At 48.8% G+C, this 72,089-nt stretch overlaps 1 pseudogene; it reads left to right on the plus strand.

Annotated features, from left to right (window-relative positions):
- The first annotated feature begins 24,316 nt into the window (after window positions 1–24,316).
- Window positions 24,317–56,928, plus strand: LOC149327519 (uncharacterized; annotated as a pseudogene).
- The last annotated feature ends 15,161 nt before the right edge of the window (window positions 56,929–72,089 follow it).

The raw sequence follows: 72,089 nt of genomic DNA on the forward strand, positions 1-72,089 counted from the left end.
TGTGAAGATCGACGCTGTTGAGACGTTGCAAGCGATACGTTGTAAAGACGGTCAGCTCGCAGAAGCGCGACAGACGAAGAAACATAAATAAGGTGACGAAGTATTTTGTGAACGAGAAGGAACTGTAACATGGCAAAATGTTAGTCAGGAAGGCGCCGACATGCCTCCAAGAGAGTTTTGCAGAAGAGTTGAAATCTGGGTTAGTTGGTACATTATACTTAAGAAAAACCAGCCAAAAAGACGGGGACAAAGGAGAGACGAGGCACACACAACGACTGGGTGTGCCTCGTCTCTCCTTTGTCCCCGTCTTTTTGGCTGGTTTTTCTTAAGTATAACTCCAAGAGAGGCGTGTTGCAGACTGACTTCTGCCCACAAAAGGATTTAATAATTTTGTCATTGCTATACCAGTAAATGCACAGGGTGTCGTCTGTACTGCAAACCGCAGAAGGCTCGGTAAGAGATTAAGCTCCCCGGCTTTTAGTTCTCTTGTGGGAAAACCAGATCACTCAGGCAGTTATGCTGCATAGCTCCGCTCCGCCCCTAAGTTCTCGTTCTCATTGGTCCACGTGGGTCCATCTCGAAAACGTTACCGCATGTTTTCAACCAAGATGCGGTTTTTTAAGCGATGTTGATTGCCTCCGTGCATAAAACGGTATGTAATGATAGATGACGATGCCTAAATAAATGAGAAAAGGCTCGCTGATGTAGTGAAATTGAGCAGCGAACAATAATGAGGTCCTTGTGTCCAAGCGGTGCATAAAGCACTATTGTTGGGCGAAAGACCAGCTGCCTCCAGGCGCCGAATTCTCATCGACTTCAGCGCCGGGCAAACCCACGGCAGGTGCTGAATGTCGTCCTCAAGATACCGGTACTTGAAGACTAGAGACCCAGGGAGGTCATAAAAACAAGCGATATGCGACAGCTGACGTGGAAGAAATCAACCGTTGCGCTACGTAATAGCCACTTGAGAAAACAATAGTGCCTATAGGGGTGCGATAGGCGTCACGACAGACAAGGGCAAAATGTTACGGCCTCCGCGAAAGAGAGGTGAAAGTGATCCCTCATATCGCTTGCCTGCCACCACCAAGGTTTCAGCGCTGAAGCGAATATCCGGCGGCTGCGGTAAAAAGAGGTTCACAACAGCGCCGCACTCGGATCACCTACAGCAGCGGTAAAAACATGCACAGGGGAAGCAAGACGAACCACAAGCGCTAACTTCATCTAAGTTTATTTGCTGATAAGGTAGGAAATGCAAGGAAAAACAAGAAATGCACAGAAGCGAGACAACACGCAGTCAGCAAAAGCACTCAAGATACGAAAAATCTCGCGCTTAAAAAGGGTTTCAGATGTATCACAAACACAATATCTTCCTCTACTTCATAAGTGGAAAGCTTGCAAAACCTCCTGCGCCTTGGTATCTTTCCTCCCGGCCAGAATGCTTACCTCATGAAACCGTGGCTCACACTTTCTGCACAGCGATCATTTTTCCCCTGGAGAATGTTCTGCCGCTCGGTGACACAACTTGCATTTCTTACAATGTTGCGAAATATGCATGCCTCCTGCCTTTCTTGAGCGCCCGAACGTGTACAGATGCACTCTCATTGACGCATCGCCCTGTTTGGCCTTTTATTGGTCCTCTCAAAAAAGAGGTAAAAAACACATAAAAGAAAGAGAGAGGATGCCTGGACCAGCAATGCTTTGCCACTCTTAACGCCAATTCAAAATAAATGAAAAATAACTAAATGTTTCAAAGAAGAAAAAAAATTAAGCGAAAAACAGAGCATTAAAACAAAAAACTCATAAGAAAAGAAAACAAAAGTCTCGTCATAATAAGTTAGACGCAGGCAGATAGCCAAAGCACAGCGTGCAGTCCGCGAAATAAATAATAATAATAATAAAAAAAGAAAACCCAAGTCACTGCAAAGTCATTGTCACCGTAACAGTCAAAGAAAGCACTGAGCGCCGGTCACAAAATAAAGATCACAAAAATAAAAACATAATCAAGACAAAAGAAAAAAAACCGAAGTCACAGTCACTCAGACAAGGACACAGTCACAGTCAAGCAGTCAAAACAGAGTCGCAGTCACACAGTCAAGGACGTAGTCACAGTCACAGTCACGCCACGACAAAGCCACCTATGCTCAATAAAGGAGCACGGGGCGCTCCGCTGTGCAAAGCTTGGTACGCCTTCCCGCAGCTCGCTGGCATCTCGCACCTTACAGCACAAACGGCTTGCCATGTTTTTTGTTGCAACGGTTCTTATCGCCATCATTCGCAATGCGCGCGCAGAGCTGTGCAAGGTTTCACCACAGGCTCGCGATGTCTATTCGCCACCTTCTTCTCATTCTGCGGCATCCTGTGGAAACCATTTCTGGTTTCACAGCTTGCTTTCCGGCTCACGTGGCTTTTTACAAAAGGCTCCTTTATTTTTTCGTAGGAGGGCCTTAGCAACAGTTGTGCCGGGAGTGCATGGGAGCCGCGCCGACATCAGCCGTTCTCTTGCTTTTCAAAACTCCGCTGCACAGCGTGGTGACTCGATTTCACGAGAGCAGACTCGAGGCAAAGGCTAGCAATGGCACGTATTACTGTTTGCGGACGAACCGATTCGAATGAAGCGGATTTACTGTCGTGAGCCGACAGCTCTTTCCGTGTTCGAGGTGCATACTACTGTCAATATACGTGATATCTGCCCGCAGTAACACTGAAATAAAAAAAACTGAAAACTACCCCCCCTTTCCCCCAAAAGGGACTTCATGCGTGAAAACCATCTCTCACCGTACTCTTTAAATCTGTGCAACACAGTGCTGACAGCATCTCTGTAACTTAAGTCGTTCCACCCGTTTCCGATCTCTTAACGTTACACCTAGAATTTTTCTTTCTATAGCTCGCTGCGTTGTCCTTAAGTTAAGCTGAACCCTCTTTGTTAGCCTCCACGTTTCTGCCCCATAGGTGAGTACCGGTGAGATACAGCTGTTGTATACTTTTCTCTTCAGGGATATTGGCATACTGCCATTCATGATCTGAGAGAACCTGCCATATGCGCTCCACCCGACCCCATTCTTATTCTTCTAGTTATTTCCCGCTCGTGATGCAGATCAGCGGTCACTACCTGTCCTAAGTAAACATATTCCTTTACTATATCCAGTCACTCGCTACAAATTGTGAACTGCTGTTTTCTTCCCAGACTGTTACACATTCGTTTGGTTTTCTATGTGTTTATTTTTAGACTCACCGTTCTGCTCTGCCTGTCTAACTCATTGATGAAACTTTGCAGTCAAAGTCCGGAGGGACTGAGCAAGGCAATGTCATCAACGAGTCGCAGATTACTTAGGTATCCTCCATTATATCTTGTCCCCAAATGTTCCCAATCCAGGCCTCTGAATACCTCCTGTAAACAGGCGGTTTATAGCATTGGGGAGAACGTGTCTTCCTGCCTCACACCCTTCTTTATTGGAATTTTATTGCTGACTTTATGAAGGACTATGGTAGCTGGGCAGTTGTTATAGATGTCTTCCATTGTTCGATATCAACACCTCGCGCACTTCAGTGTGCGTTCCCAGACACCCTTAGAGCTGCGGGGGTAGTTGTCTCGAACTTAAAGGAGATGCCCTCGACTCAGCGTGTCAAGCTCAGCGGAGACTTGCTATCAAATGACAAGAGGTTTTTGGTCGTTTGGTGTCCAGCTGTCGCCGGTCGCAAGCCTGAGAATGGGTCGGAGCCAAAGGTTCACAAACAAAACAAACTATACAGCAATGAGACGATACAGAGGGTTTCACAATCACTCGTAGATCACTCGTACATACACTGAGAGAGATTACAATACAAATGAATCATTGCACCTAAAGTGCACTAACACAAAAAAGAGGAAACAAACAAAACAGTTTGTTCACCGGGCACTACGACAGTCTGACGACCAGAGGTGCACGACGCTGCCGTCCTCCGACTGGCACGCGCTGCCTCGTCGGTGTATGGCTGGGCGAGTGGTATTGTCACAGAATCGAGCGGGCGCGCTTCTCGGAAGCTTAAACGGCGGCTCGGGCTGGCCGACAGCGGTCAACGCCCTTCTTATGCAGGCTTGCTCCACGTCTGTCTGTTCTTCACGCCAAGGCAGGCGCGCACATACACACAGTATCGGCTGTGCAGTCTCGTTCTCGCGCCGGGCGTGCGTTCCCATTGGTCAAGCGCTGTGACGAGCTTCGAGGAGTTTCCAGATTTTTCTGGTCTGGCGTCGCCGCCGACGCGCGAGTGAAGAGGAGGAGGGCATCTCTTAGCGCACGCAAGGCTACACCCTCTCTGTCAACATCAAATAGACATGACTCCGACATTCCTGAAGGTTCCACATCATAGGCTGACGTAATCCCTCTTGGCGTCGTGCCAGCGAGCGGTGATGGAGAGGGAAGCCACACACAAAAGGCTAGTCGTTCTCTGGGGTTTCTTTCTCCCCTGCTTTACGACGCGCGCTGGGGAGATGCGTCCGCGCGGCGCTGTTTTTGTTTCTTTTTTTCAAGATTGCGCCGAATTTTGTGATACTACACCTTTCTTTAAAAATATTGTTCAACAATATTCACAAATCACAAAATTCGCGCTCACACGCATGAGCTCAGACACTCAATGGCGACTGCCAAAATAAATACATCAATACGTTGATGTTTTCAAATACCTCACTCTTGAAAATGATCACAATACACTTCAAAACGCGCCGGAATTCGGCAGTACATTAGCACTGCACTCCACATGAGGAGCATACAAATTGCAGACTTGCGCGTATATTTTCACATTCGGCCGACTAAGTTCACGTTGAACAGACTGGAGCAGTTTGAGAATTCGGGAGCACTCATGGTTCTGTTTCTTACGCGACTCTCTTGCTCTGTCAATGTTGGTTTCTGCCCACTCCTCTTTGTCAAATTCCACCATAACCCATGCACACAAGGTTTCGCGGCGGCATGCACATACGAAAAACACAATGGACAGGTTTCAAGGCACTTACATCAGAACGCAGAGGCTCGCAGTTATGACCGGTGCGAACACGCTCTTGGTCACATGAAGGAGTTCGGCAGTGCAGCCGAAAACGAGCCGAAGCAATGTGCCGATCAGCACCAGGATCATGTCTACAGTCTGCCTTACGCTGAGTTTAGCATGCAGAAATTCTTGAAACCTTCTTTTCGCGTGTCCTTCTTTGGCTTTTCCCTCCTTCTCTCGGCATTCCTGCTTCGCTGTAGCCACTTACTGGCTTTTCCTTCAGCTTCTCACAGCTGTCTACTTTATTTCCGCACGTTTCTTGCGAAGTGGGACTGTCTTGTGCGGAGCGTTCCTGCGCTCGATTTTTCCGTTCTTCTTTCTTAGGTGTTTCATACCTTTATTTCTGAGCTAACACGCTCGCCCTTTCCCCGCCACTTCTTTTTCTCCTGACGATCACTGCGATGTTCCGACGTGCAGGGTACGGATTTCTTCCCCTCTTGTCTACTTTCTGGGTCCTTAGCAAATTTTTCCCCCTGTATGTTGTCCAATATGAGGTCGTATATGGGGCATTCCGTGCAGAGTGCAGTCAGTTTCCTGCTGTTGCAGGGAGTCCGCACAAGTAGTCTAGCTTCTGGTAAGCGTTAAAATGAACAGTCCATTAGCCGCACAAAACTCTTCGTTCCAGTGAAATCCGTATCCCTCACCAAGCTTCGTTTTATGATTACAGCGCTCCTTCCTGTGTCCCGCAACACTGAAATTCTTTGTTGTCCTACCTTCCCTTTCAACACAGGCATCCTGTTCATTACGGCTTCTGGCCGCGCGTTCACTACCCCGTTGACGACGGCAACCTTTTTGCCGTTCTTCAGTTCCATAAAGCGTTTTCCATCTTCTTTCTCCAGGTGCCCAGCTGAGGAGGCCCGTACGCATGATACCCGGGGGAACGGAGTTGCCCGGGTTCGAACAAGCCACGGCTTTGTGCCCCTTATGGCCGCACTTAGAACACGTTTTCGGGCTATTGCTCGTAGCGCTGTTGCGGCAGTCAGACGCGTAGTGGCCTGGCTTGTTGCACAGGTAGCATTTCGGCAGATATTTTGGGCTGGATCGGGTGTCGCTGCTTTCGAATTTCCCTGCGCTCTTCGAATTTGTATTCCTAATTTTGCTCATATTCGTTCCTCCGTGAGCTTGAAAGAATTCGTCTGCAAGTTCTAGAATTTCGGAGAGTCTTGGCTCTTCTCTCCTTGAGGTACAGCGACCAGTTCGGGTGACAGCTGCTCAGGAATTGTTCCTTGATGAGCAGCTCGCGGAGTGCACTCTACTCCTGTGCCATTTCCGAAAGTTCCATCCACCTATCAAAACAGTGGCTTAACCGCGCCACATATTGGGTTGCCGTTTCGCCATCTGTAGGATTTCCTGTCCAGAATTTTCCCCGGAATCCCTCGGTGGTTAGTCGCAATCGTTTGCGCCAAGCGGCTTTTACCTTGCTGTAACTTGCTGCATCTTCAGGGGACAGTCGGGGACATAATCATCTTCTTTTTAAGCTGTCATCTCTCGGCATTCCACAAACTCTGCTTTCCTGGCTAGAACACTTCCTTAAAGGACGTATGCAGTTCACCTGTGTTAATAACGGTCGCTCAGCTTTTACCGACGTAACATCCGGCGTACCTCAAGGTGCAGGCTTATCACCTCTTTAATTCCTCATCTACATCAATGACCTGCCGATCAATATAAAATCAACGCTACGTTTATTCGCAGATGACTGCGTCATTTACAGCCCCATCCACGGCGATAGCGCCATTGCCGCTCTTCAACAGAATCTAACCTCTATCTCAAAGTGGTGTGACAAATGGTACATGCCTCTTAAACTAAATAAATGCCAGTCCGTATCATTCTCCCGGACAGTCCGAATCATTCTCTCAAAAAACAGTTATTGATAGAACTTACAACACAAAATCGGCCGCCGTTACAAGAACATCATCTTATAAATATCTAGGAGTACAGATCACATCATCAGTTTCATGGCCAACACACATTCAGACCACCTGTTCCAAAGCATCGCGAACACTTGGTTTTCTCCGGCGCAATCTAAAATCTGCATCACCCGAAGTAAAAAAGTTTGCATACATAACATTCGTACGTCCTAAAATGGAGTACGCGTCATCTATCTGGCATCCATCACAATCGAATCTGATCTCAGACCTTGAAGCCATTAAAAATCGCGCCGCCCATTTCATTACATCGCAGTACTCAAGAAATGCCAGCGTAACATTACTAAAACGATCCCTCGGCCTTCAAACGCTAGCAACTCGCCGCGTAATTTCCCGTCTATGCCTCTTTCACTCTTTCTTTTATCGCTCACCAAGACATTTGTTGCTGCAGCCACCCTCACGTACGTCATCCCGCCTAAACCACAGTAGCACAATCGCACGTATTAAAACCCGCACCTCCACAATGAGCAGTTCATTTTTTCCCGACGCCATAGTGCTCTGGAAAGGCCTTCCCGACAACATAATAACATGCTCCGATCGCCACCTTTTCCGTGAGAAACTAGATAATCACTACTCATAAACATCATTCATACTGCGACACTGAAGTGCCAACTGTTCCCTGTTTTCTTTTTCTTTGTTTATTTCCTGCTTTTAGTTTGTATATTACTGTACTCTTTTTGTACTCGGTGTATTTCCCCCCCCTCTCTTTTTTTTGTTCTCTGCTACTTCCCTCCAACCTATATGTACTCCGCCCCTTATGGAATGCGTCCGGGCCTTTAAGGTACAAATAAGGCTGTGGCTAGAGTTCCGTCAAGACGGAACTACAATTTGCGCTAGAGTTCCGTCCAGACGGAAGTGCATGTAGCGATGGGGTTCCGTGCAGACGGAACTGTATCTGACACCATACAGTTCCGTCCAGCATTATCTGCCACAAGAGTTATGTCCAAACGGAATTAAAGTTGGTGTTATGGATTGGGAACCCAGTTTGCTTGCAGACTTTTGAATATCCGTTTAAAAAAGTGGCAATCCTGTTCCGCCTGGTGTGTGACAGCGCTTCTAGCGTCGACTGAACCAAAATAAAAGCAATAAAAGCGTGCAGCAACAAATGTTTGTACACTTTATGACGGTATGCACTAGGAGTATAGTCTGGACAGTACGGACATTAGACAGTTTTAGTTTTACGTACGTAGAACCTTCACGTACGTAAACGTGAGCAGTCTACGTAGCGTACGCTCGTGTCGCTTCGTACTGTTTTAGCTACACGTACGGGACGCAAACTGTGTAGATCTGCCATAGAACCTAAAAAATGCACTAGCATGTTGCGCCATCTAGTACAGATAAATAAAACTAATTTTGTTTCACACTCGTTGCTATGATGACCACAAACGCTTCTCAGTCAGGCTTAGGAGCTGCTGAAATGGATTTCTAACTGGAAAACAAAAGCCACTTCTCACCTAAAACTTCATGCGAGAGCAAGAATGGACCAAGTGAAGGCAAATACAGCAGTTTACAACACGATACCACGTCGAGAGATTACCGACAAAGCTGTTATCGCTGAGAAGCGGGCGGGCAGGGCGCCGCCATCTTGCCAACGCCACGTACGCAAGCAACGTGAAGAACGCAACGCAAAGATCCGAATCTCACGTACGTCCGTGCGACTCACGCAGACACTTAGCGCTCTGCGCATGCGCACCGGTGACCCGTAAGCGCTCTACGTACTATCAGCGTCAATTGAAACGCGAACAAGCCAATTGAAACGCGAACAGCACAACTCGCAGATATTATACTAGGGAGGCAAAATACATGAGCAGTTGATATTCCCATCGAAGCCGAAAAGACCGCTCATCTGAAATGTTAACAGCCCACGCCTGCACTTCATCTCCAGCCTCTAATATGCTTGATTTTTTGTGCTCGCGTTTCAGGTGTTTTGTTCACATTTCATTTGACGCTGATAGTACATATAGCTTCTACTTATGTGAAACTAAAACTGTCTATTGTATGGACGGAACTCTAGGTGCATTAAATATTCCGTCTGGACGGAACTGCAGCGGCAGCAAATGTTCCGTCTGGACGGAACGCTAGACACTCCGTACAAATAAATGAAATGAAATACACCTCGTGCCTCGCAACTCAGACACGTCCTAAGAACGGTAGTGCATTCACTGTCTCACCTAGTCTGGCTTCCCGCGATCACATCGAATCACTTAAGAAATGCGTCGAGATTGCCTTTTTTTTATCAAAACTAGGAAGCAACCTGCTGGCATCTATCCGCTACCTGCTACTTCCTTCCCTAGTGCTATGAACTACAGGTGAGTGGTTCGCATACCGTTGCAGTTCCAGCTTCGCGGGAAGCAGCTTCATTTCGCATTCAAATTCTTTCTCTTTTTCTTTCTCGGCTTCTTGTCGAGCCTTCTGCCTTTCTTTTTCGGCCCTCTCTATTTCCTGGTTTGCCCATTTACGCAGATCGGCTCTGGGCATCCCTATCTGGATGCCAATCTCTACTAGCGCCTTTAAAGGTGCAGTGAAGAGCAATCTGAACTCGTCTTTTTGCAGGAGGAACTCGATCTACATGTTCCAAGCGTCCTTAGAAACTTCGACTTATTGCCCTGTGTGGCCGATTTCCCTAATTAAATCGAATTAACGTCCGGCTCCCGCGTTTTTTATTTGAATTCTCCCCGTACGGTGGGCGGAGTCGACCAACGCGTGGAGTGCCTTTCAGCCAGTCCCGTGGCGGCTTGCCGCTCTGCCATCGGCGGAGTAATACGTAGTAATCCGTAGATGCAAGTAGCCCGCGCGTATTTTTATTTCTGCGGGCTTATTTTGCGGCCATAGTATCTGCAAATGAAGCTATATATGCACAGAAACCCAAAAAACAAATTAAAGAGAAAGAAAAGCCTCCACGGAGCTGGCTGAAAGGAACTCCACGCGTTGGTCGACTCCGCCCACCGTACGGGGAGAATTAAAAAAAAAAGAGGGAGCCGGACGTTAATTCGATTTAATTAGGCAAATGGGCCACATAGGGCAATAAGTCGCAGTTTCTAAGAATGCTGGGAACGTGTAGATCGAGTTCCCGCGGCAAAAAGACACGTTCAGAATCCTCTTCAGTGCACCTTTATGCTCATATTTAGGGACCGAAATCTTCAAGGCAAAGTATACCTCTACACGGTGTACCTCACTAACCACTCGATCTCTGCACCTCACAATCGTTCTGCTGCTAACACTCGTTTAAGACCTCTGCGCAAACTCCTTCCGACTCTTTCTCCGTTCTCTGCGCTGTCAGCGGACGCCAGAATAAATGTCACCAGTTCGCGCACTTTAATTCGCGTTCCCAGACACCCTTAGAGCCTGGAGGGCTAGCGGCTTTGAACTAAAAGGAAGTGCCCTCGACTCAGCGTGGCAAGCTCAAAGGAGACGAGCTACCAAGTGATAAAAGTCTTGGTCGTTCGGTCTCCAGCTTTCGGCACTCGCAAGCCGAAGAATGGGTCGGAGCCAAAGGTTCAGAAACAAAACAAACTTTAGACAACAATGAGACTGAATAGTTGTCGTTGAGAGATGAGCAGCTCAGTGGCTTCGGAGAAGACGCAGTCTGTAGGGATAGAAAGCTGGTTAGTAGTGGTAATACCACAATACAGCTTGTTTTAAAGCGGCTATAAAAAACCTGATGTTTATATTGTAGAAGAAGGACGTCGGGGACGGCGTCGAGGTCGGCGATGGAGCGGGGCGACCAAGACCGACACGATCTGCGCGATGGCAATCCCACAACCGCTTCTTCTTCATCGGCGTCCAGCGAAGGTGTCCATCTTCTTCTTCACAATGCCCCCCAGAGAAAAAGGAGCCATCCTGGCGACTTAAGGGGACGAAGATACGATGGGGTCGTAGAACAGCTTAAGGCCTGCACATGTACAGTTTCACGGCCACGGCACCGAATATCAGAAGGTGGTGTAAGAGGCTCAACAATGTAATTGACTGGCGAAGTGCGCTCGACGACCGGTAGGGCCCATGGTACTTAGAGAGCAGTTTTGTTCAGAGGCCGGGACTGCTGGATGGAACCCACAGCCACACGAGCGAGCCGGGCTCGAAGTGTAGGGCATTCCTCTGAGTGGTGTCATGGTGATGTTTTTGGCGCCATTGAGAGTCGGTCGTGAACGATCGGGCAATCTGGCGGCATTCTTCGGCGTGCCGTGCAGCTTCGGTAACGGTGGGACATTCAGAGGCATCAGGCTTGTAGGGGAGCACTGTATCAAGGGGAGCAGATGGATGCCGACCGTAAAGCAAAAAGAACGGAGAGAAACCCGTGCTGGATTGCGTAGCAGTGTTGTATGCATAGGTGATATAAGGCAGCACAATCCCAGTCGGTGTGATCGGATCCAACGTACTTCGCGAACATGACACCGAGGGTGCGATTAAGTCGTTCAGCAAGACCATTTGTTTGCGGATGGTAAGCGGTGCAAGTGCGATGAATGATTTTGCACCGAGCCAGCAGGGCTTGAACGACGTCAGATAAGAAAGCACGGCCTCTGTCGCTGAGCAATTTGCGAGGAGCACCGTGACGGAGAATGAAGTGCGTCAGTAAGAAACCGGCCACATCACGGGCTGTTGCAGCTGGGAGCGCGGCGGTTTTGGCATATCTCGTCAGATGGTCGACCGCGACAACGACCCAGCGATTGCCGGCAGCTGTGTACGGAAGAGGGCCGTAGAATTCAATGCCAATGCGGTCGAAGGGTCTAAGCGGACATACGAGAGGCTGTAACTCACCAGCCGAACGGTGAGAGGCAGGTTTGCGGCGTTAGCAAGCCAGGCACGATCGGACGTGCCGAAGAACCGAGTTGTACATACCGCGCCAATAGTAGCGAAGACGGATTCGAGTGTACGTCTTAAAAACTCCGGCGTGACCGCACTGCGGATCGTCGTGAAAGCTGTACATACTTCGGTCCGTAGATGGCGCGGGATCACGAGGAGCCATTTCCGTCCAGTTGAATTGTAGTTGCGCCGGTAAAGGAGGTGACCCCGAATCTCGTAGTGGGAAGCTTGGCGGCGAACGGCGCGTGAAGGGGTAACTTGCGAATGGTTGGAGTGGTAGTCAATAAGAGAGGCGATCCATGGGTCCTTTCGTTGTTCGGCGGGCATGTCACTGACGTCGAGCGTAAACACCACGGGGTCCAAGGCAGAGAGGCTGGCAAGGTCGGCTGGAAGCGGCGAGCGAGACAAAGCGTCGGCGTCTGTATGCTTGCGACCAGATCGGTAAAAGACACGGATATCATATTCTTGGAGACGAAGAGCCCATCGTGCCAACCGGCCGGAGGGATCTTTGAGCGATGAAAGCCAGCAGAGGGCATGATGGTCAGTGACTACATCAAAAGGACGGCCGTAAAGGTAAGGTCGAAACTTTGTGAGTGCCCAGACAACGGCCAAGCACTCCTTTTCCGTTATTGAGTAGTTAGTTTCAGCTTTCGTGATAGTACGGCTGGCATAAGCGACCACGTATTCGCCGAAGCCAGAGGGGCGCTGAGCAAGCACAGCGCCGAGGCCGACACCACTGGCGTCTGCGTGCACTTCGGTGGGCGCCTGGGCATCAAAATGGCGCAGGATGGGCGGAGCTGTGAGGAGGCGGCGCAAGGTATTGTAGGCGGTGTCGCATGCTGGTGACCACAGCGAAAAGTCTGAGTTATGGCCAAGGAGCTGAGTCAGCGGGGCGACAATGGAAGCAAAGTTCCGTATAAAACGCCGGAAGTATGAGCACAAGCCCAAGAAGCTCCTGAGTTGCTTAATGGTAGTAGGTTTCGGGAAGGCAGTCACAGCTCGAAGTTTGGCGGGATCAGGGCGGATACCCTCCTTGGACACAACGTGGCCTAAAATAGTCAGCTCACGAGCAGCGAAACGACACTTCTTCAAGTTGAGCTGCAGACCGGCATTCGCAAGACATGTCAAGACCTGCTTCAGGCGAGAGAGGTGGGTCGCAAAGTCCGGCGGGAACACCACGATGTCGTCAAGGTAACACAGACACGTCTTCCACTTCAGGCCACGCAGAATAGTGTCCACGATACGCTCGAATGTAGCAGGAGCATTACACAGACCGAAATGCATGACGGTAAATTCAAAGAGGCGATCGGGGGTGACAAATGCGGTTTTAGGGCGATCTTCCGCAGCCATGGGTACCTGCCAGTAACCGGAGCGTAAATGCAGCGAAGAAAAGAGTTCAGCGCCTTGTGAACAGTCCAATGCATCATCTATACGTGGTAGAGGGTACACATCTTTCCGCGTGATTTTATTTAGGCGACGGTAGTCAACGCAGAAGCGAATAGAACCGTCTTTCTTCCTCACCAGGGCTACGGGAGAGTCCTGGAGAGTTCGCACCTCCACCAAATGTAGAAGGACGTCGGGGACGGCGTCGAGGTCGGCGATGGAGCGGGGCGACCAAGACCGACACGATCTGCGCGATGGCAATCCCACAACCGCTTCTTCTTCATTGGCGTCCAGCGAAGGTGTCCATCTTCTTCTTCAAAATATAAACATTCAAGGAATAGTTTAGCTTATCAAGATTTTCAGGGAACACATGCTATGAAAGAGAAGGATGGTAAGGTGAAAGCAGTAGGAAATGCTGAAACGACCTGAGACCAAGCTCTTGCATGTGGCAGAAAAAGTGCATCAGGATGTCTGTCTTATCATATTCTCTCCAGAAATGCTACAGAAATACACAGACAGCTTATGTTAAACACTACTCTCACGAGGGTTTCCCACAAGCAGATAAACTCGAGAAACTTGCCTTTCGCAGTTCTGCAGTAAAATTGCCTACATGAACAGCGCACCCTGCTTTTGCGTGCTCTTCTTCGTGCTTTGGTCTTTTACCTGGCTTTGCTTGTGGTGCCTGTACCGAAGCTGAGCAGCAAGCTTCGGCTCCACCTGTATCATTTAACAGGCTTAGCATTAAGACCATAATGCCAAGTGCAGTGCTTTCGCCTAGGCACAAGCGATGCAAATGCTGCATATTTCTGAATATTGTACATTTATGCATTTTTACTTTTTTCAGCCGAGGCACCAACCACTGGCATTGGTCATCCGTAGGTGCACGGATGCGCTGCTTGTTTTCTTTTGACCACGCCTCCAACACAAAGCCTACAGCGGCACAGTGGCTGCAGGCCCGCCCCTATCTTGAGTGGAAGCGAGATTCGCACCACACATTCTAGTTTAATTTAGAGTTTAACATTCCAAAGAGACTGAGAGTGTGAGGGACGTCGTAGCAGACATCTCCTGAAATTTCGGCCAGCTGGGATACTTTTACGTGCACCAACATCGACCGTACACGCACACCTTGCGTTTTGCCTCCATCAAAAAGCAGCTGGGATTGAACCCGCATCCTTGGGTTCAGTATTCGAGCGCCGTAACCATTGAGCCACCATGGCAAGGCGCACCACACACTCTAAATGAATAGCTACGAGCACCATGAAGTACCATTGTTGCAGATGGTGAACCTGAAATAAACATGCACTGTTCAGAAATCAAGTATGGCAATTAGCCTTCACATCTGTGGCAGTTGCACACCAGAGGCATGTTACGACACAGACCTGTGCCGACTCTGATGCATGTTTCAGTGCATGATTATCCTTGGTAAGTTTCATGCATGTAGCAGTAACTGCCACAGGTAGTGCTAGCAAGTTGTTTACTTGCACTTCTATCCTGTGACTCGCATACCTAATGTTCACTCCTCAACATCCTATCCCAATATGCTACAGTTCAGAAAGCAGGTTTATCTGGAATCCATCCGAGGACATGACCTTTACTGAGAAGGCACTAAAAGAGTTGCACGTGGTTCTGTAATGTCTCTGCTGCTTCCTGTTTGTACTCTGTGCCTGAGGTGAGTGGCGTTGAAGAAGGTAATGAATTTCTTTAACCCATGAAGTTGCTTGCCGCTGAAGGTGACATGCTGTACAAGAAGAGTTTCGCCTGAGATTGATGGCACCATCTCCTCTTTATTCAGTGAATGCCGACTGGATGACATTGGCCTTTGGCGACGGCCTTACAAGTGGCATCTCCAGAGTTCCATTTTGAAATCACATGACTATGCAGCTGTCACAATGTGTGCACCACAGCTGCTCGCACATTTTTGTCGACCAAGTTTCAATATTTGCCGCATGGTGCGCAGTTCCTTCTCCATACAACAGTTTGTGTACAGTTCAGAAAACCTGGTCGCCAACCAAAACTCTTAGGGGTAGATTGCAAATCACGACTGTTCTTTTGAAGCTTGCATTTAGATATAATTGTTCATTTTTGTATTAAGCAGTGTGTGAATATGACACTTGTGTTACTTATGGATAGTCTAAGCTTTTGTCTTGTGTAAAGCTGAAGACACAAGCGTTAGGAAAGTGCTGCTTGTTATGACCTGCATGTTAAGTTCAGATCAAGTATCAAGTATTTGTGGCTTGGCTGGATTTCATTGTAGAATTTTTCCATGAAGAACATTAGGGACTCTGAGTGTGGTGTTTGCATGTAAAATAGTGCCTGTTTAGTGTATTGGTAGCATAAAAAAATTCAGCACAAGAAAGATCCAAGCAAGGGCTATAAAATGCAGTTGATATGGTGTTGTAGTCGGTGGCACAGGGCTGCCAGTGGTCTTCACTGTTCCCATTCAAGGCCAAAATGACGCACGGGCACCACCAGCTACTGCTCTTGCCCAGTTCTTCATGGCACACCCGCCGTCAGTGCGTCCGGGATGAAGTGTGTTGCTCCGACTTCGGTCCCCACAATAAGGGCTGCGAGCCACCAGCACATAGTTACGAGTCATGGAGTTGTCATCGTCCATACATGTGGGTTGTTTATGGCATTAGGGGCAACTTGCTATTGAGAGGAGTGTTTGTGTTTGTGCCTTTTCAATTCAATTCGTTTATTTTCCAGAGCGGTTCAAATACAAACTCTGAATGGTCCCCTGGACTAAAAGTTGCACGCAGCAACTTGACGAAGGTCCAGGGGCCACCTCACAAGACGGCAGTCCACATAGATTAACAAAAGAAACTTGCTATTGAGAGGAGTGTGTGTATGTGTTGTGGCTTTCATAGAGTGCCCATAACGAGCCACCTAGCTCATCTCTACTGCTCCCATGTAGAGCACTACAGACTGTTTGCAGAAAAGCAATTTGAATTGCTTGAGGTGCTGATATTTCTGCCTGCATTGCTTATTCTTTGTGAATGCCAAGCCACCAAAAATAGCTTCTAGTGAACATTTTCAAGATTCATAGTCTTGACGCAAAGACTATTCTGATTACTTCTGGAGCTAAAAATTCAGGGGGCACTTTGACTGTCTAAAGTGGGTAGAGGCGGAAGCGTTTTCCGCACCACCTTCGCTGTTTCTGTGGCACTGGTGGCGTCACATATATTTGAGTACTAACTACTAAGTGATGGCAAATCACTAATTAATTGTTAATTACTGATTAATGCCTGAATACTAATTAACTGCTAATTAATGACGCTTAAGCTTCGCCTTTAGGAGTGGAACGCGACAGCGCGTTGTAGCGCTGTGCCAGGGAGTCCACGGAACGCCACCACCCGTTCGGCGCGATGCCTTGCCCTTTGAACGCAACGCTTTTTGAGGAAAGGAAATGGCGCAGTAATTCTGTGACATCTCGGTGGACACCTGAACCGCACCGTAGAGGAAGGGAGGTGGGAGTGAAAGAAGATAGATAAAGAGGAGCCGTAATGAAGAAAATGAAAATTGTATTTGAGGAAAGGAAATTACGCAGTAACTGTCTCACATATCTCGGTGGACACCCGTCAAAATTCAGGGGGGCACTTTTTCACCTAAAGTGTGGTCACTGATGTGTGGTTAAGATTATAAGCTTCGCCCCTAAGAGTGTAACGCGACAGCGTCTTGCAACGCTGCCAAGGAGTCCATAGCTGCCAAGGAGTCCATAGAACGCCATCGCCCATTCGGTTCTATGCCTCGCTCGTCGGTAAATTGGTTTTTGAGGAAAGGAAATGTATCTGTCTCTCATTTGTCGGTGGACACCTAAACCTCGCCGGAAGGGAATGGAGGAGGATGAGAGTGAGTGAAGACACCGTATTCACTAGACGCGCCTTTGTTCATTCCAAACCATCGAGCTGGCATGGCGGAGTGGATAGCGTGCTCGTCTCTCACGCCGAAGACCTGGGTTCGATTCCTAAGCTCGACCAATTTCTTAATCGCTTTTATTTATTTATATTGCCTGAATAGTGAAGCTAATTAGGCTAATTGGGTAATTAAGCAATTAACTAAGCACAGTCCCTTACTTGAGCATCACTATACGATCCCTTCAATTGGTTGTATGGTTACTAACCAAAGTGCAATTGGCCCCGTTTGAAATTCGCGCACTGTGACGTCACGACCGTTTCCACCAATTGAAAAGCGTGACATTTTCTGTCGACAACTGCTGCTTACAACGATGAGACATTAAAGGCTTCCGCCTTAAAATTTGTTTTCCAAGTTGTAGGGTCGATCACACACCTGCATAGAGTGCTCGAACAGCACACTAAGGAGAACACTTAGGGTAATTTTCAAGAGATCTGGGTCTTGAAACCTGGCCTTACTACGCAGCGCATCTCCATAGGTGTTAACTTGCGTCTTAAAAAGCTGCATCGAGAGCGCCAGGCAGCTAGCAGCTGCCATAAATACACAACAGTGTTCCCTTCAAGCACTCTTGGCAAGTTTCTGGTCGACTCTACAACCCTGTTTACAGAAAACCGTTTGTATGCAAGGTATTTTGATTTTCTGTGTCCCTGTAAGTATAATGCCACCAACAGCATCTGAATTGAAGTTCCTTCTAGTAGCTTGAGCAATGTGTTTGAAGCTAAAGGGGGATTCGGAGATCTATAAAATCTCATGCTGCTCATCTCAGGCAGTCTAGGAACTCTCCAGCTACCTGTGAATTGTTCCTTATTTGGGCCAGAGGAACTCTCCTTTGCATGTCTGAAGAACAATCAGCAAAATTTCTTAATAGTGGCTTCCCTGACAAACACTGAAATATCAGCAAATGTGTTTGTGCCTTTTCAATTCAATTCGTTTATTTTCCAGAGCGGTTCAAATACAAACTCTGAATGGTCCCCTGGACTAAAAGTTGCACGCAGCAACTTGACGAAGGTCCAGGGGCCACCTCACAAGACGGCAGTCCACATAGATTAACAAAAGAAACTGCGCTCATCAAAAATCACTTTGAAAATATATGGGTAACGAAGAAGGTTTCAAAAGCATACATACACATGAAAAAAACAGTGAGACAATAAAAAGAAAAAGAAAAATTATTTGCTGACATGGAAGCACACGGCCAAAGGAGAATTAGTTTAAAACTAAGGCAAGGGACAACAAACCAGGGTTAAGCGTAGGAGTTCAGTTGAGGTTACAGAAATAATTTTTAAATTCTTTCTTAGATGGAAAAAGCCCTTTTGGATATTTGTTCAGAAGTGATGGACTGAACCTTCTGAAAAATGACTGAAAATTCTTTTGGGTGCGTAAATAGGGAACTAGCAGGTGGGGGGGATTTCTAGTCGAAACATCTGTTGTTCGCTCTTGTAATGTTGCAACAATTTTAAGAAAATTTGCAGACTCAGGGGATGATTGATAAAAAAAGATTTTTGAGTTGAAATTCATAACTGTGCTGGAAACGAATGATCCCATACTTCAGAAATAGCTTATTTGTAGATGCGTGTATTCCAGCATTAGCTACATAGAGCAAAACTTTCTTCTGGAGCGCATTCATTTTATCTGTATTTCTTTTTGTTGTTGAGCTCCAGACAAGATTGCAATAATTTATGTGGGGTGCAAATAACGCTTGGTGGAACAAGAGTTTAGCTCTTTCGGGAATCAGGTTCCTGCAGCAGGACAGAGTGCCTGCAACAGCAGACAGCTTCTTGCAGACAGGATTAATGTGGTAATCCCAGTTTAGGTGAGAATTAAAAGTAACGCCAAGAACCTTATGCTCATCTGCTATTGTTATATCTTTATTCTTATAACTGATCTTATTCTGAAGTGTGGAAACTTTATTTCTTGGTCTAAATAGTAAAACTTTAGTCTTAGTGGGATTGATTAATATGCAATTAGACTGGGACCACCCTGATAGGGATTCGAGCGTTCGGTTGCACTGCAGAACTAAATCACTTGGATCTGCACCTTTATAAAGAATGCAACTGTCATGAGCATATATAAACCATTTAGCTGATTCATTAATAACAACTATATCATTAATATATAGATTAAATAACAGCGGGCCTATGCGATACTCCGGTTTGCAGGGGCAGCAGACATGATTCAACATTGTGTGTACGGACACAATGGGCTCTGTCTTTCAAGTATGATATAATTAAATTGAGGGGCCCGCCCCATCTTTCATACTGTGATAACTTGATGGCGAAGACTCCTCCTCTCGTACAGTGATATAGGGCTTCAGGGGAGCCATATAACTGCCCCAGTTTGTAGCTGAAAAGCAACCCATATGACATGAAAAGATTGGAACAAGGCTGTGCTTTTTGTGCCTTCTATACATATGAACTGCACGTGCCGATCAGTCTCGGCAGTATAAAGCTGAAAAAAGATCACAGGGGAAAATAATTGACAACAATTATGTTACTTTCTAATGCGAAATTTGAGCGCAGCTCATCAGCAGTTTCAGCTTTTCGATAGATTGAGGCAGATCATTCAAGCAAGACATGTAAGTATGAATACAGACAACTTGTTATTTTTCACACATACTTCTGCTTCAAGAAACACTCCACTAACAGTTCTTGACTGCCTTTAAGGAAGCTTTGTGGTCGGACAAACAGGTGGATATATGCTCGACTTATTGCACCAATGCCTGGTTTTCAAAGATGAGGTCTGTGCAAGTATTTCGCAAGGTTGTCACAGCTGTGGGAGCCGTTACGAGAGAGAAACGGGGTGTTCTTCCGCATAAGTGGTAAGATATTCGTGTTTGTCTTTACATCTACATTAAATTACCCACCTACCCTGCTCCCCTGGCAGGTGGCAGTTTCAGGTGGCGGGGTTGATCGGGAGAGTTCGCTCACTGTTGTCAGCGCTAACGCATGCAGCCCACATCTCTCTCTCTCTCTTTCTCAGAAGTGTGATTCAGGCGTCCACTGACCCAGGGAGCCAGTTGTATGCACTTCCTTCGCTTAAAATGATCGGACTGTAAAACATTGTCACCGCCAACACCAATGAACACAACGAACGCCGACGGCCTATGTCTTGAGCGCAGCGTTTCTGGCACAACATTGTGAATGCCTGCAGCTCAAATCTCTCTCTCTCATCATGTCTATAAGCGCGACCCAGACGTCCACTGAGGGGGTTCGGCTGCGGCAGTGTATCTGTTTTCTCAGCCAGCGTCTGTTCCAGCGGACGCGGTTGTTGCGACGCGCGTCTTTACTCTCTCTTTTACTCTGTCCTCTTATCTCTCAACTTTCTTCTATCTGCACGTTTCAGCGGTGGTGGCTCGGCTTGAGCCAGTTGGCAGGTCCGTGCACTTTTTCTTTTCATCCTTTTCTCAGTCGGAACCAACCAACCAACGTCCACTGACCCAGGGAGCCAGTTATGTGCACTTCCTTTCCTCAAAATGATCGCAGTGTAAAAGGTCAACGCCAAAAAACGCCGATGGCTTATGGTTGCAGCGCCGCTTTTGTGGCACAACGTTGTCAGTTGTCAATGCCAACGCATGCAGAAGATTGTAAAGAGAGGGATTGTGATGAACTGTTTCCGCAATGCACTGGAAAAAAGCTGTCACCACGCTATCAAAAGCAGCCTTGACAATCAATGCAAAGGTTTGGTAGCCGCGGGGTTCCCTAAACCCCTTTTGAAGGCAGTGGCTGAACCGCTGCTTCAGAACCTCAAGAAAGGACGCACGAAGCGGGCTGACGTTGGGACAACTGAACACAAGAAACTCGAGGTCATGCCGTACGTGCATAAATTGAGTTATAACATCAAAAAAAGTTGGGGCCAAGCAGGGAGTTAGTGTGGTGTTTTCTGCTCCTTGCAAGCTTTCGGGACTGTGCTCGCGCATTTCTCGAGGCAAAGAAAGAAATCACGTTTGCACAACGCAGCACGAGAACCGTTTCACGGTGTGTGTCGCACAGGTCGTGTACAAGTTCCCCATCACATGCGAGAGAGTATACATCGGCCAAACTGGTCGGTGTATTAATGACCGGCTGCGTACAACCACTCTCCCCTGGGGTCCGATGGCGGGGCAAACTTGCTTCGCCATTGCAATGAATGTGGCTGCTATCCTTTGTTCAGCAATGTCACGATTCTTGGTAGAGGCAAGGCAAAACAGGAGCAGGAAATCTTGGAAGCATACCATGAAGGTTTGTCAGGCCATGATTGTATCAGCACAACCTCGGTGCGCTTACTCGAAAAAGAATTTACTTTTTTAGGTCGATCACGATAGATGAGATTTCTTGTCTCTGGTTTCTTATGCTGTGTGATTTGTGATGCTGCTGTTGCGCATGCTCTGCTGGCCTTGCTGGGACTATGTGTTTTCTAATAAACCTTAGTTGATACTCCAGTCGTTGTGGCATGTACATTCTTCTTGCCCCTCGTCTTGTGAGACTGGTTTTTTCTCCGTTTACGATGTACCAACTGGCGCGCATTTCAACCCTTATGGAGCGCACGTCTGTCACTTAGCTTAAAATTCAGGTATCCGCTGTTCCAAGAGGGCAGTTGTTCACCTGTAAAACGTCAACGACAATGAACACAATACCCGCCCACGGCTTATGGCTTCAGCGCCGCGTTTCAGACACAACGCTGTCAATGCCAAAGCATGCAGCGCACATCTGCCACTACCGTTCCATAGCTTAAAGCACTATTGAGGTATCCGCTGTTTCAAGAGGGCAGTTATGCGCATTCCCTCTGGTTCAGGTGTCGACCGAGCTGTGTGAGAATGATACTGCGCCACTTCCTTTCCCCGAAAACCAATTTACTAATTTTGCACTCTGCTTTCTAAGCTCCCGCTCCATTGGTTTCGCAGCTTAAAGCGAGACTAAGGTGTCCACTGCTGGTTACAACGGACAACGGCGACGCCGCGAAACGCAGAGACGGGCGCCAGAGAGCTGCGCTTTAAAACGGAAAAGAAATAAGCGCCTAAAATCAAGCCCTAGTTTACAGAGCAGCGATGGAATTTCGTGCAAAAAAACAATGCCACGCATGCCATATATATAGGGGAATTAAAATTGTTATGGCTGCGGCTAGGAACACAAACTATTTCTTCTCTGGAAAGAAGACAAACTGTTCTGGTTGCTTTTCCCACATTCTCTCACCCTTCAGAAATTCCTCGCGCGTTTCCATGCTTCTGTCCAGTGATGTTCATGCATCTCCTTTCGTTTGATTGGCGATCCTTTTTGTGGTTCATCTTTATATGCTTTTAGTTATTCGCATACAAGTGTTACCCTGCGTCCTACAAGATTAAAAAATTTGGCAGTGGCTTATCTCGGCTATGCCAGTATATACGTAGTGAAAGTGGGCGCAACGTGGCAAACGGTCTGACGTCATACCAAACGGCGGCGGCGGCCATGGAGGTAAAAAAAACTAGGAGAGAGTGCGCTCAGCCTCTGCAAGCCATCCTCCTCTGACGCCGCTGCCGAGGGCCCTTTTGCGCACTGACCCTTGGGAAATAGGCCCTCCACAGTTACTAGACTGCCAACCAGCGGTGCTTTTTAGTGAACGTCCGTGCTCCGATGTAGCGCAGAAGCGCAGCGCCTGTGTTGCAGCTTTGGCGGAATGCGTACCGAGCTCGAGGTTGTCTGAAGGCTCCGCGTCTCAAAACTTCTGTTGATACACTCTTGAGTTTTTGGGTGCACTGTAGAAAACTGCAGGTAAACTTTTCATCAAACGGTGCGGCCGCGATCTCGTCACTGTTCAACTGTGGTTCCTAAAGAGAGTGGAGAGGAGTTTCGTCGTTACACACACATACGGAGCGTTTATTTCAGCGCATGCTATAAGCGGAGAACTCGAGAGTAGGCGAATAAACGAGCCTCTAAAAAAGGGCGCAGCGGCTTGCAGAGCGCTCACGGCGGACGGACATGTTTAACGAGCGCTCCGGCGCGCTGCGCAAGATTCTATTTCTCGGGCAGGCGGACTTCGGCCCGCCCATGGGCCCGCCGTTCTCCGCTATTCTCGAGGCACAAGTTGTGCCGAATATACTCGCGCACATACGCGGTTCCGACGTGAAATGCAGCAGTGAAGTATTTCTCTCTCTCTCGCTGTCGAGAGAGTGCCGGCGGCTTTACGTCTGCCCCTGCGCGGGGTCTTCCGGTCACTGCGCACAATCACTTACAAAAAGAAGTAAACTGTATGTATACATAGCCGCGCGCTCGTAGCCTCCTGTCTCGAACTAATCGCACGCGCTGCACACTGCACTAGCGGCCGGGGTGGGGCGCCCGGCCGCGTATACCGTCCGAGGTAGCACCCACGGAGCGTTCGTGTCACGCGTGCACTACCTGGCGAAGAGCGAGCGGGAAGTCAAGCCCGCCTGCTCGATGAACGCACAGAGGCTCACCATTGTTCTGTCACGGGTGCGCGCACTGCCGCGCGGCCACAGGAGCGCTTCGAGACTGTCCGGGATGATTCCCAGGGCCCTGCAGGTCGCGAGAATCACGCGACGCGGCACTGCAGAAGCGGCACAGCGAAGGAGCATGTGCTCCAATACCTCCACTGCGCCGCAGTCAGCGCACGCGTCGCTCGGGGATGGTGACCGCTGCGGCGAGCGAGTAGATTGCGCTCACCACGGAGCCGCCAGTGAACGCAAGCAGATGGTCACGCAGTTGCTCGTACAGATTCGGCTAAGAGCTACCACTGCCTTGTCACGTTAGGGCCTATTTCCCATCATTCTTTCCATTATATTTTTTATGACTAGGCTTCAAGATTGTGACGTCATGGTCCCTCCTAGTGCTCCTAGTTTTTCTTCCTCCATGGCGGCGGCTCCGCGGCGCGGCGCGCGGTGAGATATCATGCCAGATGGCGCGGCCAGCGCGCGGCTTCTGCCAGCTGCGGCGGTTGTTAGACAACGCTCACGGCCGGTATCTGTGTCTCCCCGGAGCACTGCCACAGCGAAATCGCAAGTTTGTGGCCAATGTAGCTATCACTACAAAATTTATTGCGACTTTTGTGCTTCTGGTGACGCTTTTCTGCAACTTGCCGCTATTTTTGGCCACTTCTGACACTTCGCCGGCACGTTGGCTACTTTTTGGCTGCTTTTGTGACTTTTGTGGCTCTTTATCTACTTTAGGACCTGGAAACCCTGTAAGCTTGGCACTCTTTGGCGGCGTAAGTGGTCCGCACGTGGTTGTTGTGGTCGTGAACACCATTTTACCTGCGTGTGTGACTTGCAAGCAAGGGCTTCTTGCAGGCACCCGAAGCCGCCCCGATAAAAAATGTTGGTCACATGCTTTTTAACACAGGGAAGTAATGGAGCGCGCAGGAAACTGAAGCTCGATGAACCAGACCTGCGTGGACTGAAAGACGCGGCTGCCTCTTGCAGTCTTTTGGATGCTGAAATAGACTTTTAAGCAGATCGATTCCAGGTATCGTAATCGTTCTTTCTGTTTTTTTTTTGTTTCTTTGGCAGCTACCTTCTCAAGCTTGTAAAGTCAAGGTTCGCTCTGTAAGTGATCCGAAGAGCTTAGTTTCAGTGCATATGTGCCACTTGCCATTTCAGAGCAACCACGAGATGCCTGTGTTGGTTAGTGTAGGAAATTGTAGATATTTCACGCTGTCAATTTACCAATATTGCTATCAGTTGTGCGCACGTGTTGCAAAAGCGTCACGTATACGAGCGTCCGTACCATGATAAGCGTTATAAATGGTTCTGCAACAAGGGGGACGCTACATGGCGGTTCAAGCAAGCGGACGCGCGTCGCATCGGTTCCGCACATTTTGACCGAATTCGACCGGACCGAATCATTCTCGCCACCGGATTTTCTTCGGAACGGAAAGATATCAAGTGCTGGATCCCCAGGATAGAAATTTCAAGCGGTAGGACCAGTTTTCGGCTTTCTACCTGACTTGAAAGTTATACAGCGGGCGCCGGCCCGCTAACCCTATAACGGGCCACCCAGCTCGACATCGTGAGAGCATGGGCCGCTAACCTTGTCGACGACGCGGACGCCTAACATCGACGACGTTTCAACGACAGACCAAATGGCGGGGCCCAGCCAAGACAACGATGTGCCACTACAATCACCAAACGTCCTTCTTAACGAATTCCAAGAGATGGATGAAGACGACTTCGGAGACGCCGACTTCGGAAGTGAGGACGAGATCCCGTCCGACTCCTCGTCGAAGCCAGCCGGGTACAACAACGATGCCAGCTGGGAGCTTGCACAATCCAAGCGCCAGAGAAAACTTCAAAGGCGAAAAGAACGCAAAGGCACGGGAACGGGCCCGGACGCCAAACCTCACGATGAAAAATTACCGGGTGATGCGACCGGCTGCAACAACAATGGATCAAGGGAGCAGAGCAGGCCTAGGCGAAGAATGCCGCCACTCCCCAGAAGCGACTACAAGATCATTATTCGACCTAAGAAAGGACTCATGGTGAAGTCCCTCACCACCCACCAAGTAGCGCGCTCCATTGTCATGGCGTGCGGCCAGCAATGCAAGGACGATGACCTACTTGTAAGGCTTCGCACCGGATCCAATATCATCATCGTTAGCACCCCGCACGAGCAAACGGCCCAGCTAGTGCGGCACATTACCCGTCTCAAATTCGACGGAAAGACTTATGATGTAAACGCTTAAGTGGCAGCACCGGAAGACGTCCTGCGCGGCGTGATCCACGGTGTAGACCCAGGTACCCCTCCTGAAGAACTCAAAGCACACTTACGAGTCAGAACTCAAGGAGTGACCATACTTCAGGCAAGGATGCTAGGAAAATCCAAGACGGCAGTGCTCACGTTCGACGGCCCGGTCTTGCGGAAATTCGTCATACATTACGGAGGAGAAGTACCATGCTATCAGTACCGCCCCACTAGGCAAGTGTGTTACGTCTGCTTCCAGCAAGAACACCGCTCCGACGTCTGTCCCACACCGAACATTATTGTGTGTGGACTGTGCGGAGTTTGGGGGGGAAATCCGACTGTGCAGCCTGCCCGTGGCCCCCCCTGCCACCGGATACGGGCCGGTGTAGTTTCGGCTACTAGGCTTTGTTCCGGTGCAACGCACAGCGGTGGGTGGATCCGCCGGAATCCACTCTTGGGGTTGCGAATCCCCAGAAAAGGTGCAGCAGACTTTCCGCGACATTGTGAGCGTGTCGCGCCCACGATGCCCTATGCCTGAGTGGGAGGGCAGGTCCGAGAAGGGAGACGGACTGGGCACGTGGAATCCGGCTTAAAACCAGAACTGGTGACTAGAACGGCTGTTTGCTTTTGGCGTGGTCGACGCGGTAGACGCGGTCAGGACTTTGTTGTTTTGCCGTTGGTGCTGGCGCCTCGGTAGACGCGGTCCCGACTTAGCTGTTTTGCCGATCGACGAGATCGCCCGGGCAGACGAGGTCGTTCCAAAATTCGCAAAATTGAAAGTCACGGTTCCCTCTCGGTACGAGGGCGTACCACCCAGCCGCGGACGCGTTGGTTTCCGATCACGAAGAGCTCGGTGCCTCGCGGGGGCATGCGGCTGGGCGATCCAAGCTTGGGTTTTGGGGAAGCCGCCCTTGGCCTTAAAGCACGAAAAGAGATGGAGTAAGTAGCAGCAAACTCCGAGGCCAGTAAGCTCCGAAACGCGGGAAAGCCCGGCGGCTGTCTGAGTAACGGTTAGTAGACTGGTGAAATCGCAGGCGGGCATCAAGCCTGGCCCGGGCTCGTGCAGATATACCTTGTGGTAGCACGTGATGTCGCTGCGGACTTCAACTGAGACTTCAACCATGACAGAGTGGGAGTATGGATTGAAGTTTCACAAATTCTGCCAGGGTGATCGGTCTCGATCGCCGCGAAAACCGTGAAAGGATGGCTGCAGCGTGTGCGAGTACTGCGGAGTAAGAGCCGAAGCACCGAACGAGTGCTGCGAAATATCTGTCTCTTAGTACTGTGAGTGGGTCGGGGTGGCGGAACCTGGCTTGGGGGAGGGGATCCTAGTCGAGCCCCTGTTAGGATTTCTCTGTCTCGGACGGTCGGAGATCGCCGGCAAAACGTTCTCTGTGGTGTGGGAGTACGTTCGACGCCGAGGGCCCACTATTGGTGTACTGAGTGCTCGCCCTTCAAGGAGGCCTGAAAAGGAACTCAGGATCAAATCAAGCCAAATCTGGTCAAAGTCCTGCTGTCCCCAATCCCAGCTAATTCCCACAACCCAATCCAACGTCCAATTTCCCATCCATTTATCCCATCCTTTCCGCTACCTCCCAGGGGAGATCAGGGGAGTCTCCCCGGGCCCGCTTCCTCGGTTGTGGGTCGCTGGTGTAGCATTTCCCCTATTATTTTATTTTTCCACCCAAGGGTGGCGAAAACATGTCTTGCCTACGGGCCTCCTCTTTTATTTTCCAATTGGGTTGAGCCTGTTGTGCGTAAGCGGTGCAGGCGGGGGCATATTATTTTTATTTCCTTTTGGTTGCCCCAACCTAACAAATGTGCGGAGTTTCAAACCCGCCCGACGACCACGACTGCGCGCCCAAGTGCATAATCTGTGGCGAGGCACACCGGACCGGATCCAAGGAGTGCCGAGAGAGATTGAAAAAAGCAAGGCCAAAACCCGCAGGAGGAAGAGGACGGAGCGACCAACGCGGGCGACCACCCAAGCGATGGCTCAGCTCATAGGGAGAGACATCGAGGAGCCGATCGAGGTCCAACTCCTTCCCGCCTCTACCACCAGCCGGCCCACAGGAGGGGGAGAAGCAAGAGAAAAAGAAAAAGAAGAAGCCTTCGCAGACAAGCGGCGGCAAGGTAAGCTGGGCTTCTACCACTGCTTCGCACTCGGTAGGAAAGGGTAGTGACATAAACAACACAAACAACAAAGACAGTCGTGTCACAGAACCGAAGGACGCGAACAGCGATGCGCTCAGACGCGAGCTAGAACTGGCTCGAATCAAACAAAACGAGCTCGAACGCAAAGTTGAGGAACTCACAAAAACACTAAAGGAACAACAGCGGGAACTCGACACGACTAGAGCCCTTCCAAAACGACAACCACAGGCATCGAACGAAGGAGACCTTGAAACACGAATGCAACAGATGATGCAGCAGATGATGCAGGATATGATGCAGCAAATCCAATCGCAAATGCAACAGATGCAAGTACAATTCCAAGGGCAAATCTCAGAGATCAGAAGCGCTTTTCGAAAACAAAAACATACCGAAAACATTAGGGAAAGGGCGTACAACCGTCCAGCGCTAACAGCTTTCGCAAGCGAACAAGGCAACAGCAGTAACGCGTAAACATGATCAATACGTATCGGCAAGAACAAGAACACTTAGATATTTGGCAATGGAACTGCAGAGGCTACCGCAAAAAGCAGGCCCTCTTAAAACAATATATAAACACACAAATCACACCTCCTGATGTAATTGCGCTCCAAGAGACCGGAATCAAGCCGACCTTACAAGGGTACGAGGTTTACGAGAGTCAAAACGAAGGTAAAGCGGCCGTCCTAATCAGCAAAACCATTACCGCCATCAGGCACGATACCATCGCCGACACCGACGTTGAACACGCGCTTGTTGAAGGGACGCAGCACGTTCTTACTGAACGTGTACAGCCCGCCGAGACAAAGAAAAGCCAAACTCTTCGAACTGTTTTATGGAGCGCACAAGCTGGCAAAAGAAAATGCACTCATCATCGTTGGAGATTTCAACGCCATGGACAGGAGTTGGGGATACCAGAAACAAGACATCAAGGGAAGAACATTAATGGAAGTAGCGGAATACTTTGGCTGCAGTCTAATCACAGATCCTGCGACCCCTACGAGAATCGGGAATAGCGTGAGCACGGACACATGCCCGGACCTCACCTTCGTAATGAACAGCAGGGAGTCACAGTGGGAAAACATGATGGAAAATCTAGGCAGCGATCACTTTATCCTCCGGACACGAATAGCATCCGACACCATAAGACGCCAGATTGGACAGGCGAAAATCACTGACTGGAACGCGTTTCGCGTGGCTTGCAACAAATCTGAAGGCGGTATCCAATCACTGGAGGAATGGAGCGGCATGCTGAGAGAAACGCGACAACGATGCACAAAAAGTCTAAGGAGAACGACAGCAACGCCTGAAGTAGACGCCCACCTCCTCAGACTATGGGAAGCGAGACGCAGTCTCACCAAAAGATGGCGGAAGCAAAAACACAACAGGAAACTAAAACTAAAGATAGCAGAAATTACGGCAAAGGCGGAAGAATACGCGATGCAACTCGCGAAACAAAATTGGGAACAACTCAGCGACTCACTTAGGGGAACTCTAGGCACGGCCAGAACCTGGAATCTCTTAAGAGCACTAATCGATCCGACCAAAATAAAATCAGAAAACAATAAAGCCATCCACCGGTTCATCCACTCCTTCGAGGGATCAGACATCGCCCTACTGGAGAAGGCACGAGAAAAATGCTTCGGCGATCACAACCCCCCGCGATACCAAGGAACGTATCGAGGAGCCGAAAACGAGAAACTCGACCGCCCCATAACTGTGGAAGAGGTTTACGCGGCCATAAGAAACACCACCAGAAACACGGCAGCCGGAGCGGACAGAATCGACAACGCCCTAATCCGCAACCTGAGCGACGACCTCATACAAGAGCTCGTCACCTTTCTTAACAAACATTGGGAGGCGGAGACGGTTCCCGAAGATTGGAAACAGGCCGAAGTAATAATGGTACCTAAACCTGGTAAAAAGCTACAAATTGAAAACCTCAGGCCTATATCACTCACGTCGTGCCTTGGCAAGCTTTACGAACGGGTTGTAACTTTCAGACTGCAAAATTACATTGAAGACAACGACTGTGTACCACATACCATGTTCGGCTTCAGAGCAAAGCTCTCGACGCAGGACGTTCTCCTCCAAATACATGAAGACATGAAGATGTCCTGCGAAACGTACCTCGGACGGGAGAAAATGTCATAATGGCCCTGGACATCAAGGGGGCATTCGATAACGTCAGCCACGAAGCGATCCTTACGGGCCTAGACAACCTGGATTGCGGACGCAGAATCCACGGCTTCGTCAAAGCCTTCCTGTCCGATAGAACTGCCACCATCGGCATAGGAGACCTTCGATCGGAAAAAATTTGCACTCCAAACAAAGGAACACCCCAAGGGTCAGTTATCTCACCCCTACTCTTCAACATAGCTATGATAGGCCTTGCTCGAAAACTAGAGAACATCGAAGGCATCAGGCATGCAATGTATGCTGACGATATAACAGTCTGGACAAACACGGGCTGTCTCGGATAGAAGGAAGAAAGGCTACAGTAAGCGGCCTCTTGTGTAGAGCAATACCTCGCAGAAAGAGGACTCGCATGCTCGACCGAGAAATCGGAACTGCTGAGAGTCTGGAGAGGCAAGCAAAACCGGACCGTCCCAACCAACGAGGACCTAAAACTCAACGTCTACCTAGAAGGGACGCCCATACCCGAAAAGACATCAATAAGAATTTTGGGCATGTGGGTTCAATCCAACCAGCGCAGTACTCACACTTTTACCCTACTGAAAGCAACAACGCTACAAGTCGCACGCATGATCACCCGCATCACCAACAGGCGACATGGCATGCGTGAAGAAGACACACTAAAACTAGTCAGAAGCCTAGTAGTTAGTCGAATCACGTACAGCCTACCCTACCAGTGCCTCAACAAAAATGAAATACAAGCGGAAGCCCTGCTACGCAAAGCGTATAAGACAGCGCTCCGACTACCACGCAACACGTCTACAGAAAAACTCATGGCCCTGGGATTACACAACACCTTTGAGGAGCTACGAGAGGCGCAACTTGAGTCGCAAAAACTCAGGCTGTTGCAAACAACGACAGGAAGAGCGCTCCTGCAGAGGCTCGGATACCGCGAGCAGATGCGAGAAATGTCGAGGACGGCAACGATCCCCGACGAGCTTCGCAAGACCCTCAAGGTAGCGCCAATACCAAAAAACATGGATCCCAACCTCCATCGAGGCAGAAGAGAAGCGAGGGCCGAATTCATCGAGAAAACATACGCTCCTCAAGCCACGACCGTGTATACAGACGCGTCTTGGAGAGGAGGAGATACCAAAATCGCTGTAGTGGCGGTGGTCGATTCGTCTTTACGCGAAATGACCAGCGCGTCTCTCCGAGGCTGCACAGCTGCAGAGTCCGAGGAAGTAGCCGTTGCTCTAGCGGTGGCGGAGGGCTATAGAACCGGGCGGTCACTAGCAATACTTACGGACTCTCAAACAGCCTGCCGAAATTAAATGAATGGCAGGATAGGTCGTCACGCGCTCCGTATACTCCTCGCAGCGAGTGACAGAATTAAAAACCGGGAAGAACAAAACGACAAGATCCGACACAAAATTGTGTGGGTACCGGGGCACACGGGGGCGGCAGGGAACCGAGAGGCCGACAGGATAGCTCGAGGATACATTACTTTCCGAGCTTCCGACGAGACCGCGGAACTCGCGCCAGCACCCAGGGAATACTCGGCCATACTACAAAACTATAGAGGCAGAAGAATGCGATATCCCCCACCGCAGCAATCTCTCAGCAGAGAGGAAGCTGTCACTTCGAGACAATTACAAACAGGCTCTTTCCCAAACCTGCATATACTAAACAAAATGCACCCTACGATATACACGAACAAATGTCCCTGGTGCGACGAAAAACCTACACTATACCATATCACATGGGCCTGCCAAAACATAGACGCGGTCCCCAAAATACAAAACCCGAGTGCGGAGCAGTGGGAGACTCTGCTGTCCAGCGACCGCTGCGAAGACCAACAAGGTCTGGTACAGCGAGCTAAACGGGCGGCAGTGGCCAGCGGAGCCCTGGACTGAGGGCAACCGACCACTGATTAGAGGCGGACGACTACGACAGAGAAGGCTCCTGGGGGTAGAACCAAGACGTCTCTGAAGATGCCCCAAACCGCAGGAAAATCCATTAGTGTAAATAAAGTTTTCTCTTCCCTTCCTTCCTTCTGCAACAAACGTTTTATTCATAAAGTTTGAAACAATTTTCACTGCCATTTGAAGGGCTTAGAATGTTCGCTTTGAAGTGCGGGCACGCGAAGAGCTTTTTACACGTCGAGTTGGCACTGGTGAAACGAATGGACAGGGTTCAGAAGGATTACTAAGAAATTACGCGTGCTTCAACGAATGAAACGCGATAATCCGAGCGCACGGCGTTGGATATTTTGTTGCCTCGTGATAGTGCGTCGGAGGATTTTTCGCTCAGTGATGGCTGAAACACGCCTGAAACACGCAGTACAGCCGACCAAATCTTTAGCTGGCGTGCGGGACGGCCGCTTTTTCTGTGCTCCTGGGCTTTGAGACGAAGCAAACTTGCGGAAAGCTCAATATTAAGCACGGGCTTAGTGAGCCTGTGCTTGAATTTGGTATTATCACACGTTTGCGCCGTCATGAACTACAGGAGAACGAAACACGCGGCCGTCACGTACGCCGGCTAAAGATTTGGCCGGCTGTACATACCACCGCCGCATGAAACACGCCGAGGCACACGCGCTCGCATTATAGCGGTGAAGTTTTTTAGCTGAGCACCTGGACATTTCCAGGTATTACCGGAAGCATTGCATACAATGCATTTTGCAGTGTCACATCGGGTGATGCTGTGATAAACGGTTATTGTTTCCACAGCTCCTAGACATGGACTTCAATGAATACATAGACATACTCGACGACGAAATAATACCAGACATGGCCATTCTTAGTGTCGTGCGGACAAACACTGGCACAGAAGCTGCCAGTGAAGAGATCAGTAGCATAAGCTGCATCACTGCGTGAGCACTGACAAAGGTGCATGCTGTGTATTGTTTGGTTTGTTGTGTATGGATTTGGTTGTCATGAAATGTTTGCTGCATGCTCATGGAGCAAGGTGTGGCTGGGCAAGTAATGCCAGCATTACGGAATGCCAACTATAACTGGCTCCAATACATAGCTTGCACGTGACATCACATCCATCCCCATCAAGCGGTAGCAGCCATGCATCCGAACTTTGGGGCAACCCCCACCCGTCCGCCCTGTGATGTGCGACCGTTCCCGAGGCGCTTAGGATTATTTTTTGATCCTCTAAGGTGCGATGTCTCCTCCACAGGGAACTGCGCCACTCATTGAGTCCCTCATAGCCCGAGCCTCTTTGGGATGGTAACCACCCACAAAAAACACAAAAACCCAACCATTCATTGCAGGCTATTACTCTCAACTTCACGAGAGTGGTGTTGCGGCTAGTTGGCTAAACACTGCTCAAGAGGGCAACAGCGCAAACACTGGACAGAGGAACGTACAACACAAGTGTTGACTTACAACTGAAGTTTATTCGAATATAAAAGCTATAAAAAGCTAAAAATATAAGCTAAAAAGCTATAAAAGTTTTAACAAGGAACGATGCCTATGGGAAGATTGACATGAGGAAATGAAAACAACAAGTTGCAGGGGAAAGACGGATACTGGGCATGCGGTGTCGTAAAAAAGGAGCGCGGCTAGCAATTTATGTAAAAGCGTTAAAAATTTAAATAGTGTTCTAAGAGAGGTATGATCTCTTTTTCAGATAGGCAGCCTCTTTTGATGATAGGTTGATGGACGGACTGGTGACGCGCGTGTCGCCAGGGTATTGAATTAGGTAAGAATAAGAATGGGGTGGAGCGCATATGGCAGGTTCTCTCAGATGATGAATAGCAGTTTACCAATGTCCCTCAAGTGAAAAGTATACAACAGCTGTATCTTACCGGTACTCACCTATGGGGCAGAAACGTGGAGGCTAACAAAGAGGGTTCAGCTTAAGTTAAGGACAACGCAGCGAGCTATGGAAAGAAAAATGTTTGGTGTAACGTTAAGACATCGGAAGCGGGCGGAGTAGCTGAGAGAGCAAACGTGGGTTAATTACATCCTAGTCGAAATCAAGAGGAAGAAATGGGCTTGGGCAGGGTATGTAATGCGAAAGTAAGATAGCCGCTGGTCCTTAAGGGCAACGGAGTGGATTCCAAGAGAAGGCAAGCGTATACCATGGGGCGGCAGAAAGTTAGGTGGCCAGATGAGATTAAGAGATTTGCGGGATTACGGTGGCCCCAACTGGTGAAGGACAGGGTTAACTTGAGAGACATGGGTGAGGCCTTTGCTGTTTAGTGGGCGTAGTCAGGCTGAAGATGATGACGATGATGTATCCCACGTTCGCGCTTTCCGTAATGTTCATTTTTTTTTGTAATTCAATTTATTTTCCAGAAAGATTCTGGCGGGTTTGTAGGCAAAAAGCTGTTCCTGACAGCTTGACAGAGGCCTACAAAACCACCAACGAGTCAGTAGGGGATGACCTGATGGTGCAGAGTAAGAAAAACAAAGTAAAATGTGTTTTACACACAATATATGACTAAAACATGGACAATTGCAAAGTAGCAAAATATACATTTACGAGAATTACATTTTAAAAGTTCACAGCAGTTCTACAGAAAACAGTATTGATGAAGTACCGATTATAACTTGAAATGAAATTTACACATAATAGCATAGAATACAATTATGTGCCATACAAAAAAAAAGACATTTAGACTAAGAAATAAGTAGCATGAACAAACTCTCCACCAAACCGTTGACAGGTAATATATCTAGGAAGAAAAAAGCAACACATAATACACACAATCTCGAAACCTACATTATATAGTTATAGCTAAAATGAGTACACTTGTGCACGTCTGATATTATTTGTGAAGAAAGGTGCAACTATGTGGAGAAGAATTGGTCAAGTAACTGTTTCAGTGAAGGATTGGTTATGGGTTTGTATTTATTTAGGATGACTGGAAAATTATGCTGAAGTGTTTGCACTTTATAATTTGGGAGGAAACGAGGTATGAACCACATATCAGTGTTCCGTGTTTGAGTGTTTTTATTGAGTTCAAAAAAGTCTAACGACATAAGGAACTGCCTGAAAGAATCCACTGCAAAATAAAATGATCGCAGGACGCGAAACTCGTAAGCACGTTTGATGCTAATTATATTGTAGGACTGAAAATATTCTGCTGTTGACGACAGAAAATTTAAATTGGCGATGTTACGAATATTGTTTTGCTGTAGTACGCATATCCTCCGGACATTTCTTTGTGATGTAGCCAACCAGACTAAATTGCAATGACAAGTGTAGGGGGCAAACAAGGCATTGTAGACTTGTAGTTTTATTTTTGTTGGTACAAATGAACGGCAACGTGATAATGCCCCTGTAACTGTTGAAAGCTTTTTGCAAAGGCTATCTATGTGAGAGTCCCACATAAGATGCGAACTAAATGTCATGCCAAGTATCTTGACTTCTTCAACAATCTCCATAATTTGGCCTTCGCAGCGAATATCTTGTTCAATTGTAACTAACGTATTTTCGGCGCGAAAAATAACTGTGCTTTAAAAATGTGCTTTCGAAAGCTTTGTTTTGTCCAGGGCTGGCACGCAAGAACAATTTTTACATTGAATGGGCAAGTGCTTGTATCTGTAACAAGGAACGATGCCTGTGGGAAGAGTGACATGAGAAAATGAAAACAAGATGCAGGTGAAGGATGGATACTGGGCATGTGGTTGGGTAAAAAAGGAACGTGGCTAGCATATTATGTAATGCGTTAAAAATTTTAAATATTGTTTTAAGAGGGTTAGGATCTCTTTTTCAGATAGGCAGTCCCTTTTGATCATAGGTTGATGTACGAACTGATGACACACGTGTCGCCAGGGATTTTAGTTGGGTAAGCTTCATGTATCTCATGTTTGCGCTTTCTGTAGTATGTTTGCAGAATCTTTTTCCTGTCCAGGACGGGCACACAAGAGCATTTTTTACAGTAAATGGGCTAATTGCTGCCTGTGCCGGTCTTGAGTGACGTCGAGAGTTCTATCAGACCTCTCGTTGACGCACGTTCCTGTTTTGCCAATGTAGGATGCACCACACGATAGCGGTATCTCATATACACCCGAGGTAATATAGGGTTTCAGATATCGTGCCTTGTGCTTAATCATGCACGCACTTTTCGGCGGAACATCTTTGATAGACTCTTTTACAGAGGCCTCCTAATTTGTTGGGCGCCAAAAAAGCTATGCCTAGTTCGTGTTTCCTGGCTGTTTTCTTGAGTCTGTGGCTTGCCTCTTGTACTTAGGGAATTACCGCTGTTTTTGACCAATCCGGGCTGCTGTTGGCGCGACGGGAATGGCGGAGCTCTCGCAGTATATTTTTTCTGCGGAGCTAGCGAAGAGTGACGTTGCGAACCCCGTATCTGGCAACCGTCCAACTTGCGTTCCTTAGAGCTGATGCGGCAATGCTGTGCTTCACTAGTTTTGAGTGCAGTGACGAAAAGGGCAGGTTTCTCTGCATGTAGTGTGGCACGTATGTCCAGCAGATGTGATTTGAGGTGATTCTGAGGGTCATAGTAAGGAACCTGAGTTCATTGTTTGCCGGAAGTTCTGTAGTTAAGGAGAGACCTGTCAGTTTCGATCTAAACAGGCCTATGATGCCTTCCGGTGTTGCGAGGTGGTTGCCAGCATTCGGTTTGAAAATGATAAGGTAATCATCCCCATACCACATGATCTTTACGGCCCCGTAGTCGTCAAGATTTGGCAGTATTCGCCTGACAAGGACGTCTGCTACTCTCCTCCGCAGCCAGGTCTCTTAGGAACTGTCAGTGAAGCAATAGAACAACACGGAACTACTCGTGTTGAAAACAATTGTGGTATTAGTGTCAGCATGTTCCTCGGCCAGCTGCGGCTCTAACTTCTGTTTTCTGCGGTCTGCTTTGATGGGACCCTTTGCAAGCAAAAGGGTGGCGTGTGCACAGGGTCCTGCTTAGCGCCTGTGCTAAGCGACATGTTGCTGGCCATATGCGACAGGACAGACGTGCCACAGTCCATGAAGAGAAACCTGCCCTTTTCGTCACTGCACTTGAAACTAGTGAAGCACAGCATTGTCGCATCAGCTCTACGGAACGCAAGTTGGACGGTTGCCAGATACGGGGTTCCCAACGTCACTCTTCGCTAGCTTGGCAGAAAAAATATACTGCGAGAGTTCCGCCATTCCCGTCGCTCCAACAGCTCCCCGGATCGGTCAAGAACAGCGGTAATTCCCTAAGTACAATTAGTGGCAAGCCACAGACTCAGGAAAAGAGTCAGGAAACACGAACTAGGCATAGCTTTTTTGGCGCCAAACAAATTAGGAGGCCTCTGTAAAACCGTCCATCAAAGAAGTTCTGCCGAAAAGTGCGTGCAAAATTAAGCACAAAGCACAATATCTGAACCCTGTATAACCTCGACTGTATATTAGATACCGTTATCATGTGGTTGGTCCTACATTGGAAAAACTGGAAGGTGCTTCAACGAGGGGTCTGATGGAACACTCGAAGTCACTCAAGACCGGCACAGGCAGCAACGTGCCCATTCACTGTAAAAAATGCTCTTGCTTGCCAGCCGTCCACAAAGATTTTTAAAACATGTTACGGAATGCGCAAACGTGAGATACATGAAGCTTACCTAATTCAAAACCGTGGCGACACTTGTGTCACCAGTCCGTCTATCAACCTATTATCAAAACAGACTGCCTTGATGAAAAAGAGATCCTACCTCTCTTATAACATTATTTAAATTTTTAACCCTTTCACATAAAGTGCTAGCCACGTTCCTTTTTTACGCAACCACATGCCCAGTATCGACCCTTCACCTGCATCTTACTGTTTTTATTTTCTCATGACACTTTTCCCATAGGCATCGTTCATTGTTGAAACTTTTATAGCTTTTAACAATTTATCGCTTTAACTGGCTTTTTACGCCGCCCCTGACGTTGACTCAGCTGACAGCTTTCCTCGAAACTACTTAATGTGTGTGCACCATTCAAATAAACTTACTTTTTTCCACCCGCACAGCATGGTTTACGGAAGTCATTTTCTTGCGAAACCCAACTTGCCAGCTTCACTATCAAACTTCACCATATTTTAGATCGCGCATCAGAACCCGACTGCATTTTCCTTGATTACTTCAAAGCATTCGGCAAGGTATGTCACCGTTTATTATTTTTAAAGCTAACCCAACTGAATATCAACTGCAACGGTCTGAAATGGATTGAATACTTTATTTTTAACCGATCGCAGTTCGTTTCCGCTAATAATTGTAACTCACCTTTCAGCGAAGTTTACTCGGGCGTACCGCAAGGCTCAGTGCTCGGACCCCTTTTATTTCTTATTTACATCAACGACCTCCCTTCCATTGTATCATCTAGCATTCTTTTGTTTGCGGACGACTGTGTTGTTTTCAGCGAAATAAAATCCCCCGACGATGCTGACCTTCTTCAGCGTGATCTCTCTAACATTTATCTTTGGTGTAATGAATGGCTTATGAAACTTAACGCTAATAAGTGCAAAATTATGCGAATATCAAGAAGTGCCAACACTCCGCCTGTGTACTACCTTAATAACGTTCTCTTAGAAGCGGTTACTTCGTATAAATACTTAGGTGTTCATATTTCTGCTGACCTTAACTGGACGCGTCATTTGAGTACATTGCTAACAAAGCTAACCGCATGCTGGGCTACGGGCGCCGTAACTTTTCCAAAACTCCTTCTTCTTTGAAATTATTGCTTTATCAAAACACTAATACGTCTTAATCTAGAATACGCCGCCGCCATATGGGATCCCCATCATGAAAAGCTGATAACATTACTTGAGCTAGTTCAAAATAACGCTGCTCGTTTTATCCTTTCCAATTTTAACCGTACCTCAAGTGTAACAAACATGAAAGCTAATCTTTCTTTGCCTCCTTTAACATCCTGCCAGCAGACAATTCGTTTGACCCTCTTTCATAAACTATACCGTCATCCCATGCGACATGATGCCCTCATTTAATCCCCCAGATTCGTGTCAAACCGCATTGATCATCGTCAGAAAGTTTGCATTGAAACGTGTAACATTGTTACTGCATTTTAGCCTTTCTTGCCTCGTACATCACACAAATGGAACCGCCTTCCCGCAGATATCGTCCACTTGATTGATAACCAGCCTTTTCGTTCTGCACTAGCAAACATTGTATAACAGAAATATGAAAATAGTTTGTTTTGTATCATGCATTGCATCTGTTTATGTATTTGTTTTGTAACCACTCCCCTCTTTAATGCCTTTGGCCTTGAGGGTTCAATACATGAAACGAAATGAAATTTGTAAGTCAGCGCCTTTGCTGTACGTTCCTCTGTCCTGTGTATGCGCTGTTCCCTTTCAAGCCCTCTGAACTTACTCGATCAGCGCGTGCGCTTGCCAGAAAAAGTGATGTGTGATGATATGGATCTGTACACGCTGCGACCGGGAGTCGACACGACGACGAGCGTTGATGTGTTTCCTGTAGTGACCCTCGGCGGTATCGTGTACTCTTCCAGCTTTCTGCTGTTGGAAGAAATGAAGGCCTTCAAATCAATGGAGGCACACAAGGATTTCTCCAGCCTGTCTGTGATGCGTCTACATTTGGTTCACGGAACAAGCCTCTTACCTGTTACAAAGTGCACTCCGCACACATGTAAATTGATTTCTCAGAGTCCAAATCGTTTCCGGAAGAATGGCTCCGGAAATTTCAAAATCCTGGTATTCTCTAATGTGCACTGACATCGCGCAATACACGGGCAAAATTCTAGAGGCCCGTGTAGTGTGCGATGTTGTTGTACGTTAAAGAACCCGTAACATCGTTCCGCTTAATGCACACCCTCGGACACACACTCGCACACGCAGTGTTCTCGCCCGTTTCACGCACTTGCCCTGGGCAACACAACAGATGTTCTGGTTTACGTCAGAGTTCACACACTACACAATATCATCATCGGCCTGACTATGCCCATTGCAGGGTAAATGTCTCTCCCATGCCTCTCCAATTAACCTTACAATCTGCGCCCGCCGCATCCTCGCAAACTTCTTAATCTCATCTGCCCACCTAACACACCGATATGCAGAAAAAGAACAAAACACACACACAGAAGGAACGAACATGTGCTAAAGCCTCCCTTCCAAGAAACGCCGGGGAGGAAGCCATCCCGCGTCAGAGCCTAGGCCCCTCCATCGAAATGAGGACCACTTTTTTCAGGCCCAGCGTGCCTGCCGCAGCATTTGCGCAGACTCTCGCACAGGAAAAAAGACCCTTCGCCCCTTGCTCGTAAAAAAAGAATCAGATGGCCGTTACGAAAAAAATACACAGAATGAGAATGGTGCTAACAATCAACACTGGTAAACTTAGCAGCTCCCATCTAAATGAGCACTGAAGCTAGTGCAGAGGAATGTTAGCATTGGATATCACCTTTTCCAACAACGCTGATAAGGCCGGTCAGTAACTTTGTTCTAGGATCTTGCTTTGAACCTGCTTATTGATTGTGATTTGGAGATGCGCATCATATGCCCTGGGCAAGAGTTTGCACATTTCCAGTGGTGAACAGAAGCACCCTGTCTGCGATAGGTACAGATGTCTTCACGTGGTCACATTGTGTACCTTTGGCTCTTATGTAAATCGAACTGTTCACACTCCCAGGCTGTATGAGCAGGGGCATGTGTCAGCAAAGAGAAATTTGGTTTAGCCTGCTTTTCTTGAAGCATTTTCAGGGCCAACAAAAACTCTAGCTGTTGCTGTGAACGTGGATGTTGGTGTTAATGGACATTATTAAAGTACATTGTTTCATTTGGCTGGCTCTAGAGGCGCGAACTTCAGGGCTTGATGCTCCTGGAAAGAATATGGACCATAGCGTCTCAGTTGCTGCAAGGTATGAAAGATGATGCTCACCTGAGCTCAGCATAGCATAATAGCTGCTGATGCATTCCTTAGAAAGGAGCAGAAATTTGTTCACTCATAAGTGCAAGCAGGGTTATGTGATGGTTGTGTTATTAGCCTGAAAAGGGCATTCACTTCGTTAAATCAAAGTGCTGGCAAAGTTTATGCTTGCGGCCAGTTTGAGAATTAGCAGTGATAAATTTGGGGTGGTACTAGTACAATGCATGCATGCAATCCAGAGAGAAAGAAGACAGAAAACCAAGGCCTACTGGTGCTGAGAATGGCTGGTGACCCCTCCTGCCCGAGAAATGAGTTAACTCATTATGCACGCAAAACAGTTCCCGATCACTTGGAAGGCTCGAAATAGGCCTTTTTCTGCTCTTAGTATAAGCTCTTTGAACACTGTTGCCCATTAATTCTGACTGGCTTTTAAGGGTTGCCTTTCTGATGGTATCTCTTTAGGACACTGCACGACGATGGGGGACAGCTTTCTTTTCCAAGCTTTGATTCCTAGATGCAGCATTAACAGGGGACAAGCCTCTAGGCTCTATGTCACTACAAAGATAGTTGACATAATTTGTCAAGAAATGGTAGAGCATACAATGTAAGCAAGCTTCAATTCCGTTATTGCATAATATTGTCACCGACAAACGGGTGAAGAAATAGCCCAGGTTCTAATTAGACGAGGTGGGCGAGCCAGCCAGCAGGCAGCTCGAGCGAGGAAGAAGACGATCTTCGATCACCTCGAATGCCCAAGGCTTGGCAAGTCCCTGCTTAAACAGTTCGGCCGCGGTACGGCGCCACTGATTGGTAAGACGGCGGCATTGCTCCCCCTCTCTGAAGGGCACCGACTCGGTGCCGCAGCAATGGGCAGCAAGAAGAGAAGGGACGCTGCATGTGTCCGGCGGTAGGTGTAGACATGCCTGAAGCGCTAGCAGGCGTGGTATGGCTTCATCCGTGCGAGATGGACAACTTCGGAGGTCGGCCGTCTGGAGGAACGAACTGTTCTTTGGGGAAGGACCTCATAGTTCACCTCACTTACTTGGCGGAGTACTTCGTAGGGGCCGAAATATCGGCGCAGAAGCTTTTCGGAGCGTCCACACATGCGGATTGGGCTCCAAACCCAGACTTGTTCGCCGGGCTGGTAACTAACAGCTCTGTGGCGGAGGTTATAGCGGCGAGCGTCGCGGGTTTGCTGGTGCCGGATGCGCTGTCGAGCGAGTTGGCGGGCGGCCTCGGCGTGACGAACGAAGTGGTCAGCACCCACAACAGTTGAGGTAGTACTAGTTGGAAGCAACATTGCGTCCAGCATGGTGGTAGCTTCGCGACCATGCACTAAACGAAACGGAGTGAAACGCGTCGTTTCCTGTAGTGCAGTGTTATAGGCGAAAGTGACGTAAGGGAGTATGGCATCCCAGTTCCGGTGGTCTGCGTCAACATACATGGAGATCATGTCGGCGATCGTCTTGTTGAGCCGTTCGGTGAGTCCGTTCGTTTGAGGGTGGTAAGCGGTTGTTTTTCGGTGACTCGTGCCGGTAAGGCGCATAACCTCCTGTGTGAGGGCCGAGCTGAACGCCGTTCCCCTGTCAGTTATAACGACGAGGGGGGCACCATGACGAAGCACAATGTTTTGAACGAAAAAGTTCGCAATTTCGTCAGCGGTACCACGGGGAAGAGCTTTAGTTTCACAGTACCGGCTGAGGTAGTCGGTGGCCACCACAATGTAGCGGTTACCCAGCGAGGACTGAGGAAAGGGGCCGAGTAAGTCCATGCCGATTTGGTGGAAGGGGACTTGTGGCGGATCAATGGGCTGTAGTAGTCCGGCTAGCTTAGTCGGTGGCGTCCTGCGACGTTGGCACTCGCGGCAAGTTCGGACGTAACGCTGTACAACTGCCGCAACCCTGGGCCAGTAGTACTTTTGGCGTATCCGCGCCAAAGCGCGAGAAAAACCCAGGTGACCAGAAGATGGGTCATCATGGCACGCCTGCAGGACTTCTTCGCGCAAAGCCGCATGTACGACGAGTAGATAGACAGCTTCCGTCGGGCGGTAGTTTTTCTTATACAGAACGCCATCGCGCAAACAGAATGACGACAAACCACGTGAGAAGAGTCGCGGGGGCGACTCTGCGCTGCCTTCAAGATACTCAATGAGAGGCCGGAGTTCACTGTCGTCTCTTTGGTGTGGAGTGAGGGCGGACGTGGAGATGGCGCCGAGAAACACAGAATCGTCGTCGGGATCAGCTCGGTTGTCCTCGACAGGGGCACGAGACAGACAGTCGGCATCACTGTGCTTCCTACCGGACTTATAAACGATGGTGACATCGAAATCTTGAAGACGAAGGCTCCAGCGTGCAAGCCGCCCCGAGGGATCTTTCCGGTTCGCTAGCCAACACAGATAATGGTGATCACTGACAACTGGAAACGGGCGGCCGTATAAATATGGACGAACTTTGGTCACTGCCCACACAATTGCCAGGCATTTTTTTCAGTAGTGGAATAGTTCGCCTCCGGGCGTGACAAGGTGCGGCTTGCGTATGCGATTACGCGTTCGAGACCATTCTGCCACTGCACAAGGACCGCACCGAGGCCGATGTTGCTGGCGTCTTTGTGCAGTTCAGTGTCGGCTGACTCGTCGAAGTGGCCAAGGATGGGCGTAATTTGCAGACGACTGCGGAGGTCTTCAAAGGCCTGTTGTTGCTCCTGGCCCCAGAAGAACGGTTCGGCATCTTTTGTGAGGCGGATGAGGGGCTCAGCAATCTGGGAGAAGTTCCGCACAAAACGCCGATAATAGGCGCAGAGGCCCAGAAAGCGGCACACACTTTGCTTATCGGTTGGCATGGGAAAAGCAGTGACGGCGGCTGTCTTATCGGGATCAGGGCTTACTCCCTTAGCGCTCACGATGTGGCCCAGAAACTTCAACTCCTGGAAAGCGAAGTGACACTTTTCGGGCTTGAGGTAAAGACCGGCCGAGCGAATTGCGGCGAACACGGCGCGCAGGCGCCTCAGGTGCTCTTCGAACGTAGCGGAGAAGATGACAACGTCATCCAGGTAGACGAGGCAGGACTGCCATTTTAGGTCGGCAAGCACGGTGTCCATCATTCTCTGGAAGGTGGCAGGAGCCGAGCACAGTCAGAAAGAGAGCACCCGGAATTCGTACAGGCCATCCGGTGTAATAAAGGCGGTCTTTTCCCGGTCGCGCTCGTCCACCTCGATCTGCCAATAGCCACTACGTAAATCTAGTGACGAGAAATACGTGGCGTGGCGTAGCCTGTCCAGGGAGTCATCAATCCGCGGCAGAGGATAAACGTCCTTTTTGGTGACTGTTGAGACGCCTGTAATCAACACAGAACCGTAGGGTGCCATCCTTTTTCGCCACAAGAACAACAGGCGATGCCCACGGGCTCGTCGACGGCTGTATCACGTCATCCTGGAGCATTTCTTGAATTTGTTGGTGAATAGCGTCACGTTCCTTCGAAGAGACCCGATAAGGCGGCTGGTATAACGGTCGCTGGTTTGCGCCCACAATAATGCGATGCTTTGTGAGCGGAGTCTGCCTAACTTTAGAGGTCGAGGCAAAAGAGTCGCGGAAAGAGTCGATAATGCTCTCCAGGCAGCGTTTCTGATGAGACGGGAGGTTCGGGTTGACGTCGGTCTTTATGTGAGTGGTCGGTGCCTCCACTGATGCCGGGATTTCTGACAACGCGTGCTGTCCCGCGAATTCACAAAGTTCTTCGAAATACGCAATAGCTGTTTTGCCAGGCAAACAATTCAATTCATTTCAAGGTTTATTTTCCAGTTTACACTGGAAGGCTTTCAGGGCTAAAAGCTGCTCTGGGCAGCTTGACGTGGCCACTGAAACCTTCACTTGGCTTTTACAAAACGACAAACAGTGGAAACGCAATAAATAGATCACAAAAACAATAGCAGATATAATACAATACAAGATATAACTGAAAAGCAGATGATTTGAATCACTGTTTACAATGAGAAATAGATTTTTAACATTGAAGAACCTATTCTGACAACACATAATAGATTGAACGATGTCGTACTCTGATTAACATCACATAAAAAAACAAAAACAAAAAACAAACACAGGAAATCATAAGACACAGTAAGAAAGAAAAACGTTACATATTTACAAAATACTGCTGCAACTGTTTCATTCTGAGAAGTTCTGTGTCCTGATGCTTGTTAAGAATGGTAGGAAGAGAGTAGTGCAGTGTTTGTAGCTTGTAGTTAGTGCGAAAATGAGGCACGAACCATGGTTCTGTGCTACGTGTACGCGCATCATTTACACCAGCTGTAAGACAAGCAGTATTTATTAAAAAGCCTTTTAGGCTACAATAGTTAAGATATGAAGCGAACAACGCATAGTAAATTTGCAGTTTGATTTGGACCGGAAGAAACGATCTGCATCGAGACAATGCTCCAGTGACCGATGAAAGTTTTTTACATACCTGAGTTATGTGTAGGTCCCAAGTAAGGTTCGAGGAAAAGGTTACGCCTAGAATTTTATGATGTTCAACGATATCAATAACCTTTCCTTGAAATGTAATAGCGTGTTGTAGATAAAGGGGCTTATTTATTGATCTAAAAATTATTATCTTCGTCTTTTTTGCATTAATGGTAAGATGATCGGCTTGCGACCACGAGGACAGATTTGAAAGCACGCTATTGGATTTTGTTGCTAATGTGCTAATATCAGGTCCTGAGAACGTACTGTATACTACTGTCGTCAGCATAGATGACAAACTTAGCTGTTTCGTCGATATTTACTATATCATTGATGTAAACACTGAATAATAGAGGACCCAGAATACTTCCTTGAGGCACACCTCTCAAGAGAGGGAGAACATGCGATCGGTGGCGTCCCAAACACACAGATTGTGAGCGATTTTTCAAGTATGATTCTAACAGTTCTAAAGGTAGTCCACGAATTCCCGAAAATGCAAGCTTTTTTATCAGAATGTGATGATTTAAAGAATGAAACGCTTTCGAGAAGTCTATGAAAAATCCCAGCATGAAAAACTTTTTATCAATATTTAGTAGTATGTCTTCTTTCATAGCTAGTAGCGCTGTTTCTGTGGATCGCCCTTTACGGAAACCGTATCGTGCTTCGGAGAGTGTATTATGCCTAGTAAAAAAATCTGTTAGTCGACGAAAAATAATTTTTTCAAGGCATTTGGAAAAAAATTGGGAGAATGGATATGGGCCTGTAATTGGATAGTACATTTTTTTCACCGCCTTTGTGTACAACAGACACTCTAGCTATCTCCATTAACGTTGGAAATACCCCAGTCTCCAGCGATAAATTATATATGTAAGTAAGTGCGGGGACAATAAGTTCTAAAACATACTTCACTGGCTTCATTTGAATGTCGTTAATGTCTAAGGCCTTGCTATTCTTTAATGTCATGAATATTTCAGTGATTTCACGCGCGTCAGTAGGCGCAAGAAACAAGCTTTCACATAAGGTCTGGTCTGCGTTATTAGAAAAAGACGTAGCAGTGGGAGTTGCAGTGCTATCCAAAAAGTGCGTGTTGAAAGTATTCGCCAGTTCTTGACCAGCAATATCTCGGTTATTGACTGTTATCTTTTCAGGTGCCAAATTCATTCTTTCGCGGCCTAGAGCACGATTGATCACCTTCCACGTGGCGTCCGGTTCTTTTCTTTTGATATCAGCAAAGATGTTGTGATAGTAAGCTGTTCTCGCTCGCCTTACTTCGCTATTAACTTTATTTCTGTGCGTTTCAAACTCCTGCAATGCCACCGGAGATCGAGTGCGAAGGAATGAATGGTATAGTTGATTTTTCGTTTCAATTCTTTCTAAGTGAAACCGAGTAACCCATGGTTTTCTTATTTTTTTGGATGGCTTAAGAATTTTCATTGGGAAATGCTTAGCATAAATGCGTGTGAACGCTTCCAGGAACTTGTCATAGGCATCATCTACGTTTTGTATTCGCGATACAAACGACCAATCATGCTGCAATATTTCTTCCTTAAAAGACTCCAGGGCTGCTTCAGATACACACTGAATCTGGAGGGGCTCAGGGCGCATCTGTTTGTGTGTTTGTCTCGCTACATAAATCATAAAAACGGGACAGTGGTCGCTAATGTCTGATGCTATAGTACCGGAGTGACAAACATGTGTGTCAACATTTGTAATCAGTAAATCAAGGATTGATGCAGTAGATTGTGTTATGCGGGTTGGCGTTTTGACTAAGTTTTGAAATCCAGAGGAATTAAGAATGATGTTGAGATCAATTACTGTACCAGTGCCTTCTAACAAGTTTATATTAAGATCACCACCACATATCAAGCGAAAGTTATTGCTCGAAACGTAATCTAGAAGGCTCTCAAAGAATGACAGGAACAGTCGGACATTTCCATGTGGCGGACGGTATACCACAGCGATAGTTTCCATATGCTGCTGAAGAGTTAAAATCTCATAATCATTAGTAATCTGACAGAAACTCGGAACCAAATAATAGTTTTGAGTTCCTGCAATGTATGCGGCGACGCCACCACCTTGTTGATTAGTGCGATTTAGAAAAAATGTTTTGTATCCATGAAGTTCAAGCATTTGACAACTATCATTGTACCATGTTTCTGTAACCATTATAACATTGTATTTGAAAGAAAACTGTCCTAAAAATTCATGTATGTCATCTATTTTATTAACAGCCGAGAGGCGCATTTAGGTGCAGAACAGATAAATGTTTGACATTTTCGAGTTTAATGCATTCAGGGGCACTAAGGTCATGGTAAGCCATCTCAACAAAAACTGTAGTGAGACCGGAACATCAAGGTGACACTTAGCATATCTTTTGAAGGTCATTCTCATCAGCAATGTGCACCATTGGCGAGTTTTCAGTTTTCTTTGCATATATCCCGCCATTGAATGTCCATACGGCTTTCCACTGGAATTCAAGCTTGTATTTGATGGCCCTTCCCAAAAGACGTTTTAGAGTGGGGCACAGATGCTCTTAATGTATATGGGCTCCTTGCTGTCTATACCGGCATCTTCGTCAGTTAGTCTGAGCTTCCTTGCTGTCTTCAAAACCTGGTCACGTTTCGCTCTGGACTTAAATTTGACAATGATGTTAGCTCCAGTGGAATTCCGTACAGGCACACGATGGCAGGCTTCAATGTCAGTTTCACTGATTGGTTCCTTAATTGCATTGCCAATCTGAGAGATGATGTCGGTGACGTTTTCTTCCTCGTGTTTTTCAACACCTTTAATCTCAAGGTTGCAGCTTCTGGAATATTGTTTGAGATGTACAAGTTGTTTCTCAAGCTCTTTGTTCTTTTTTTCCAGCGTTTCACATTTTACCTGAAGTTCACCGTTTTCATCTCTCAGCTTAGCATTCTTTGCAATCTCGGCGTCTAGCCTTTTTTTTAGGTCATCAATGTCAGCCTGCGAGTTTTCAAGGCTGGCGATTATGCTTCTTTGTTCGTTGCGAATTTCACGAACATCGGTTCGCATCTCTCTTTCAAATGCTTCACGGGATGCTTTCATTTCTTGTCGTAATTCCTCTTTAAATTTGGAAAATTCTGACTTGAATTCTTTGGACATCTCTCGTACAGGTCAAACCAAAAAACCAAAAATTGGCAGCAGCGACGACGTAAGTGCAAGTAAGGTGCTACAAGTAATAACGTTTGCTACCAACCTGCAGCAAGGAAAACGGATGGGCTTAGGCGCAGTCCGCTGCTGGTCGTCGCTGCTGCCAAGTGAGGACTGTATCCGGGCTCAGCGCTGTTTTATACTCTTCTTTCGTGACGTAGAAGTCGATCGCTGCTGCAGATAGCAAAGTCCACCGACGAGCAGGCTTCCAGAGATAGCCGGGCTTGACTGGCCACGTAGTAGTCACGAAGCGGTTTCGGGCTTGGGCGAACTCGCAGCTGCGTGGGCGGAAATCTGCAGCAAGGAAAACGGATGGGCTTAGGCGCAGTCAGCTGCTGGTCGTCGCTGCTGCCAAGTGAGGACTGTATCCGGCTCAGCGCTGTTTTATACCCTTCTTTCGTGACGTAGAAGTCGATCGCTGCTGCAGATAGCAAAGTCCACCGACGAGCAGGCTTCCAGAGATAGCCGGGCTTGACTGGCCACGTAGTAGTCACGAAGCTATTTCGGGCTTGGGCGAACTCGCAGCTGCGTGGGCGGAAATCTGCAGCAAGGAAAACGGATGGGCTTAGGCGCAGTCCGCTGCCGGTCATCGCTGCTGCCAAGTGAGGACTGTATCCGGGCTCAGCGCTGTTTTATACTCTTCTTTCGTGACGTAGAAGTCGATCGCTGCTGCAGATAGCAAAGTCCACCGACGAGCAGGCTTCCAGAGATAGCCGGCTGGCCACGTAGTAGTCACGAAGCGGTTTCGGGCTTGGGCGAACTCGCAGCTGCGTGGGCGGAAATCTGCAGCAAGGAAAACGGATGGGTTTAGGCGCAGTCCGCTGCCGGTCGTCGCTGCTGCCAAGTGAGGTTCAGAACCAAAATTGGTCCCCAGAAGTTCGGTTCGCCTACTGTTGAATTCAATAATTCCGCGAGCAACACATACTTGCCGACCAAGGAGCAGCGAGATGCTGGTTTCAGCGGTGCCACGAGTGCTGGGGCTGTTATCGCACTCTACGGTAACAAACATGCTGGCTCTTGACGGGATTACTACCTGGTCGTCACAGACGCATAGCTTAGCCCTGCGTGGCTCGGTATCGTCGTCGACAGGGCCTTGGGTGGAAAACGACACGATGAGCTCCTGTATATTGATAACGGCACCGTACTCTTAAAGAAAATCCAAACCGAGTATGAGATCCTTGGAGCAATCGGGTAACACAGCAAAGCGACCAGGGAAAGTAACTCCGCGGATCTGGATTCGCGAAGTGCAGACACCGATCGGAGTTACGACGTGGCCACCAGCTGTCCGGATCTGCGGCCCAGACCGAGGGGTCAGTACCTTCCTCAGGGCCGTGGCTAACCGACTGCTCATTACAGAAAAATCGGCGCCGGTATCCACCAGTGCAGTAACGTCGTGGTTGTCAGCGGATACCGGAATTTCGGCAGAAACCAGTCGGTCGCAGCGCGTCGTTGAGGTCCTCGGGTCAGGTCGTCGTCGGTCGGAGCGTCGCGGCGAATCTTCGAATGGAGGCTCTTGACACGGTTCAGTAGCGGCGGCCCTACCCCCGGAGGACGCCGACTTCAGTTTTCGCGACGAGGGGACGCACCTCTGAACTGGCCAGAGGTCGATGGGCGGCCGGGCGAAGAGAACCGCCTTGCGGATGGCGATCTGGACTGGCGCCGGTGCGGGGTCGAGGACTGCACGTTATCAGCCAGGTACAGCTCGATATCCCGTGGTCTTTCACCGTAGCGCGGTCGAGGTGCGTCAGGTGAAAACCCTCTTAAACCCATTCTGCGGTAGGGGCAGTGGCGGAGGATGTGGCCGGGCTCCCCGCAGTGGTAACAGAGCGGCCGATTGTTTGGCGTACGCCACACGTGCGCTTTGCTCATGGGGGGCCTGTACTCCTGCGGCACAGATGGTACTGCTGCGCTCGGGTACTGCAGTGATGGCACTGGCATGGGAACGACGGGGGAAAAGACTTGCATCGCTGGCCCAGGGCTTCGTAGTGCCTCGCTGTACGTCATAACAGAGGGCGCCGGGTGTGGAGCTGGGGGCGGCTGCACAGCTCGTCGGATTTCGTCACGGACTACGTCCGTTACGGCAGCGACACTGGCCTGAGGAGCTTCCAAGCGAAGTATCGCCAATTCCTCGCGCACAACGCTTCTTACAAGCTCCCGAAGCTCCTCGGCGGGCAGCGACGTAGGCGTGTACTGGGAAGCGGCTGCTACAGTAGCCTCACGTCCGTAGTGCGCGCCCCGTTCCTGTAGAGAGCGCTCGATAATCGTTGCCTCCCTTGTGAAGTCGGCCACTGTTCTTGGCGGGTCACGGACAAGTCCGGCAAATAGCTGTTCTTTTACGCCGCGCCTTAAGTGGCGCACCTTCTTCGCCTCTGGCATAGCAGGGTCGGCCCGATTGAACAGACGCGTCATGTCCTCGACGAACATCGCGACGCTCTCGTTGGACTGCTGGGACCTCGAGTGCAGAGCGATTTCAGCCTTTTCTTTTCTTTCGTTGGTGGTAAACGTCGCTACGAGTTCTCGACGAAACACTTCCCAGGTTGTAAAGGAGGCTGCGTGATTTTCGAACCATGCTTTGGCTGAGTCCTGCAGCGCAAAGTAGACATTGCGCAATTTGCGCTCGCCGTCCCATTCGTTGAAGCCCGCCACTCGGTCAAAGCTGGCCAACCAGTCTTCTACGTCCTCGAACCTGCCCCCGTGGAACGGCGGCGGCGACCGAGGTGCGTGAAGGACGAATGGCGGGGCATTCCCGGAATGCTGAGTCGTCTGGCTAGCCACAGTTGACGTCATTGCTCTTACCGCCCTTACCGGCGCTGTCTATTGGCTGAACTTCGGTTGTAGGCCTCGCAGACGGCGGCTCGCTTTGTGGACGGGTGTTGTGTCCACGCGTGGAGAACAGGTGTCGAGAGTGTCCTCGCAATCTGAGTACATGGAACGTTACCCAGCGGCTCCACCAAATATGTCACCGACAAACGGGTGAAGAAATACCCCAGGTTCTAATTAGACGAGGTGGGCGTGCCAGCCAGCAGGCAGCTCGAGCGAGGAACAAGACGATCTTCGATCACCTCGAATGCCCAAGGCTTGGCAAGTCCCTGCTTAAACAGTTCGGCCGCGGTACGGCGCCACTGATTGGTCGGACGATGGCAATATGTAGTTTTGCTGCTTATTCAGGTGGATTGTGTAAGGTATCAACACTAAATTTTTGCAGGTACCCATCAAGAAGGTTTTACCAGAATGTAAAGCGTGCTCTCATGGCACGCTACCCGCAGCTAGCAGACACCTGTGGAAGTGGCCATGTAAGCAGAACGAAAAAATGCATTTTTGTTTAACAGTATTATATCCATAACACTGTCAGCACCTGAGTAGGAAGCTTTTCATTTAATTTTTTTTTTCAGTTTGGGAAGGACATCATTTTAGCATTCCGCTATAAATAGGAACTCTACTTGCCTTTTTTTAGATAAAACAGTAGGAGGAGAAAGCGGCAAATGCCTCTCATAGGAGTCCTTTCAACCAAGTTTATTGTCCTGTTATGGTGTCGCAGTCAATCTCCTTGCATCTCTGCCAGCAACCTGTGATACCATGCTGAGGGGTGTAAGGTGACTGAGCAGGATTTCGGCACTTTGATTTGCGGTTTTTCTCAGCAATGCAGCCACGTTCCCCCTTGGAAAAAAACAAAAAAACATCAGTAGTTTTCTCGATGAATGATCCGTCCTTGTCTAGTTTGATAATTCCTTTTAGTGTCCCTTTACGATGACAGTGTTATAAAGTTTCTTTGCAGTATCATATGTTTCTCCGTATGTCAATGCGGTGGCTCAGTGGTTATGGAGCTTGGCTGCTCGCCTGAAATACGCGGGTGACATCCCGGCCGCGGCGGTCAAATTTTGATGGAGGCGAAATTCTAGAGGCCCGTGTATTGGGCGATGTCAGTGCACATTAAAGAACCCTAGGTGGTCGAAATTTTAGGAACCCTTCACTACGGCGTCCTTCATAGGCCGAGTCACTTTAGGACGTTAAACCCAAATAAAACAAATAACATGTTTCAGTGTATGCTTTCACTATGAGCTTGTGTGCTTAATTTATATCATGCTTTAATATTCCAGGAATCTTGGGTCATGTTTCTGCGGCAGAAATTCTAAAATGAAAGAAGGAAAAGTTCAACTGAAAGGATGTTGGTGAACCGACAGAAATTTGGAAATTCAGCGATGCGACCAATGATTGCTTCTGCCAGTGCTCGAGACCAACTGGAGCGAGGCCGACTTGGTCAAATTTTGGTGAGTGCTTCTTGTTCCAGCTTTAAGTTATGGTTATACAGCCTTACGCAAATTATTTGAATCTTTATGTAGGCACAACTAACATTGCCGCCTTCTGTTCAAGGTGCCTGCAGCCTCGCTCAACATGAGGCTTGGATGTGCCAGGAGCGGAGCAGCCCGAATCCAGACACAGAGCCGCTGCTCTGCCAACTCGAAATTACTCACAAGGGAAGAGTGCAGGACCTCTGCCAAATGCCAGCCACTGTGGCACTTGTAAAGTACCCATACTTGGCAGATGTGGGCTTGGTGAGTGATGGATAATCATGTTTTATAGAGTGTCTGTAGAGGTCTTCTGTGTTGTTAAAGGAGATTGTTTTGTGGGTTGTGCAAAGTCACAATGGGTCACATTTGTGAAATTGTATATTTAGGGGAGAAATGCATCGATATTATTTCAAATAAATGAAAGCACCAAGTACACTGGATAACAATGACTAAATCGCAGACACGTCCCTAGTGTCCACGTCTTTGGTAAATAAACAACCATTGCTTTTGAAGCTGCCTCTGTGGCTCCGCGGTTGTGCGCTCGGCTGCTGACCAGAAAGACGTGGGTTTGATCGCAGCCGCTGCAGTCGAATTTTAATTAAAGCCTAAAGGCCCGTTTACTGTGTGATGTCAGCGCACATTAAAAGAATCGCAGGTGGTCGAAACTCCTGGAACTCTCCACTACATGTCCCTCATAGCCTGAGTCGCTTTGGGACACTAAACACCAACAAACCAAAAGCAATGCGGTTGACTAGTGATCGCGGATTTAGGATTTTGCTAATACTTGATGTTTCGCTGCCCAGTGGTGCAGTGGTTGTCGTACGTGGCTGCTGACAGAAAAGATGTGCGTTTATTTCCGGCCACTGCGGTCACATTTCGATAGAGATGAAATGTTGGAGGCCTGTGGGCTGTGCGAGTGTCAGTGCACATGAAAGAGGCCCAGGTGGCCGACATTTCCGGAGCCCTCTACTACGGCGTCCGTAGCCTGTGCTACTTTGGTATGTTAAATGCCCTAAAACTAATAAAACCAATCCTCGACTTTTGGAAGCAAGTCATTTTCTTTGAGCCGGTGAGATGGTTTCAATTTCTTGGGAACTATAAGGTCAGGTCTTTATGCTGTGCTCATAGTTTGTTTATTGTCCTCTTTTATGGCCGGTTCAATGGCAGCCACTGCTTGCAAATGTTCAAAACATGTAACTGGCTTTTCCATGAAGAATTTGGCTAGTGGCAAAGCAGCCAAACAATCACATCTGGCAAACTGGCGTAACCTGTCAAATAAAAAAATAAGCACCACAAATCTCAGTGCAGTGACCATGCTAAGCAGTACGTTCCAATCGGTAGCTGGGACATAAAGCTTTTTTCATTGGCTGTTGCACAAAGAAAGCTCTAAACAGAGCATGCTCAGGGATGCACATGGGTTGATTGTAAAAACATTTATTTGCCGGAAAGAGCTTGGTAAAAGGTCTCGTGAAGTGGTCGAGAGCACGTAGCCCTCGACGACTTTGCCAGCCCACTCCACCGCCGAAAGTTGCGTTCTCGGGTCAGAGCTAACCAGCACGGTCTCCCACCGCTCGAGAGAAGAAGCGGTAACTAGATCACCCGGAGGTGGCTCTATTTTGCAGTTCCACAGGATGTGATCGTAGGTGGCTCGTTGGTCACAGTGTTTACAGTTTGGGTTGTAAAGATCTGGATAAATGTGTGTGAGGAGTGATGGGGTGCGGATCGATCTCGTCTGTAGACGGCGCCACGTAACCTCTTGTTCTTTAGTCAGGCTTTTGTCCGGAGGAGGGAACATCCTCCTCTCTAGTTTGAATTGGTTGGTGAGATCATTATATGTGATCATGGAGTCCTTCGTGAAATTCAGGGAGCCAGACTCATCCACTGCCCGGTCGACGAAACTTCTGGCTTTATGCACATGGGGATTTGACCAGTTTGTAATTAAATTTCCCTCCAAGTTGGTACCGCCTGGCTGAATACTGCAAGCTTGAACTTGGCGAATGAAATCAAGATATTCAGATGTTAACGATAAGGCTTGAAACCAATTTCATCAGGGCACAGGAAGATATGGAAAGAAAACGCTACATGTAATAATATGAAGAAGGCAGCATGGATCATAGAAAAAATGAGTTAGTGATATATTGTCGCGAGTGGAAGGAGCGATCGCCGCGTGCCAACGATGACGTTGCTGCTGGCGGACCTGCCTGTTGTTCTGTGCCCTGCTTTCACCTGTTCTCACCGCCAGCCTGTAAGTCAAGCCGAGACATTTGGTGGAGGTGCTGGGTAACGTTCAGCTCATGCAGCGCACCTCGCTTCGTAATTCGAGCCCCGCACTAAGTCCTGACCAACGAGTTTTCTTGGGGCAGCCCTCGGGGAGAAACAGATTCACACTCGCCGACGTCAGCAAGGGCAAGCGCCGGAATTCGGACTCTTGCCCGAGGGACCGAGGACATCTAAGAGGGACAACATCACCATGGCGTCCCAGTCAGAACACACCGACCCCGCGATTGTATCGAGGATCGTCTACGTGCCTGTCACTCCAAGATCTGTCGACCCGTTTCGTGGCGATGGTCTTGACGATGTTGAAGACTGGGTCCAGTACTATGAAAGGCTAGATCGACATAACGGGTGGACACGTGACCAATGCCTGCAGAACCTTAACTTCTCCCTGGAAGCCACAGCGAAGTACTAGTTTGAGAACCATAAGGTTTCGCTAACACCGTGGGAGACGTGCAAGAGCGAAATGGCACGCACGTCCGCGAACCAGCGCCAGCGACAGCAAGCTGATCTGCTCCACGCTCTCATCCAGGGCCCCAACGAAAGCGTCAGAAGCTGCATTGAAGACGGGCTGGAAGTGGACGTGGATGAGCCCCAATGGTGAGGATAAAAATGAAATAGACTTAATACTGTGCGCTCACCCCGGCATCGTAGACTGATGTGGCAGTCCTCGGAAAGGTCCGTTGTAGCGACCACAGAAAGGTAAGGTCCCGTATCAGCTTAGATTTGAAAAGGGGACGGAGGCAATTAGTGAAGCGGATAACTATTAACGAGTTAGCATTAAGAGGGAAAGTAGATGAATTCAGGAATTTGCGGCAGAACCAATTTTCCGCTTTAACTGAAGACGACGACCGTAATGTTGAAACAATGAACGACCGTCTCGCAGATATCATTACGGAGTGTGCTGTAGAAGTAGGCGGTGGGATGGTTCGACAGGATACCGGCAAGCTATCTCAGGAGACTAAAGATCGAAATTAAGAAACGGTAAAGCATAAGGACGTCTACCTCCGTAGACAGAATAGAACTGGTAGAGCTGTCGAAGATAATAAATAAGCGCAAGGTAGCCGACATCAGGAAGTTGAACAAAGAGAAAATCGAGCATGCTCTAAAGAGCGGAGGTAGCCTAAAAGCAGTGAAGAGAAAACTAGGCATAGGTAGAAACCAGATATATGCGACAAGAGACAAAGAGGGCAATGTCATTAACAATATGGATAAGACATTTAAAGTAGCCGAAGAGTTTTACACAAATCTATACAGTAGCGATTGCAATCAGAATGTTACTGAGAGAGGCAGTAAAGCACAGCAATAGGACATCCCGCCAGAAACGAAGGAGGAAGAAAGCATTAGGAGCACCCCTAACCCATACCACCCCGTACGAAATGCCTTGTGACCTCCAGCGTACCTAGAGCTTGCAAAAACGCTGACATTATCTTAGCTCATAAGAAAAGAGACGTCAAGGACTTGAGGAATTACAGACCGATCAGCTTATTGTCTGTTGCCTACAAGGAATTTACTGGCGTAATCGCTAATAGAGTCAGGACAACCTTAGACTTCCATCAAACAAATGATCAGGCAGGCGTTCGTAAAGCATACTCGACAATAGACCATATTCACGCCATCAATCAGGTGATAGAGAAATGCGCAGAATATAACCAGCCCCTATATATAGCGTTCACTGATTACGGAAAAGTACTCGACTCATAGAAACCTGAGCAGTCATGCGGGCATTGCGGAAACAGGGTGGAGAAGAGTGTTATGTGAAAATATTGTAATATATTTATGACTATTGCACAGCTACCGTAGTTCTCCACAAAGTTAGCAAGAAAATTCCATTAAGGAAAGGTGTCCGGCAGGAAGACACGATTTTGTCTATGCTATTCTCTTCCCCTTTACAGGAGGTATTACGGGGCCTGGAATGGGAATAGTGGGGGATAAGAGTTAATGGAAAATACCTAAGTAACCTGCGATTCGCTGATGACATTGCCTTGATAACTCACTCAGGACATGAACTGGAAAGCATGATCAATGAATTAGACAGGCAGAACAGAATGATGGGGCTAAACATTAGCATGCAGAAAACCAAAGTAACATTCAACACTCTGCCAAGAGAACAGCAGTTCGTAATTGACGGCGCGGTGCTGGAAGTAGTAAGAGAATATGTCTATTTAGGACAGGTAGTGACAGCTGATCCGGATCATCAAAGAGAAATAATTGGAAGAATAAGAATGGCTGGAGCGCATATGGCCGGTTCTCTCAGATCTTGAATGGCAGTTAACCAATATCCCTCAAGAGAAAAGTATACAACAGCTGGATCTTACCGGTACTCACCTATGGGGAAGAAACGTGGAGGCTCAGAAAGAGGGTTCAGCTTAAGTTAAAAACAACGCAGAGCGCTATGGCAAGAAAAATTATAGATGTAACGTTAAGAGATCGGAAGCGGGCGGAGTGGGTTAGAGAACAAAAGCGGGTTAATGACATCCTAGTTGAGATCAAGAGGAAGAAGTGGGCTTGGGCATGGCATGTAATGTGAAGGCAAGATAATCGCTGGTCATTAAGGGTAGCGGAGTGGTTTCCAAGAGAAGGCAAGCGTAGCAGGGGGTGGCAGAAACTGAGGTGGGCGGATGAGATTAAGAAATTTGCGGGAATACGATGGCCGCAACTGGCAAACGACAGGGTTAATGGAGAGACATGGCAGAGGCCTTTGCCCTGCAGTGGGCATGGTCAGGCTAATGAGATTAAGAAATTGATGATGATGATGTTGGATTCTGCAAGTTTTCTGGAGCTCTTCCACTCGAGGAAAAGCCTGAATAGCCGGAGAAACGGAATCCTCTAAGTTTGTTAACCGGAAGTCTATAGAAGAAATTTTACTGGATAGTGAAGATAACTCTTGACAAATGCGGGACTGATATGCAAGTATTTCCAGCAGGATTTTCTGTGTTTCAGGCCCTGCATTGGTTTATATATCGCCACTTATTAACAATAACAGCCAGCGTAGAGTACTCACAACGCATCCAGAAAAAAGGCAACTGGGTGTACGGCAGCAGCAGCAAGAACCCGTCATTGGTCCTGTAGAAATGATGATTGTACATAGGACCTAGCTGCAAAACAGAGCGGACAAACCTCAGCCAACTGCTCGCCATGCCGCTGCCGGAGCTACTGAAGAAAAGAGCTGGTAACCGGTTTTATACTGTCTGGTAGCCACGTGATTTGGACGCGTGGCACAAGGCATGCATTGTTCAGCCAGGTGACAGTCGTGAATTGGTCGTGTGAAGACGGATTCCATTGCGTCAAGGGGCACGTTGCACCGCCACAAGGGATGACGGCAGCTTGTGCGCAGGGAAAGATGCGCAGATGAAGTTTATTGACAACAACGGAAAACTGTTGTTCGCAGGTGTCGTTGAATGTGGCAATTGGCAAAACAGACAAGACAAACTTCAGCCAACTGCTTGCCACACCGCTGCCGGACCCACTCAAAATTTGACAGCTTGAATGTAAGACTCACTGTAGTAATCGTATTCTCCTCACACTTGGATATACAAGCTAAGGATTTAGCAGCATGTAGTTGTCGGATGTGTTCAATTTGCACAATCACATAAAATATTTTTCTTGCACTCGACATTGAGTAAAGCAGAAATTTGGGCGAGTTGGTAACTACTCATCTTAGGGGGAACAGCGCAACAAAGGCGGGACACACAGAAGACAAGCGCTGACTACCAATTGATTTTATTGAAAGACGGAATGTGGAATATATGCAGAAAAAATAACAGAAAACTTAGTCAAATGAAACTATTCCCTGTGGGAGGCAAGGTATTCTATCTCGTCAATCTATGTCACGGAACGATGGCTGACGCACTTTGCTCTCTGATTGTGGATAAAATACGCTTCCATGCCTTCGCGGGTCACCTTGTCCTTGTGACCAAAAAGCACTGCTGTCTTTTTGTAGATAGGGGCGCAGTTGCATATTTTGCAATAAAATTTGGTGTCAGAAACCAGCCCTTCTTCAAACCTTCTTTCGTGTTCCCTTTCATGGTTGCACTCGAATTTGGCACAGTGGACGGCAGCATGCACTTGGGGTCGTTTTTTCTTGCGTGTTCATGCTCCATGAGCCGCTTGTTCAGGCAACGCCCTGTTTGTCCGACATAAACGGTGCTGCCTGTGAAGGGTATCATGCGAGACCATGGGCGACACATTTCGTACCTGGCAACCTTTTTTCTGTGTTCCCTGTGACTGCGCAACTTGTTTGCTTGTACAACTCAGTTTGATGGATGCCGAAAATACGAGATCAACGTCAAACCTGCCGGCAACCTTCTTAAGCCCATGTGACATGCCGTGCGTGTAAGGAACCATAGCTGGCTTCCTTCTCTTCGTGTTCCCATTGGTCTGGCCACATTTCACACTTTTGAGGAGCTTTTCGGAAGCCCTGGAAATGATTGTAGCAGGGTACCCATTGGAGCGTAATCTTGAGCCTTGCGTGGCAATGCTGTCAGCACTGCCCTCGTGACAAGTTTTGTGAGAGCAGACTTGAGGCAGGACACGGCTATGCCTTCTTTGATTAGTTCAGAGTGACCCGACGAAAAGTTCAACAAAGGCTTAGCACTTCTCGGGCTATATCGGGCGAAACATGATCTGATCGAAGAATAAAGCCCAGATCTAAAAACTGAATTTGGTTGTCGCACGGAACTTCTGTTGTAAACTTGAGGCCACATCCGTATTCATTGAAAACGTTTAGTCCACCAACAAGCCTTTTTGGGAAGTTTCCTGCATGACTGATGACCAAGTAGTCATCCACTTCCCGAAAAATGCGTATGACCAAGTCCTGGGACGCCTTGTTTATGCCAAAATTGACACTGCTGAGGAAGATGTCTGCCAGAATCGGCGCGACCGTAGTACTGATGCAAACCCCGGCTGCTTGAACGTAAGAGTTTCCTTGCCATTCAAACACTGTGGCAGACAAGTAAAATGACAGGATCTCGAAAAAACTTTCAACCGACATTCCGCAACAGTCAATAAAAGCTCATTCATCATAATCCTGAGTGACGCACCTCTTCACACCGTTCATCAGTTTTCAGTGTGGCAATCAATAATACAAGTCCACCACATCTACGCTGAACATCATGCAAGTCCCTGGATTTTCGTGCTTGAGGTAATCCACCAGCAATTCAGAGCACTTCACGAGCATTTCAGCATGCCTGCGGTCTTCTCTCTCAAAGTCGTGCCAGCATGCAATGCAGCATAGCTTTAATAAGCAAGTACATTGGCTACTTACGGCCGGGTTCCCCTGCGCGGTGATTGTTTCTGTGGCCGAGGCCCTACTTCGGAAAACCAAGCAGGTCATGTTCGCCAAAGCGAACGTACTGGAAAAGAACTCGGTTAAACCAGTAGTGGTACCGTATATTCACAAGGTTGCCCATCATGTGAAAAAAGTGGCAAGCCGACACGGCGTTCCTGTGACCAACCGCACCGAAGAAACACGCCCAACTTTGCTCACGCATTTCGTGCGCGGAAAAGAAGAGTGGCTGCAGGAAGAAGCACTCAAAGGAGTATATCAACTGCTGTTCCGGTGTCGTTTACGAGATACCGTTGACCTGCGGGAGGGCTTACATAGGCCAGACCGGGCGGTGTGTCAATGACCGGGCGGGGAACATATGCGGGCGTTAAGGGGTGGAGGGACATATTTGGCAGACCATTGTGCAAACTCCAGAGCGTGCGAGCCGCGGCTGAAGGAGATAAAGATTCTTGGCAGAGGCGGTGATAAGACGGCACGTGAACTATTAGAAGCCTTTAGAAGCCTATTAGAAGCCTATTAGAAGGAAGAGGGGGCATGGCTATGTGAGTGACACGTCTGTTAATCTTTTGCAGGCAGAGTACAGGTATCTTGAGCACGTATTGTGAACTGATGATGTGTTTCTTTACTGCGCATGTCTCCTTTTATGTATAGACTACTGCTGTCTTACCTGCGAGTAAATCAGATGAAGTTAGCGCCTGTCCTGTGTGTTTCCTTTTCTTGCGTGCGCGTTCTTGTGCGCTGAAATTAATTTCAAAATAAGACTTGAGTGTTCGGTGTCAGGAATGGGTCGTTCACATCCAGCGAAGCCAGGTGTTTTTGAAGGTAGCCCGACACCACATGTTGCCAAGTGTGACGCTCAGAAACAATGCAGCGGAAAGCAATTCCCGGAATTGTGCGTCTTGGTGGTGAAAAAGACCTCCAGGTGCTGCCTCTTAGATTTGTTAACCGATTCAGCCAGTTTGCATATGTTATGCTGCAGCAAAAGATGAACGGCTTCTCTCTTTACCTTGGCTTGCTTGAAGGTTACCTGCCGGAAATTCTTCTCCAACGCTTCGGACACCTTCTCAGCAATGAAACCCTATTGAATGACAACAAAACATCCCTCCTTATCGGCCGTAACTAATCTGAGATCACTTTCCACCCAGAACCGTACTGTTCCTTTTGTGTTGCAAATGTTTCTTTGCATGTTGTCTGTCTTTCGCAGAACATCTCCGCATTCCGCGGTGCACCGCTGGTGCATGTCCTCTGGAGCCAGGCGAGCAATGTTCTTCGAGAAAGTCACTTTCTCCGCTAGTTTCAGGCGTGGCTCAAAGACGAATTTGAGACCCATAAGCACCACCCTTTATTTTTCGGGAATTTTCTTGCGGCCGAGGTCAATGAACCTTCCTTCGTCCATGTGTTGCCTCTCCCTTTTCGGCAGCGTTGGTCGAATCGAGTTCCATAGGACGTCGGTGACACGTTCCGAAACTGCACACATATCCCGGAAATCATAGTGTCGAGTGCAGGCCACACGTAGTTGGTCCTTGAAAAGCCGTGCCTGCCTCCAGAACTCCAAATTGTAAATCTTGCACACTTTCCTTAAGTGTCTTCTGGACGGCTCGAAGAATCCACTCACAGCACGAACGTCAAGAGGGCACGACCCTTGTCTGATGTGCCAGGACAGGATCCTGGCCCTGCACACGCAAATCGCTATGAGGGACACATTGAGGGATGGATTAGAGAGGTTAAAATTTCCACAAAATTTCCACAGCTGTGGTTCCTTATACGCACGGCAAGTCAAATGGCCTTACGAAGGTTGTCGGCAGGTTTGACGTTGATCTCGTATTTTCGGCAACCAGGAAACTAAGTTGTAGGTGCAAACAAGCCGCGCAGGCACAAGGAACAAAGAAAAAAGATTGCCAGGTACTAAATGTGTCGCCCTCGCTCTCGTGTGAAGAAAATGTAGTATACCAGATACCCTTCACATGCGGCGCCGTTTTGCGTCGGACAAACAGGGAGTTGCCTGAACAAGCGGCTCATGGAGCATGAGCACGCAAGAAAGAAAGACCCCGAGGCTATGTTGCCGTCCACTGTGCAAATGAAGTGCAACCATGAAAGGGAACACGAAAGAAGGTTTGAAGAAGGGCTGGTTCCTGACAAAAAATTTCGTTGCAGAAAAAGCAAGTGCGCCCCTATCTACAAAAAGACAGCAGTGCTTTTTCGCCACAAAGACAAGGTGACGCGCGAAGTCATGGAAGCGTGTTATATCCACAATCAGGGAGCAAGGTGCGTCACACACCCTTTCGTGAAATTGATTCACAAAGAAATAGACTATACTGCCTCCGACATGAAATAGTTTCATTTAATTAGGTTTTTGTTATTTTTGCATATATTCGACGTTCCGTCTTTCAATAAAATCAGTTGCCAGTCAGCGCATGTCTTCTGTGTGTCCCGCCTTTGTTGCGCTGTTCCCCCTGAGATGATTACACTCGACAGGAATACAGCAGCATAGTGACGCGACTGACACACGAGAGGCATTGGTGAACGCGCTATACCATGATCTAAAATCCTGAAGAACAGATAAGTGACACTACATGGGTCGATTCTTAATAGTAGTACTGTAACAGCCGTCTAAATGCTGCCGTTCACGACAGGTGGGAGAGCTTTACTGCGAGGCAGCAGTAAATCTCTGCCGCTAGTCTAATGAAAATTGCGCATCATCGCGTCTTCCACCAAACTTTTAGCAGGTACACGGGGGTTCGAATGGCAATGATGTGACGTGTGCTTATCACGTCATCATCCTAATGTGAACGATTCATGCGCGTTCTGTTCCGGACTGCCAATCAGCGTGAACAGTTCGATCGTGTACAGCTTTGAGACGGCACATGATAAGATGCACACATTGTGCTACGCTGCCAGATACACAAGCGAGCAGTGTATCCAAGTGCGCGCAAAGCAGATAAAGTCAAGCACATGCAGCAGTCGAAGAGAAGCGGTTTATGAGAGCGGACGTGCGAAGTAAGGCTTAGAAAGATTATGAGAGCGGGCGCGCTGAGGCGCGGGTGAAACGACAAAGGAGCGCTAAAGGCGCGCACGCAAAAGGTGCCTGTTGGGAACAATAAATACCACACGGCAATAATCCAGGCGATGATGGCTGGAGCAGGCTGAGGCTTGAGCTGGCACAGCACGGTGCATGCGGAACACAGCGCGGACGAAGTACGAGGACGCAGGCGATCGCGCTGGGAACCACTGCGGGCGCATGAAGAGGGAGGCGAGCGCTTCGAGAGACGCGCCGTCATCGCCACCGTGAGGAGCCACACAAGAGCACCCGTAAGGGAGAAGGGCGACTGAGATCGCTTAAAATCGCTTAAATACACAATCCTATCCACGATCCTAGGTGGCTTTAAGATTTTAAAAATTGTTGGGTACGCTGAATATGTTTTAATTGTTTGAGGTGGACGTGTTTTTACTGGCCGCAATGCATCGCGAATCTCAGACTACTTTAATGAGTGCTTTAGGCCCCTGACGTTTACTAATGAGTCGCCCGCGCAGGACAGTCATGCAGATATTGCGAAATTAGGGTGTAGAAGTGTGTTATGTGAAAATATTGGAAGATATTTATAGCGATTGCACAGCTACCATAGTTCTCCATAAAGTCAACAATTAAATTCCAATAAAAAAAGGTGCTGTGCTCTACTGGCTCTCTCAGTATCATTCTGATTACAATCGCTACTATAGAGATTTGTGTAAAACTCTTCGGCTATTTTAACTATCTTATCCATATTGACTATGACATTGCCTTTGTCTCTTATCGCCTACATCTGGTTTTTACCTACGCCTATATTTCTCTTCACTGCTTTTTGCCTACCAATGTAATGTTAAAGGACCATATCCCAGGCAAGCGTAGCAGGGGGCGGCAGAAATTTAGGTGGGTGGATGAGATTAAGAAGTTTGCCGCAGTTGGCCGCAACGGTGGCCGCAACTGGCGAAGGGCACAATTGGCGAGACATGGGAGAGGCCTTTGCCCTGCAGTGGGCGTAGTCAGGCTGATGATGATGATGAATCTAAGAAAGGTAGGGCAACGTTCTGGCGGAAAGGTAGTATTCACGGCACCGAAAAAACTTTTGAGTGAGCGCAAAATGAGCTGCCCTACCCGAACGCGGAAACCTTAATGCAGAATTAAGCACAGAAATGCCCGTGTTTCTTGCAGGAAGAGAATGGTGATCAAAATTCCACTATCATGTGGTAGGCACTACATAGGGCAAACGAATGTACGCCTCGGAGGCGTACATTTGAACACCTACCTGCACCTCCTAGGGCACAACACCTACACCTCCTAGAGCACACCTGCACCTCCTACCTACACCTCCTACACCTACTACCTCCTAGAGCACAACAATAAAGTTATAAACGTCCGTACAGATGGCCACCTGGCAGGCCATTGCAAATAATATGACGCAGAAGCACCTTGCCACCCCCAGTTCGATAAGACTGTCATTTTGTTTGGGCACCATAACGACTTGACCAGAGAAATCAAGGAAGCGTGTGAGATAGAACGGGCAGGAGAACAATGCGTCAGCAGGCCGTATGTGGCATTATCAAGGAAGGAACTTGATTTCCTGGCATGACAGCACGTGGCATTTTGTTATTTCATCTGTGTATGGGCTTTATTAGTTGTTTATATACGATCCTGGTCTGCAATAAATCAGATGTGTTGAAAGTAGCGCTTGCTCGTCATGCCTTTGTCCTGCCTTCTTCCCGCGGTATAATTACGTTGTTACAATAAATTACCAACCTGCCGAAGCCTCTTCCGTTCTGAAGACCATTTCCTGAACGCCCACCTCGTGTGCATGGTCACGTGGACCCCAAAAGCTTCGACACACGGACTGCTGCGACGTCTGCTCTCGTAACCATAGTGTGCATACCAGCGACTTTCGAAACGTCGGCAAACTTGGTCGGTATTGTGACAGGCTAGGAAAGCCACGCGAGCGAGGGATGACACTGAGCTTTGAAACCAAGCGGCTCGCTTGGGCCGATCTCAGTCGGCATACCGCGAACTCCAACGCGGTTTCTGTACTGCGTTTAGCTTTGCGACACTACGGCGACTCGGATGGTCGGCGGACGTCTGTGTCGGCGGCCCGTAGCCGGCAGCGCGTCAGTCGGGAAATCCTCTGTCACATTGGAACGACACTGTGCCTAACTGTCCATACCCTTTGCCGTCTTCACCTCGCTCCTCCCGCACCGCGAAACTTCTCTCAGACTACGAAACTGCTCCGTTTCCCGTGGTTCCCGATTTAGATATCTACTGCTCGCTTTTTCTGCTGCTTCTTGAGCAAACGGTCAGTGTATTCTCTAAATGAATGCTTCAAGGTATTTCTACAATATTCGACATTTACCGCGCGAGTACGTAATTTTTCCAGGATTGCGCCCATGACTACGTCTGCACCTTAGCGCTTCTTTTGTCGACATAGCTGCATGCCCATAGGCAGAAACTTCGTGTTCATTCGATATCAAACCTAAGCTACGTTGTTCTAAGCATGAACAATCTCGCCTCTTTTGGCAAGTTGTACTTATACTTTTTTAAGCAGTGTGCTCATTCTTCAAGAATCGGGAATGAATAATAGCGCCAGCCTGGGGAACACTTCGTAGCCATACTGTTGACATCGCGTATGTGCAGCGTTTCTCGCTCGTTGTAACTGCTTTTACGGTGTGTTGAATACTTGACTTCAAATTGCTTTATATAGAAATATGTTCGGCGCCCATTTGCAATAAGTAAAAAGCATTAAATTGTTGCCTCTAAGCGACGCCGACGAGTGCTGGCGGGCGCTTACAGCTTCGGTTGGCCCACTCGCTCCCACCACCTAGCAGTGGCGCTTCCCCATAGATGCATGTGCATCCTAAGATATAAGCAATCGTCGAGTTCAGGTCACTTTTGTCAACATTGTCTGCGATCACCATTTGTGCTCTTTAAAACTTGTGAAGTCGCTCTCCACATTGGCTGCCATTGCAGACATTGCACACACTAGCGAGACCCGTGGACTCGCTAGGCCATTAGCCGAAGCGTGAATACATATGAAATCTAGTAGTAATAATACGGATAAGGTATGCGTGAGAGCAACTAGTCAGGTCGTTGTCTCATCGACGTGAAGGTTCCGCTAGGCAGCCGATGCTTCTTCCGGTGGTGGTGGTGAAAAACATTTCATCATCACCATCATCATCATCATCAGCCTGACTACACCCACTGCAGGGCAAAGGCCTCTCCCATGTCTCTCCAATTAACCCTGTCCTTTGTCAGTTGCCGCCACTGTATCCCCGCAAACTTCTTAATCTCATCCGCCCACCTAACTTTCTGCCGTCCCCTGATACGTTTGCTTTCTCTTGGAATCCACTCCGTTACCCTTAAGGACCAGCGGTTATCTTGCCTTCGCATTACATGCCCTGCCCAAGCCCATTTTTTCCTGTTGATTTCAACTAAGAAGTCATTAACCAGCGTTTGTTCCCTCACCCACTCCGCCCTCTTCCGATCTATTAACGTTATACCTATCATTTTCCTTTCCATAGCTCGCTGCGTTGTTCTTAACTTGTGGGGACGCTTTCGTCCCCTGCGTTCGCTTTCCCTCAACGCGCTAGTTTCCCTGTGGTTAGCTCCTCCGCAAAGCACTCCTCTCGGTTCGGTGACTTTCCACTAACAGGGGAGGGCGCTCGCGTCGCAGCGACACCAGCGCCACGGATGGCGTTTTGCTGCGCGCTCGCGGGTAGCTACGGGGTCTCTTCTGCTCCGCATCGGGAAGCGTGTTGGACGTTCACGCGCAAAGCTCCGCTCTTGGCCGCGGGCGTCCTCGTGTGGAAACTTCTTTCCCTCAGCTCGTTCCGTCGGGCCTCGGAGTTTATCCCTTTGCCCTACCGTGGGCGGACGTTCGCTCGTAGCCGTGCTGGTGAGTCGGACATCCTAGATTCCTCAGTGTATTTTGTTGCTAGCTGGCGTTATTGTTGCTATAGCAATAAATGCCTTGTTTGTGTCAGCCATTGTGTCGTTCCTTTGTTCCCGTAGAGCACGGCCCGCCGTGGTCGGCGTGCGCTCAGTAGCGTACGCGACCACGGGGTGGGGTCAGCGCGGTTTTGAACTGTGTCAGCCGTGCTTAAACGGGGAGAACGTGTTTATCTCCCCTATTTAAACCCCACATCTGGCGCCCAACGTGGGGCCTGCTCTTGGAACATTGGACGACAGTCTGTTCGGTTCGAGGAACGCTCTTTGTCCGGACTTGACAAGTGCTAGGCCTAGAGTGAATTTTGATCGCTAGGACCTGCGGCATGCTTTCTTGAGTGCGAGGTGTATTGCGCTGCAGCATGTTTGAACTTTTCGACATGCTCAGCATGTTTTTTTTGTGAAGTTTTCTTCCTAGAGTTGCTTCAAGAACCACTTGGTCCGCATCGAGGGAGCGCGAGGCCTAGCGCCCGCGGAGTTGCCGAGCCCGAAGCGAGTGAGTACGGAAGCCGCGTGGGTGGTCCGAGTTTTCTGTATATATTTTCTCGCTGTCTCTTTTTCGACTCTGGGAGTCGCGGCTCTGGGAGCCGGGTGGCCTGGGGTAACGGGTGCCACGACGAGCTCGCTGGTATTGCAGCTCGGCACCGGGCGTTCCGACACCGTCCGATACGGTGGGCGCCGATCGCTCATAAGCTGCTTTGTGCAGTGAGCGGGGAGGACCACCCCACAACGCTGATGTCTCCTCGCGGCTGCGCGCACGAAACCCGTTTCGGGTCTTTCTTTTGTTGGGGGTCATCGACCGCCACTATGGTAGTGAGGCCTAAGGCTATTCATAGCTGCCTGCGCCATGTCAAAAGTGACACGACCACCGGACCGTGGTGTTGAGAGGGGGCGCACTTTGCTGGCCCACCCGTTTTTTTTAACCTCGCATGAACCGAGCATTCTCGTTCAACTCAAGAAAGGGCTTTGTTCACTCGAACTTTGCGTTGCACAGCCGCCCGACACATTTTGCTAGCGAGTTGAGCATTGAGCCACCAGGCCCTTGTGTACACCGTTTCCCCTCCCGTGACCTACGTTAAAGGCATGCGGAGTGTGTTTCGGAAATTTTACAGATCTGGAGCCACTGCGGCTTGCTGTCCTGTGCACATCGTCTCGCTGCCGCCTGCTGCGACGGAGCGGCCTGTATCCTGTTCGCCGCAACCGGGGCAGCCGTGGCGAGACCAGACAGCAGCCACGTCTGGCTGCTGTTGCCCTGGCGACTACTGCGGAATCTTGGCCTGCAGTGGTCAACCGGCCCTCCTCTTCGCGGGCCCGCGGGCACTTAGCCCGCGGGCCATGCGAGTCGTCCCAGCGGAGACCTTCACGCCGCCTTCGGAATACCGCGGAAGACTGCGTGCACCCTGTCGGCGTGACCTCCGCTGCACGACCTGCCTCAAGTGCATGAAGACCAGGAGACTCCTCCATAGCATGTAACTTGCAGGCGCGTGGGTCTATTTAAGGTTGGGGGGATGTGGGGACGCTTTCGTCCCCTGCGTTCGCTTTCCCTCAACGCGCTAGTTTCCCTGTGGTTAGCTCCTCCGCAAAGCACTCCTCTCGGTTCGGTGACTTTCCACTAACAGGGGAGGGCGCTCGCGTCGCAGCGACACCAGCGCCACGGATGGCGTTTTGCTGCGCGCTCGCGGGGAGCTACGGGGTCTCTTCTGCTCCGCATCGGGAAGCGTGTTGGACGTTCACGCGCAAAGCTCCGCTCTTGGCCGCGGGCGTCCTCGTGTGGAAACTTCTTCCCCTCAGCTCGTTCCGTCGGGCCTCGGAGTTTATCCCTTTGCCCTACCGTGGGCGGACGTTCGCTCGTAGCCGTGCTGGTGAGTCGGACATCCTAGATTCCTCAGTGTATTTTGTTGCTAGCTGGCGTTATTGTTGCTATAGCAATAAATGCCTTGTTTGTGTCAGCCATTGTGTCGTTCCTTTGTTCCCGTAGAGCACGGCCCGCCGTGGTCGGCGTGCGCTCAGTAGCGTACGCGACCACGGGGTGGGGTAAGCGCGGTTTTGAACTGAGTCAGCCGCGCTTAAACGGGGAATACGTGTTCATCTCCCCAGTTTAAACCCCACAAACTTAAGCTGAACCCTGTTTGTTAGCCTCCACGTTTCTGCCCCATAGGTGAGTACCGGTAGGATATAGTTGTTGTATACTTTTCTCTTCAGGGATATTGGTAAGCTACCATTCACGATCTGAGAGAACCTGCCATATGCGCTCCACCCCAATCTTATTCTTCTAGTTATTTCCCTCTCATGATCCAGATCTGCGGTCACTACCTGCCCTAAGTAGACATATTCTCTTACTACTTCCAGCACCTCGCTACGAATTGCGAACTGCTGTTCTCTTGCTAGGCTGTTGAACATTACTTTGGTTATTGCATGTTAATTCTTAGCCCCACCGTTCTGCTCTTCCTGTCTAACTGATTGATCATGCTTTGAAGTTCTTGCCCTGAGTGGCTTAGCAAGGCAATGTCAACAAAGAATCGCAAATTACTCATGTATTCTTCAGTAACTCTTATCCACATTTTTCGTCTATTAAATTTTTACAGAAAGCGGATTGGGGTAGGATCCTATTGGTCATTTCCCCTCCCAGTGGTAGGTGGAGCTTCTATTCCGGGGCCCCATTGGCAAGCAACCCCGCCCACGTCCGTTGAAGCAAGGCCTTTTTGGTCTTCAGTTCTTGACAGCCGAGCTGGGCCGTCTCCCAGTCCTCTCTGGTGAGGTCGGGGGGGGGGGGGGGTAGGTGGGTTTGATTGACACGCCCAAACCATTTGGAAGGTGTGAGCCATCTCCCCACAGAACTTGCACGCGCCATCAAAAGATGTATTGAAATGTTTAGGCACCGCTGGCCACAGTACAGTGTTAGTGAGAATTTTGATGAGGAAGCGCTCGTCAGAGCAATCCAGTCCCTTACAAGGGGCCGGGTAGCGGCGGTGCTTCTCCTTGTAGTATTCGGTGATGTGTTTGAATGTAGGCGAGATTGTGAGATTGGTAGTTGGCTTTCAAGGACAGGGAGATAGCCAGGAAAGAGAGTGCGTGGGCGGCCTGATCGACCTGTTCGTTTTCCTGGAGTCCCTGGTGACTGGGGGCCCAAATCGGGTGGCGTGGAGTGTGATCGCATCGGCAGCTGTATTCCAGTATGCGCCAGACAAGCGGGGGAGCCCAGCCCAACTCATAGTTGCGTCAGGGTCCTCGCGAGTCGGTGATGATCTCTTTCGACTTGGGGTGAGGGACAACCAGAGCAATGGCAAACTCCTCCGCGTGTGTTGCGCTGTAGGCTTTGAAAGTGAGCCCTTTAACTGTGCTTGTGTTGTGTACGACTGCGGGCGTGTACCACACTCGTGGTGTGGGCCGGCAACCTCCACGTAATGCACGTGTTGTTGGTTACCATAGGATCGCGCCAACGCTTCCACGCGTGCCTGGCCACGACCGCTATGGTCTTCTCTAGACATACTTCGGGGAAAGGGTCGGACCCCTTCTCGTTGCGAAAGCATGGGCAAGCCGCAGTGCATTCTTGCTTCGTAATCCGCCCCGCTTGTTGGAGACCCGGCGGACCATGCGGCCCACCTGGTCTCCCACCGTGCGAAGATTGGCTAGGGTTGTGTGGACCGCGCGTTAGTGGTGTATGAAGAGGCCCAGGACGCGGATTCCTTGGCCTCCTAGATCGGTCCCGAGGGGATACTGATGCGAAGGGAAGTTGTGTCCCGAGGGGAGGGACGTAAGTGCACAAATTGTGATTTAGTTGGGGCGCACTGGAGTGCGCAGTAGGCCGCGTAGTCGTCGACTGGGGTCGCCGCTGCTTGCAGGCAGGATTCCATGTGGCCCAGGTTACCTTGCGTGGCCCAGATTGTAATGTCATCCGCATAAAGAGCGTGATGTATCCCAGGCAAAGAAGACAATTTATAGGGAAGATGAAGCATTGATAAATTGAAGAGCAGGGGAGACAGGACCGCGCCTTGAGGTGTTCCCCTCGAGCCGATAGCGTATGGCCCGTGATCCGCATCTTGTGTGCGTATATAGGCTTGACGATCTGTAAGAAATTGTCTTATGCAACGGAATGTTTTGTGGCCACAGGTGGTCCAGGATTACTTCGTAGTGGACGTTGTCGAATGCGCGTTTAAGAACCAAGGCCAGGACCACCTTGTCGTTGTGCAGAACATTCCACCGTATCTCAGATGTCGTGGTGGGGCTGCAGAAGTATATCCTGTGCTGACTTGTGAGGGCGAAAACCGATCACGGTGTCCGCGAAAATGTGCTGTGTTTCGTGACAATCTGATCTCCATCGTCTCCATCAGCTTGCCGACACAGGGCGTGAGAGAGATGGGGCGAAGATTCTCCACATTAATAGGTTTGCCGGCCTTCGGGATGGAGGTTACAACAGCCGATTTCCAATCGAGAGGGACAGGAGTCTCTCGGTCCCAAATGCTACTGATGTATTTGAGCAGCGCGGCGTAGGCTGCGTCGGGAAGGTTGGCCAAGAGCCTGAGCGTAACCTTGTCGCGCCCAGGTGCAGTCTCCCGCTTCATCATTTTTAAGGCCGCCCGGACGTCGTGGGGCTTGAAGGGGGTGTCCAGTTCCATGTTCTCTTCGCTTGCATACGAGTACGCCGCCAGCCGGGGGTCCTCAGTGATGCACAGGTATCGATCCCTGAGCGTGTGCGCTAGTTGTGTTGTCGTTCCTGTAAAGTTGCGCCAGGCCCTATGTAAGTGGCGTTGGGTTTCCGTGCGTGTTTTTATTGCATCGATGAGAGCGCAGAACAGGCGCCACGTGTTGCGGCCAGACATCTGGCGCGCAGCCGCGTTGCACCGG

The sequence above is a fragment of the Amblyomma mixtum genome, chromosome 10, assembly GCF_055824585.1.
Source record: "Amblyomma mixtum isolate Tamu chromosome 10, ASM5582458v1, whole genome shotgun sequence".
Classification (NCBI taxonomy): domain Eukaryota; kingdom Metazoa; phylum Arthropoda; class Arachnida; order Ixodida; family Ixodidae; genus Amblyomma; species Amblyomma mixtum.